This window comes from Cupressus sempervirens, chromosome 7 (assembly GCF_028749045.1).
Source record: "Cupressus sempervirens isolate cs-2001-9-10 chromosome 7, ASM2874904v1, whole genome shotgun sequence".
Lineage (NCBI taxonomy): Eukaryota > Viridiplantae > Streptophyta > Pinopsida > Cupressales > Cupressaceae > Cupressus > Cupressus sempervirens.
The window spans coordinates 914669044-914741132 of record NC_143124.1 but is presented as its reverse complement, the minus strand read 5'-3'; the positions used below and the strand labels follow the sequence as shown (position 1 = coordinate 914741132).

The following is a 72089-nucleotide window of genomic DNA, read 5'->3' as shown; positions in this document are numbered from 1 at the left end:
CTTTGGCCATTCCATTCCCAAAACTTACCAAGAACACCTTCCTTTTCAATTAAGTAATCTAACTTCCCCCCACAAACCACATAATTTTTGTTTCGATTCTTCATCTTGACATTCTTCATCTAGAGCCTTATAACCATTCCAAGAATCCTCCCAAAACTTTGCTTGATTACCATCCCCAATCACCCATGAAATGTGATTTGTTATAACATTCCAACATGAAGTAATAAAGTTCCAAATGGTCGATCCTCTTAAGGGATTTTGGACTATTAAAATCCTTGTTCCATTATCAGAATCAAAATATTTTCCCCTTAAAATATTTGTCCATATATGATCCTTATCCGTGACCATTTGCCACACTAGTTTAGCTCTTAAAGCTATATTCATAAGATTCCAATCTCTAATTCCAATTCCCCCATTCTTTTTTGGTTTGTATATTTTCTATCATTTTAACAAAGGGATTTTCTTACATTCCCCTGCTTCACTCCAAAAGAACCTATGCATTTTTTTTTCCCCACTACTTATTACCTTCTTTGGAAATTTAAGACACATCATTGAGAAAATTGGGAATGCAGACACTACTGATTTTAACATTAAAATTCTTCTTGCCGATGACAGCCACTTACCCTTCCATCCTCCCATCTTTTTGAAACACTTTTATGCTAAACTCTTCCAAACTTTACTTTGATTTTTGCCTTGGAATAGTGGGATTCCCAAATATCTACTTGGTAGTAACCCTTGCTTTATATTTAAAATTCTACAAATTTCCATCTTTTTACTTAGACGAGCATTAAAGAAAAAAATCTTTGATTTTTCCCAATTAATCTTCTATCCTAAAACTTTCTCATACATCTCCAAAGTCATCTTCATCCTTTTGGCTTCCTACTTCGAAGCTTCCCCTATTAAGAAGGTGTCATCCACAAAATGAAAGTGGGATATAGCTTCCACACCTCTAGCCACTTTCACACTTTTCCAAAGGCCTCTATTTCTCTTTACAAAAACCAATCTCCCTAGAACTTTAGCTGAAATGATAAAAAGAAAGGGAGATAGAGGATCCCCTTGTCTAATTCCTCTTTCAAACTCAAAAAAAAATCTTGGGGACTGACATTAACTGACACCGAGAACCTGACATAACTCAAACAACCTTTAATCCATCTTATCCAAAATACATTAAAACCAAACTTATTCAACACTTTAAAAAGAAATCCCCTATTAACTTCATCATAGGTTCTCCTTATATCTAGTTTCACCATCATTTTACTAAGTTTCTTTATTCAGATGGAATGAATCATTTCATGAGCTATTATGACACATTCAAAGATAGATCTCCTTGGTGCAAACCCACTCCATTCCTTCGAAATCACCTCACTTAAAACCAACTTTAATCTATTTACAATTGCTTTGGAGATGATTTTATACACAATATTACATAAAGAGATAGGCCTAAATTCTTCAAAGGTCTGACATGCTTCCTTCTTTGGCACTAAAGCTATGAAGGTATTATTCAGGTCTTGTAAAACAAACCCCACCTGTCTAGATTCCTCAACCACCTCTGAAACTTCATCCCCCAAGCAGTCCCAGAAGAATCTAAAAAAGCTTCATGTAAACCCATCTAGTCCTAGGATTTTATCCTTAGACCCCACAAAGCTATCTTTATCTCTTCTTTAGTAACTTCTGCACACAACATTGTATTCTGCATCTCTAAAACACAATGAGGAATACAGTCCATGACTCCATCTTCTATCTCCCCACCTTCTTCCTCTAACCTACCCTTGTCTTTAAAAAAGGATATATCCTCCCTCTTTATCTCCTTAGGCTCATCTTCCATCATCACTTTAGTATTTACTATTGAGAAAATCTAATTATGTGCTCTTCTCACTTTGATTGAGTTATGTAAAAATTTGGTGTTTATGTCTCCTTCCTTTAGGCATGTTTCCCTAGATTTCTACCGCCAATACACCTCTTCTCTAGATAATATTTCCTCCTAATACTTATTCAACTTATTTTCTTCTAAGAAGTCCCCTTCTTACATTCCTTGCAAGAGTATTCTTTCATTCAAATCTTTTAAATAGAGTTCCAACTCTTCTTTCTTTTTAAAAATGTTTTGGAAGGATTCCTTGTTCTAGACCTTCAAATTCCCTTTAATATATTACAACTTTTTAAGCATAATAAAAGCTTTATTCCCTTCATATTTTGGGGCATTTTTCCAACACTACTCTAATGAATCCTTAAATCCATTTGTCCTTAACCACATTGCTTCAAATTTAAAAGGGCGTCTATCTGGGGAACAATCTTGCTAAATTCTTAGACTAATTGGAAAATGATTTGATCCATGGATAGGTAATATTTCCACTTTCACCATCCATTCAACCTATGTCTAATCCCCCCCCGCAAGAGAAATCTATCCAAATTTTTTGCAATATTCACAGAACCTAGTCTTCTATTATTCCATGTGAATTTACCTTGCTTAAAGGGGATATTCACGAGCCCATTATTTGTCGCTAAAGCTGAAAAAGTTTTCCTACTTAGCCAATCTCCATCCTCTTCCTCCTTTTTCTCCCCTGGATAGAGAATGGCATTTTAATCACCACCGAAATCTGTAATCTTATCTTGTAGGACCTCCATTACCTCTGTTAAAGATTTGCATAGCACCATTTTCCCCTTACATTGAACTAATCCATACACATTGATTACATTAAATTTTGACCCAAGTTGCTTTGATCTTACCTTGAGCCATTGCCAATTCCCTTCCATTTGCATCACAACTACACTCACTGATTCTTCCTTGCATAGCACATAAATCCCACCAGAATCTCCTTTTGTTGCTACCCACTCACTTCTCCATTTCCCAAATTTCCTTTTAGCTCCTTCTACATCTTCCACTTTTATCTTTGTTTCCTAAAAAAGAACTACTTCCGATCTCACTTGATCAAGGCCTCTCTTGGTCAAGCAAAGCTTGTCAGGGGCATTACAACCCCTAACATTCCATGAAAGGATCTTCATCCCTTTGAAGAGGGGTTTTCCCCCCTTCATGTCTTTAGCTTACTTTGGCCTCTTACACTCCCTACTATTTGAATTAAAGCATTGACTTGGCATTGCTATTTGAATTCCTCTTATTTGACTTTTGTCCACCTAAACTTTTTGATGCTTTCTTTTTTATTATGCTAAGGTCCTTTTTTCTTATAGGGTCATCATCTTCTCCAAACCTAGGTAATCCTCCTCCAGCGTCTCCTCCCTATCAAGTGCTTCCTCATTAGAGCTCTCATCAAAGCTAGAGGCTCCTGAGAACCCTTTCAGGTTTCTGATGGGAAGATTTCTATGTCTGTGAAGACCTCAACTTCACATCTATCTTTTTTCCCTTCTATAACAAACCTATCATCTTCCTCTACCTTACTGTCCCTTTGCACCACTATGTCATTCTCAATCCCACCTTCTTTATTACACACCCCCCTTCTATTATTTTGGGATTCGTCTCTACTAACTAAGTCCATTGGATCATCTCTTACCCTAAAAACTCCCTCCTGTGCTCTTTCCCAAACCATCCACTGCACCTCCAAACTACCCACTTTTCCCTCCATATTTGTATTCTAAACTTTACCTTCAACTCCCATCTCTTCCTAACTTTCTTGCTACATCTTCCAAGACATTTCCTCTCTTAAACACACAACCTGCTCATTCACCATTTCTTTCCCCCTTCCTTCTCACCATCTCTTTCCTGGTACACCTTCCTAGAAATTTCCTCTCCTAAACACACAACCTGCTCATTCACCATTTCTTCCCCCCTTCCTTCTCACTATCTCTTACATTATTTTCTTCAGTTTTCTAGATCATAATGCTTTCCATTTCAGCAAGAAACACTCTTGAGCATTCCTCTCTCCTTTCTTGCATCCCTGCTTTTGCTTCAACCAACACTATTGCCCTATTGAGTAACCTTTCATCCTCCTTCCCCTTTTGTCACCCCTCTTGCTTACACTTTTGGTCCTCACATAGACAATGCTCACACACCATCAGTCCTTCCTCTATTGATAGAGGTTGCTTCCAGACTTCCCCTTATGAGAAAATCTCAACCATTTCTAGTATAGGATGGAAGTCATTCCACATTATACAAATTCTCAGGAACATTTTTAAAGTCTCCATATCAACCATTTTCACAGCCTTAACATATGTCCCCAATTTATTGCCTATAATCTTATAACAATGTTTGTTCCAGTATTCTTAAGGGAGGTTTCTCAAACCAACCCAGATATTAAATTGTTTTGTTATTTCTTTTGTGGGGTCATAGTTTGGTACCCATGATTTCATATAAAAACCAAAACCTTCTAAAAAATATGACCCACCATTTAAAATCCAATCACTATCTTGCGACAATTCCACTATTACCATGCAAAACCCATTCTTTAGAGTTTTAAAGTCTTTTACCTTTCCCCACTTTTCATCACACCACTTTTTTATCTTTCCTATTGCAGGTCATGGTCCTCCCCATTTAATAAGAGAAAGCATTAATTTCCAATAAATCCTTCTTTACCTTCATAGAACCTTGTTCTAACGCTACCCTTTCCACTGTGCATCTTACCATTTTTTGTTCCTCAATTTGTTGTTTCTCCTAGTTTTCCATTGCTTGTGGTTTCCTCATTCTTTTTGAAATCTCTCCAAAGTCCACTTTTCCCCCCAAATCAAAGGATGTGAATTACTACACTGGATGACTTCTATGTCCATAATAACTAGTTCTTGTTCCATCATTTTTCCATCCTCACCTTGCAACTCCACTTTTTTCCATTGAACCTAATTTTGAAAGTTTCTTCCTTCCCCCCTGCCATGTCCCATTTATGTTACCCTAGTAGTTCAAACCTTCATGCCTTCTAAATGGTTCAAACTTTTGAGGTTGCTGAAAATCTCTGCCTTACTTATCGAAACTGCCCTCATTCCTGCTCTCCACCAGTCAGCCATCTCCTGTATTACTTCTTCTATATGTTATATATATTATATTATATTATACATGTTTTATATTTTATATATTTTATTTTACACACACACACACACACACACACACACACACACACACACACACACACACACACATATGTTATATTATTAATATATATTAACTAATAATGATTAATCATAGAGACATGTTTCCTACTCTTATATTTATAAGAGATTGGGATTTGCATGTGAAGACAATCAATATAATGACATTGTCAGTACATTTGTAGTGATCCTTGAAATATAACATGGTATTAGAGCCAACTGCAAATGTAACAAAGAAAAATGACCAAATTCCAAATTCTTTTCATAAGCCCAAGCATCTAATCATCTGATTAAGACCATCCACAATTTTTAAAAGTGACCAACCATTAAAACTAATTGTTTTAGAATCTTCACATATTCAATACAAGTTATTGAAAATGAAAATTAGTACTCACATCAATGTGAATATGAGAAATAAGTAAGTTGATGAAAAAGAAATTATAAATGCAACCTACAAAATTGATTGATTTGCATCTATGCAAATTCAATGTTCAACACATATTAAATGGTGTCACTATTGTTGGCTAGAAGATAGGAATCGATACAAATATGAGTTAGGAAATTTAGAAGAGTGACATAGGAGAGATAGGAATTGTCGAGTACTGTGTCAAGAATCTTGAAACATGACTTAACTTTCCAAATTACCACCTTGGAAAACCAAGCATTAACCTGACAAATATGAGTCATGGTAATAAACAAGTATTGTTGAAGGTCCATAGAGCATCGATGATTCAAAATTCTGCTAGAAAAATGCATAATAAGCATCCACATTGGTGGTATCCACATCTGGGGAAAACTAAAGATAACGAGCAAGGAGCCATGTTACTTGTTTACAAACTAAATCCTTATTGTATGTGTGTGTGTGTGTATAATATGTATTATATATATGTGTGTGTGTGTGTGTGCGTGTGTGCGTGTGTGTGTATTATATATATATATATATATATATATATATGTGTGTGTGTGTGTGTGTGTGTGTGTGTGTGTGTGTGTGTGTATTATATGTATTATATATATATAATACACACACACACACACACACATATATAATACATATGTTATATTGTTATTTATATTGTTAATATATATTAACTAATAATGATTAATCATAGAAACATGTCTCTTCATGAGACATGTCTCCTACTCTTATATTTATAAGAGATTGGCATTTGCATGTGAAGACAATCAATATCATGGCACTGTTAGTACATTTGCAGAGATCCTTAAAATATAACTTGGTACCAAAGCCAACTACAAATGTAACAAAGAAAAATGACCGAATTCCAAATTATTTTCATAAGCACAAGCATCTAATCATCCAATTAAGACCAGCCACAATTTTTAAAAATGACCAACCATTAAAAATGATTGTTTTTAGAATCTTCATATATTGAATACAAGTTATTGAAAATGAAAATTAGTACTCACATCAATGTGAATATGAGAAATAAGTAAGTTGATGAAAAACAAATTATAAATGCAACCTACAAAATTGATTGATTTGCATCTATGCAAATTCAATGTTCAACACATATTAAATGGTATAACTATTGTTGGCTAGAAGATAGGAATCGATACAAATATGAGTTGGGAAGTTTGAAAGAGTGACACAGGAGAGATAGGAATTGTCGAGTATTGTGTTAAGAATCTTGAAATATGACTTAACTTTCCAAGCAACCTGAACAATACTACCACCTTGGAAAACCAAGCAATAATCTAACAAATATGAGTCCTGGTAATAGATGAGTATTGTTAAATGTCTACAGAGCATCGATGATTTAGAATTATGCTAGGAAAATGCACAATAGGCATCCACATTGGTGGTATCCACATCTGGGAAAAACTACAGATAATGAGCAAGGAGTCACGTTACTTGTTTACAAATTAAATCCTTATTGTGTTTTTCAGGATGCCAGTTTGAACAGACACAAATAAAAATTCAATTGAGACCTTTGCCAAGTCATGATAAGATATTCGTGTGTGACATTTGGAAATGTGCAATGTAGGTCTTATGTCTTTGAGGTGGTCATACACGAATATGATTTGATGCCTAATGTGATTTACCCTCCTTTTGGCTTGGCCCCACTAAATAACCAATTGTGTTTCTATCATTAAAGGGGAACCCTCCCATGTATCACCATAATAAAAAATAAAATAAAAAGGGTGACATGCATGCCACCAAACACCACTTATTGTAAGGTACATGCATAGAAAAGTGGATATTTAATGCGATTATATTTCCACAATCCATCTTAGTTATGTTAATCAGTTTCTGGATTAGATTGTGTGGAGATTTTTGTCATCAACGTTTCGAATCACACTACGTGATCCATCATCAGGATGAGAGAGCAGGAGATGTCAAATAAAGTAAGTGATTAACATATTAACATAATAAAGTGGATATTTGTTAAAGACAAAATATGATGATCAGATGAAAGAGAAATTGCTGGTCGAACACAAGGAAAATATGCCATGATAGAAAAGGAAAACAAATCCTAGTCAGCATTGAAGTTAGCACCGATAAGATGAAGTAAGAGTAGGAGTGTATGAAAAAGGGATGGGGAATTAATGTGCATAGCAATTCAGTCACCATTTATCCACCACATCACCAACTAACATGAAAGCATGAACAAAGTAAAGTCACATAACTTTTCAAATTGCAACCAATGACCCCAACTCACCTAGTCCCATTTATAAAGGTAAAGTCATATTTAAAAGGTGAAGTCTAAGGTAATGGGCCCGATAAGGTATGGACATTATTATTATTATTTTCATCTAATATGTTTATATGTTGGAGAAAATTTGCACATATATTTATATATAGATATATATATGTATGTATGTATGTATGTCTACTCACTATTTATGTTTTTTTATATTTTTTCCTTAATCTTTTCTTTTCCTTTGATTATGTTCTTGTAAGAAAAAGATGGATATTGAGAATTATAAAGAGGATGACATTTGAGACAACCCTAAAAGAGAGGGAGCATATAGAGGATATGTTTCAGTCAACCTTTAGTGATCTTATCGTATTAATTCAAAGGGAGTAAACTACATTGTAATGGATTCACTAATGATATAAATTTGGAATACATCGATTGCAAGATGTGTGTAATGTTGTCTAGTGTGGAGTCTGATTAGTCCCCAAGTGGGAGATTGTTAGTTTATGGTGACTGATCAAGGAAGTACTGTACATATTTCATAAATTCTTTGGGGTTCGAGGCAACGGCCTAAAATTATTTTTTTGGGTCGTGACCGATGTTGTGGTCGACGTATGGCCAACATATGGCCGACATGTTGTAACCCTAAAGTGGCATAAAAATACTTGTATAAAAGGGCTTAGGGTTAGGGATTGTTTCATAGTGGTGATGCAAAAATTGGTTCTTGTGATGATATTGAGTTGTAAGGGATTACAGACTGTAATCAGGTTGTAATCATTGGATCGTAATAAGATCGGACTTGTTGTTTGGTGGACGTAGCCCAAGGATTGGGTGAACCATGTTAAATCTTAGTGTCTTGTGTTCTTTTTTTGTGTGATCTATTATTTCTGATATTGTTTATATTTGCATCTAAGGGTAAAATCACAGATCTGTGTCACCGTTTGTGATACAAAAACCTATTTTGGTCAAATCTCATTTCTCTATCAAAACTCAATTTTTTTCAAAAACTAAAAATACCCTTTTCTAGATCTCAGATTTGATATCATCATTATATAAATTTTTGAGTGTTTTGATTAGTTATAATATATTATAATCTCAAAATATTATAAGTCAATATTTCAACATTTCAGAAGATGCTCTCTCAAAAAATGAGAAAAAATAGTAAATCATACCAAAAAATTAAAAAAATTATATTTATCACTAGAGGAGAGAATCCTCTTCATGAATATGTAATTTTTTTCAAGAAGGTATAGATTTGATAGGGAAGTTTTGACGGGAGAAAAAAAATGTTGGGTTCTGACAAGGTCGAACTTGAGTACTTATAACAAAGAAAATATACATCAAAAATAATTATTTCTTTTTTTGTTCACTAGCTATACATGTTATCTATAAAATATTTTCAAATCAGAACAAAAAAATATGATTTACACATGCTTGTTTGACGAGAACTACATCCTGTATTTTTTACAGTTAAAAAAGGGACTTCAAAATAAAATAAAATGAATAAATTTTTAGTCAAAAAATTATAAAAATTGTAGGCATAAAATTCATACAATTCTACACATTTCATCAGTTTACATCATCTTCATTTTTTAAACACAAATACCATTTTTTTTGTCATTAATATTGAACTGTCACATTCTGATATCACGTTTCTTTATAAAAGGTGACACAAGTTTCTGCTTTTACCCGTAAGCGTTATTTATGTCTGTGGTTTAATTCTAACAAGTGGTATTAGAGCCTAGTTGTTTTTCAATTATCCTCTATAGGAAAGTCTCGTGGTTGAGTGGGAGCAATGGCAAATGAGGGTAAGTTGAGGGTTGATAGGTTTAATGGGTAGAACTTTTAGTCATGGAAGATGCAAATGGAAGACTATCTTTATCAGAAGGATTTATGGAAGCCATTGGAAGGCAAAACCAAGAATCAGGGATTTATGTCAAATGACGATTGGGATCTTTTGGAAAGAAAGGCACTTGGAAGCATTCAATTATGCCTGGCACCATTGGTGGCATTTAATATTATAAAATCAAAGAAAATAGAAGAGTTGATGCAAACCCTAGTGAAATTGTATGAAAAACCCTCCACTTCAAACAAGGTATTTCTCATGAAGCATTCATTTAATATGAAAATGGAAGAAGGTGGATCTGTTGCAGATCATTTAAATGAGTTTAATATTATTACTAGTCAGTTATCTTCTGTGGGTATCAATTTTGATGAAGAAATTAGGACTCTCTTGATTTTTTGTTCTTTGCTTAAAAGTTGGAATTGATTGGTAATGGTTGTGAGTAATTATATTCCTGGATCTAGTACCCTAAAATATGATGATGTGATCGGTGTTATATTGAGTGAGGAAACTTGTAGGAAAACCTCAGGTGGATCTATGTTAGGAAGTGCTTTGAACATACAAAGCAGAGGCAGAACGACTGAGAGATGAATTAATTATGGAAATCATGAAATCAAGAGAAAAGTCAAAGGGGAGGAGGTCTCAATCAAGAGGACTGAATGACTATCGGTATTGTGGGAAACCAGGGCATAAAAAGAAAGATTGGTGGAATCGAAAGAAAAATAAAGGGGATAAACCAAATGGAGACAAGGAGGCAAATGTGGTAAGTAATGAATCCAAAGAGGATGCTTTGCTTCTATCTTTAGAAAGTGTTGATGATTCATGGGTTTTAGATTTCATGCTTCATTTCATGCTACACCTCACATAGGTTATTTCATTAATTATGTCCAAGGGGATTTTGGACTTGTTTATTTGGGGGATAATGAACCCTATCAGATTGTTGGAAAGAGAAAAGTTAAGATTAAGTTGTAGAATGGGAATCATTCGCTACTACATGAGGTAAGATATGTTCCAAGGTTTAGTATGAATTTAATTTCAGTAGGGCAACTCAGTGATGAGGGTTGTGTAGTTAATTTTAATGATAAAAAATGGAAGGTTTCAAAAGGTTCCCTTGTAGTAGCAAAAGGTGTGAAAGTAGGCACTTATATCTTTGTACAGGTCATATTGTTCCTTCTACTTTAATTGTTTCAGAGAAAAATGAATATTCAGGAACAGTTGCAGCAGTTGAGCAAGGAGAACAAATAGCTACTGTAGATTCTGATACAGTTCCATGGCACGATAGACTTGGGCACATGAGTGAGAAAGGTATGAAAGTACTTCATTCAAAGAATGTTTTACCAGGTCTGAAATGTGTTAATATGGATCTCTATGAAAGTTGTGTGTATGGAAAACAAAAGAGAGTGAGTTTTGTGAATACTGGGAAGGAAAACAAAAAGGAGAAATTAGAGCTTGTGCATACCAATGTATGGGGATCGGCTCAAGTATCTTCCCTTGGTGGCTCTTATTATTATGTTACATTTATTGATGACACAACTAGAAAAGTATGGGTTTATTTCCTTAGAAAGAAATCTGATGTATTTCAAAATTTTGAGAAATGGAAATGCTTGGTTGAAAATGAGATTGGTAAGAAATTAAAATGTCTCAAATTTGATAATGGTGGTGAGTATTGTAGTCAAGTATTTGAAGATTATTGCTCCACTAATGGTATTCGTATATAGAAAATTGTTCCAAGAACTCCACAGAAAATGGAGTGGCTGAACACATGAACAAGACTATAATGGAGCGTGTAAGGAGCATGAGGTTGCATGAAGGGTTTCCATTACACATGTGGGTGGAGGCTGTCAATATTGTTGTATATTTGACTAATAGAGGTCCCTCTAGTCCTTTTGGTTGTGTTATTATGGAGGAAGCATGGACTGGTGAGAAGGTGAGTTATTCTTTTCTCAAAACCTTCAGTTGTGAAGCATTTGCTCGCATAGATTCTGAAAATATAACCAAGCTAGAAGCTAAGTCAAAGAAATGTGTATTTGTTGGATATGACATTAATGAATTTGTTTATAGGCTTTGGGATTTTGAAAATCATAAAATTGTAAGAAGCAGGGATATCATATTCAATGAGAAAGTGTTGTGCAAAGATCTATTGCAACAACATGAGAAAAAAAAAGATGATTATGTAGTATTGGATGATACTCCAACAGATGATGTTCTAGCCATTCCTCATGATGTGCAACAACTGCAACAACAAATACCACATACACCGGTCAATGTTAGACAGTTAACAAGGAAAATTAGACCTCCAAAAAGATTTTCTCACTCTTTGTATTCAATTTTACTTACTGATGTTGGTGAAGCTGAATGTTATGATGAAGCAATGTAGGTGGATACTAAGATTTAGTGGGAGTCTACAATGAAAGATGAAATAGACTCTTTGTTGAAGAATAAGACATGGGATTTATGCAAGTTGCCTGCAGGTAAAAGAGCTTTATAGGATAAGTGGGTTTATAGGTTAAAAGAAGAGGATGGAGTTAAGAAAAGATTTAAAGCTAGGTTAGTTGTAAAAGGATTTGCACATAAAAGGGCATTGATTTTGATGAGATATTTTTTTTCTGTTGTTAAATTAACTTCTATCCGTACTGTTTTAAGTATTGTGGCTATTGAAGATTTGCATTTAGAGTAGCTTGATGTTAAAACAACCTTCCTTCATGGTGATTTGGATGAAAAGATATATATGGCTTAGCCATAGGGATTTGAGGTCAAAGGTAAGGAGAACTTAGTGTGCAAATTGAAGAAAATTTTATATGGCTTGAAGCAAGCACCTCGGCAATGGTATCTAAAATTTGATAGTTTTATGCATGCACATGGATATTGTAGGTGTCATTATGATCATTGTGTTTATTTTAAGAGGTTGGATGATGAAAACTACATTATTTTATGTTTATATGTTGATGATATGCTTGTAGCTGGGTCTAACATGGATCATATTAAGGGGTTGAAATGCCAGTTAGCACATGCATTTTCTATGAAGGATTTGGGAGTAGAAAAACAAATCCTTGGTATGAAGATTTGCAAAGATAGGAAGAACAAAAAATTGATGCTATCTTAGGTTGATTATGTTGAGAAGGTGTTGCAACATTTCTCTATGGAGAATGCTAAAGCTGTCAGCACACCTTTACCTGGTCATTTGAAGTTGACTAAGGAGATGTGTCCCAAGACATAAGAATAAGAGGATAAGATGTCCAAGGTACCCTATGCTTCAGCTATAGGAAGCCTAATGTATGCTATGGTATGTACAAGGCCAGATATTGCACATGCAGTTGGAGTCATTAGCATGTATATGAGTCATCTAGGAATTGAGCATTGGAATGCAATCAAGTGCATTCTTAGATATTTGAGAGGAACATCCAATAAGTGTTTACACTTTGGGGGCTCTACTACTAATTTATAGGGCTATGTTGACTCAGATTTGGTAGGAGATATTGATACTAGGTGGAGTACTAGAAGTTATGTCTTTACTGTTGGTGGGGCAACCGTGAGTTGGTTTTTTGGGTTACAGAAGGTTAATGCTTTATCCACTACAGAGGCAGAGTATGTTGCTGCTACAGAGGCAGCCAAGGAGATGATATGGCTTCAGTTCTTCTTGGAAGAATTGGGACACCCTCAAAAGAATAATGATTTGTTTACAGATAGTCAGAGTGCCATTCATCTTGCAAAGAATTCAGCTCTACATTCAAAGGCCAAACACATACAGTTGCAATACAATTTCATTCAGTCAGTTTTGAAGGATGAACAATTAAAGTTGGACAAGATACATACAGATGAAAATCCAAAAAATATGTTTACAAAGCTAGTAACAAGGGAGAATCTTAAATCTTCTTCATCTTCAATTGGTCTTCTCGACTAAACAAGAATAAAAGAACAACAAAGTCCACGATGGTTTGATCCAGTGGGAGCCCCATGTGGTAGTGGTATTGCTACAGGATCAGTTTCCAAGTGGAAGATTGTTGTCTAGTGTGGAGTTTGATTAGTCCCCAAGTGGGAGATTGTTAGTTTGTGGTGACTGTTCAAGGAAGTACTATACATACTTCATAAATTCTTTGCATGTAATTGTTATTTATGTTCGTGGTTTAATCCTAACATGTAATATAGGTTTAATCAAAAGATCAAACAAACACCTTTGGATGAACAAAAGATTTTTGAGTTATTGTAAGATGTTAATGAAGCTTTAAGAATATAATTGAACCATCTATAAGTCTCTCTTTGATGAATAAAACTAGATGTATAGATTCATTCATGTGGCACAATCATACTCAATCAAGATATTGGTGTATTATGGATGAGTTTGAGAAAATGCAAGGACATGTTCTCTACTACTGTTAAGATAAATGAATGTTTTGACCTTCAATGGATGAAAAGGGAAAGATGGAACTTAGAAAGGAGTTGTCATATTTGATACAAAATTGTTCAATGATATAAGAATGAGTGGAAATTTTACATTGTGGGGGGAATAATAGTCAATGTTCTATTCCTTCTTGAACCTTCTTTATAGGGGAGATGTTCCATTCTCATTTCATTCCCACTTGAACCTTCTTTAGAGGGGAGATGTTCCATTCTCAAATAATCGAAGAAGATAATTCCTGAATCTTGATGTGTAGACAAGTATTTTATCTTTTACATTTATCTACTCATTGTAGTCTCTCTCTTATTTTTAATTCTATGCATACTATAAGGGTTATTTTTCTTGATCTTTTCCTTTGTGTTTGAAGATTTTCTTATAAGAAAAGAAAGTTGGTACCTTACATATGCTACCAATATTGTGTAGACTCAATCTTATGATAGTAGCTCCAAAGACCTTGATGAACAAGATGGATAAAGTGAGGCTCTTGAAGCAACATCTTTGATGATTGAGATTATGAGATCCCTTTACATTAAGAGGGAGTATGACACATCTTCTAAAGAGCTTAAAAATTGATACTCAAAGGGACTCTAGAAATACATGTGTGCAACTACATGATTTTGATGGGCCTACTCCTATGTATATCATGAGGAAGTGATGAATTATCACCAAAAAATTAGAAAATTTGTATCAAAATCAGAATGAGTTTGACAAGAATCCTTGGGGGAAGAGAGTCTCTACAGAAGTAACTACTGGACCTGACTTCCCTAGATCATTGTTTGGAGGGAGAATTTTTGAGGTGCAATCCTTTATGAATGATATCTTCTCTGTGAGGAGAAGTTCTAAGTGAAACTCCTTGTAATGCATTCTTCTCTATGAGAGAAAATAAGGTGAAAGCCTTTGTACCACCCTCTAACTAGGTTCATGGTGGTTACTATTTCACATATGATATGTAATGAAAGGTGACAATATTTCACTTACATATATAAATAGAAGGTAACCATTGTAAGGTGACGATTTTATAAATGGTAGACCCATTATCATGACAAACTTCTTTAATTGTTGTCCCAAAGTGCTAGAAGTCATGATAACGAACATTTCAACCAAAAGGTAACCATTGTAAAGTGACAATCTTATCAATGGTTTGACCTATCTCCTATATACACTACATTAACTTGTAGCACCTAAATGTGTTGGATGTCTAGGAGAAAGTGTTATCATGGTTCTTTGGGCCAAATTTTGCCACACACCTTGATAACCAACATATCATGGTCCTTCAAGCTAGATTTTGCTGGACACCTTGATAATAAACTCATGATTCTTTGGGTTGGATTTTGTTAGACATCATGATAATTAATTTGTTATGGTTCTTCAGGCTGGATCTTGTTAGACACCATAACTTTATCTGTCATAGGCCATACTTAAGGTGGTGTTCAAATCTTGTATTATAATTGCTTTAATTCTATCTTTGCTGAAGAGGGAGTGTTGAGAAATTTAGTCTCATAGTGAATTGAAGCCAATTCCATATGTAATATATGTTAACATATATATGTGCGTGTTGATGGATTTATGTTGATATCCTTAAATATACCATTCCAGGAATATCACATTGAGATGATATATTTCCATGTGCTTGAGAGCATAATGTGTTCCATAACAAATCCTCCTTAGCTAAGAGGGACTGTTAAGATTATAGCTACAGTCGGATTGATTTAATCCTGAGATACAATGTTGATATAATATAACACACACACACACACACACACACATATCACATTATAATTATACTGCACATATATATATTCTATACATAATATTAGTAAATATATCATATTATATATATATATATATATATATATAATTATAAATATATCATTATATATATATATATATATTCATACTATACATAATATTAATAAATTTATCATATAATATATTATATATAATACATATGTTATATCTTGGTTTATATTGTTAATATATATTAACCAATAATGATTAATCATAGAGACATGTCTCTTCATGAGACATGTTTTCTACTCTTATATTATAAGAGATAGGGATCTGCATGTGAAGATGATAAATATAGTGGCATTGTTAGTACATTTGCAATGATCCTTGCAATATAACAAGAATTGATTTTGTTTGAGACATATTATCCAAGACCTCATAGATTTTAATAGCAAACTCGTAGAGGATGTGAATAAATAGGCAATCAATCTGGTGTACATGTAACCAAAACTTGCAAATCTATACCAATTCTTTGTCTTTTCATTCTCCCAAAACCATTGAACCAACTAAGTCATTAGCTCTTCTTCCACCAATAGAGTTGAGCTTATTAGTCCTATATTACTCATCCTTAAGACATCCAAACTCCCGTCATTAAAGCACCTACAAGGAGCATTAGTTAACACATTGATAAGTGACTCATCAAACTTGTGCCCCCCTCCCAAACCTCAGAATACCCATCCCTGAGACATCCCTATACAAGGTACTTGGGTACCCAAGTACCCCCACCTTTGCCATTTTGCAACCATGATGCCCCTGGGATGGGTAATTGAATTTCAATTTGAATATTGATTTTTGAATGTTACTATTGGGTATGTAATATGTTTCTATAATGAATGTTCAATTGTTATAGTTCATGTTGCATTTTTATCTCTATTTAAGTATTTTAGCAAGTGTTAACTCATGCTCCTTCTGACCAAAAAAGTGACTCGTCATTAAAACATGGTTCTTGTTTGGTATTTGCAATTGTTTATCGCATGTTGTCCACCTTTTCTAAGTAATGCTCAATAAGAAGGGTTGGTGAATCATAGACTTGAATAACATCTATTTTGTAGTAGATTCTTTTGTTGTATTTGCATGTTCATAATGTGCTTCCTCCATAATGGATTTCTTATTATTTGTTATTGTTGTTTAGATTTATTTAGACAACTATGATAAACATATCAAGCTTGTTAAGACATTCTTTTATTTGCATCTCATGTATTCTATATTTTGTACATATGCTGGTGTTATTGTTAGAAATATAATTTTGTGTTGTCTACATAGGGGCAATGCAAAGTAGCAACAATAATATCTCATTTTGGTCTTTGCAATGTTGACCCAGATAGACCTTTTGTTCACCTTACATGTTCTTCCATTGTGCTCATAGTTCTACCACTATAAGGGAATGCAGTCATCTCATCATGATTATTCTCAATATACATGAGTTTTCAAATATGTATACAAACACCAGTATTGGTGGATCCCTCGATTTGTTCATTCTTGAGGCAATATCAAAGTGGAAAGTGATTTTCTTTTTTATCCATGTGTGCTACCTTAAAGCCATAATATGGAGTCACACACAATATTCTTTGCTACCCATTATGCACTCACCACAAATAAAATTTTGTAGTCCTTTTTCTTTTCTTTACAGGTTACTTAGAAAATATTGCCTTTTACTTTGTAATCTCCTATTGATGGATTCCATTGGATAAAATGTTTTCCTTAGCTATCCCTTTTGCATTGATTTCTTGAATTGTTTTCTTAGATTCAATGATTTCCTTGCTTGTCCCATTTCACCATTTGTTTTAGTAGGATTTCCTTGCATACAATGCTTCAGTTAGTTAGCACAATGTAACTTGACAACCCATCTCTCTCTCTCTCTCTCTCTCTCTCTCTCTCTCTCTCTCTCTCTCTCTCTCTCTCTCTCTCTCCACATGACATAAAGTAAGTTTAACTAGACATGTATGGTCATGCCTTATCTTTTCTCTCTATTCTTGGTCTTAGACTGATAAGTATCTAAGTTGCTTAGGCCCCCCCTAGTCCAAATTTGAGCTTGTATCGGGCAGTCAAATTTGATTGAGTGGGTCAAGGGTGAGTTAAGTCACCCTTGACCTAAGAGTATCCTATAGCCACAAGAACTAGCTACAAATTTGAATAGGGTAACACAATTATTTGATTTTAGAAGGATTCATAAATTCTCTTTGACCTCCAAGTTTTGCAAGATGAAGTGGGTAGGAATGACATATAAAGAAAGATACCTCTCTCATTTTCTTGATCAATCCTAAGAACTCATAACATCTCCCATATCTTTTAAATACTCAAAGAGCAATCAAGAAAACATCAAGTTAAATTCAAGTGAAGCATTAATGCCATTGAAGACAATGAGTAATTTGCAGATCTAAGAATTTGTAAACACATTCATCATCTTCTATCCTAGATTTTAATTCATGATAACATCAAGGATAACTGCAATCATATGAGTATTTCTACATTTTATCAAAACTTTGTTGCATATCAACATGCTTTTGTTTCAGGCAATCTTATTTTTAGTTTTATGTTGATTCTTTAATTGAGGTTTGACTTAGGAGAACCCCTTTTCCCAATCATTTTTTTTTTGTGTGCAACAAACATGTGACACCCATGCGAAAAGGAGCTATAGAAAGGTTAGATCAAGAGTGATAATTTACATATCATTTCATCTAAAAATGTTAGGTCAAAGGTGAGTTGATTCTCCATTGACCATTGACTCGCCCCTAACCCTCTAAGTTGCCCCTAGCCTCTTGTTTTACACTAAAATTTAGTTTACATGTCAGTAACTATTTTTCCTTTGTAGACTTGGTTCAAAAATTGATCTCTCAATATGTAGTCCAACTATACATGTAGATATTTCTCCCTCCATCCATCCCTAGATCTCAAAATTTCCAATTTCACATGCATAGTCCTCTTCCATAACAACGAAGGATCACTACATCCACTCAATGCTTGTTCCTAGTGGATCATCTTCCCTTAGTGTATGAGAAGAAATAGGTTTGAGATGCCTAGTTTGTCCACACATCCTAGTGACCACTCCACACACATATTTTCTTTCATTACAAAAATGTTTTGTATATAATTAATTTTCTTTTCAAGGGAATAAGCCCTAGGTTAGAAGAGGTCAAATCCTTCAACAATATTTTTCAAATGCATGTAAACCCAATAAATGGGTTAGCTCTATGAAAGAAGATCTTATATCGTGTATTTTATTTTATTTCAAAATTCTAAATGTAAGCATGTTGGGAATTGTTGTTATTGATATTAAAAGACAACAAAGTGAAGGTACAAATCAAATGATACAATTATCTTAAAGAAGGACCATTAATAAACAATTTTAAATTTAGGTTCTCATATGTTTTGACATCTATATTATTTCATGTTGGAAATTGTTGTCATTGATCTCAATAGACAATAAAGTAACGCGCCAAATCAAAGGACATAATTATCTTAAAGAGGGACCATGGATAAACTATTTTAAATTTAGATTGATACTCTTATTTTTTGACATCAATATAAAAAAAAAGATTAATGTGAAATAAAATAAAATGACATAAAATCTAAATTGATTACCTTTATATAGAACTTATTGTACTTGTGGTAGGCAATACTATTGCATTCACTTGCAGTAATTAGTCAATTAATTGAAATATAATAATACTATATTATTTAAATATTAAAAAAAAAACAAATTGTCTAAATCTATGTTTTTTTATATTAATTTCAATTAATTATTCTTACTTTGACCTCTTGACAAATTTAGTTGTAATATATTAAAAACAAGTTAGCAAATTACTCTTCTATTAATTCTAATAACTTATTCTTCTATCGAACAATTATAAGTTCACAAGCAAACTAAAATAAATGTCTCTCACAAAATGATAAAAATAAAGAACAATATTATATAGATAATTTTTATTTTCAAAATACCAAAAACAATTTCACTTTACTCCATTGTTAAATTTAAACACACTATATTTATTACAATTTAATAAAAATGAATTAATCTATTTGATTACAAAATATTGAGTAAATTAATACTAAAAAAAATTAAAATTATTAAGCCGTTATATATTTTTACTCAACACCTTACCCATTGTTAAAACTTTGAAAACTAACTATTACAAAATACTCACATAATAATTTACTATCCTTTATTATTATTTTTGTAAGAATTTGGCTTAGGCCAGAATTCACTCAAGAACTAAAGAACTCAACACAAGTACACAGTAGACCAAAATAGAGAGAGTATGATCAGAATGATGATATTCATTCGATATCAGCTTAGCCAACTTGAGAGTACACTAGGAGTGACTATATATAAAGGCCTCAAGTGAGTTTCTAGAATTCATAGAAGTCAACATCACGATATGTCATACAACCAGGCACATGTCCATCAGATATTGGTTATCCTCCATTGAGCATGGGATTAAGTGCGATGATGTGAGGATAAGCCTAAAATGGTGTAGCACGCAAATCAGTGGTGTAGACAACATATGCTAAATGAGGAGTGGGAATAATTGTGTTGTCAACATGACAACTCAGTGAATGATGCATACTCCTGTGTTGTAGACACCATGTGCATAATTAGAGTTGCATAACTCAATGAGAGTACACAAACTCCTAAGTGTCTCACTTAAAATAATAATAAAATAATGCATTAACCTAAGTAAACTTAAGTAAGTGTAATAAGTAAATACTTATTCACACCAACACCCTTCCTTAAATGCAACTTAGGGGAATGCCCTTAAGCTTGCGAAATTTAGGATGCAATGTAGGAGGGGTCTTGGCTACTAGGCCATGTTAGATACCCATGTACATAATGATATGCAATCTCTCATAAAGCAGAGAAAGAGGGAAAACCTCATGGGAAAAACTGTTAGATTGTGGTGACTGATCAGGAAAGTACTGTACATACTTCATAAATAGTGGGCAGTAGCCGACATGGTAGCCGACATATTATGGCCGACATATGGCCGACATGTTATAACCCTAAAGCGGTTTAATACTTGTATAAAAGGGCTTAGGGTTGGGTATTTTTCATAATGTTGTGATACGAAATTGGTTCTTGCGGCGATATTGAGCTATAAGGGATTACGGATTGTAATCAGGTTGTAATCACTGGATTGTAATAAGATCAAAATTGCTGTTTGGTGGATGTAGCCTAGGGATTGGGTGAACCACGTTAAATCTTGATGCCTTGTGTTCATTTCTGTGTGTTCTATTATTTTCTGTTATTGGTTATATTTGCATGTAGTTTTTATTTCTGTCCGTGGTTTATCCTAACAAAAACCATCCCCCCAAAAGAGAGATAAATAGGGATGCATGGATGGATGGAGTAATCTAGACCCCCCCATTACGACATACATCTAGTATATACATAAGAGAATGATGAGAAGAGGAAGAGAGACAGGATGGGTTCCCCCCCTAACGAAATGTCGAGCAATGATTGCTCTGATGAAGAAGTTGATCCAAGATTGCAAAATGGTGGTCCTCCCCTTAGGAAGAAATAATGCCAATGGTACAAATGAGATGCTTCTGCTATGCATGGAAAGAATCCCATGAATAAGTGATGTCTCTGAAACCTGCTCATCTAGTTGAAGAACTTGTCTCAAAGAATTGTCTGTCTCTGCAACTGATGAAGAACCCTACTACAACTGTTGATCATATGTATCCACAATCACTTCAACCTGTGAGGATCGATCATGTAGAGAATGAACAAGAGAGTCAGATGGAACCCTCGTGACAATTGAAGAAGGTACTTCTACATCAAGAAGAAGAGGCAGATCATCAATACTATCTCCCAAATTTGTCACTGAACCTATATCTGGAAGACTGGATGTACCCTGCTATTCTGGACCTATCACTATGGCTATGTATGCATGCAGATTGAACTAATGAAGTGACCTCTTATTGTAACTGTCGATAGAACCCCATGTGTCTGAATTTGTTGAAGCATTATTGCTAAAATCACTGTTAGTTTCCACACTGTATGATGTGCAGAGAGAGTAGAGGACAAGCTGGGAGAACTTTCCTCAAAGTATACATCCTTCTCCACAAAAAGCTAATGTGTCTCAGGCTCTAGAAGTTTGTATGCCTTCACACTGTCTTCATAACCAATGAAAGTACAAGGTTGAGGTGACCATGCCTTGCATCCTGTGGAAGATGTGTTTGCCCATGCAAGACAACCGAAGACTTTGAAGTGTGTCACAATAGATTTTCTACCTCACCATGCCTCAAAAGGAGTTTTTCCATCTAAGGTTGGATGAGGAGAACGATTAAGAATGTGAGTGGCACTGGAGATTGCTTCGACTTCTAATGATGGATCAAGAGACTTGGCATGAATCATGCAACTTTCCATAGACTTAAGAGTTTGGATCCTCGAAGCTGCAACATCTATCTTATGTGGACTGAATGCTGGTGGAGTTTGAAGATCAATGCCCTCATGTCTGCAAAAGTCCTTAAGTCTTCTGTTCACATCCATGTTTCCATTGTCCATGTGGAGTACTTTGATGGCCTTTCTAGATTTCCGTTCTACATGAGTCTTGAAGGCTAGAAATGTGTCCAACACTTCATTCTTGTTATGCAGAAAGTAGACCCAAGTGAACCTTGAAAAGTCATCAACAAAAGTGAGTATGTAGTGACCCTGGCTGAATGCAAAAGGACCTACTAATACCATGTGAACTATTTGAAGAACACCTGTTGCTCTAGAAGACTTCCCTCTTTGTAACTTCCCCTCTGGATGCATATCAACTGAATCTATTGAACATTCAACTTTTAGCTTTGACCATTCTATTTGTGCAAAATTGCTGAAGGTAGTGAAAGTCAAGATGACCATACTGCTCATGCCATAATTGCATATTTGAATTGGATTGTGATAGCAAGGCTTTCAAAGGAGACTTGGGTACAAAATGAGAGAAAGAGTACAACCTTTTGTTATGATTCACTTTCCCCACTGCAACCAAGGAATCATCTTTAAGATTGTGCACCTTTACTGAGTTAGGAAGGAACTCAACTCTATGTCCATCTCCAAGGTGAGTGATTTGGTAGATTGATAGGAGATTTGAACTTAGGTTTGGAACATAGAGAACATCTTGAAACTCTCCATTTTTCATCTCCACGTTACCTTTCCCTTCAACTTCCATTTTGCTATCATTCCCCATGAAGATGTGTGGTACTTTGGACTGCTTCATTGAAGAAAAATCCTCCTTTGAAGAACCCATATGATATGAGGCACCTAAGTCAAATATCTATTCCTTTGAAGAGTTTGCATTTTCCATGAGTGCTTGCCCTTTACCCTTGGAATCTAAAGATGATCCTTTGTCCTTATAAGCATTAGGCAATGGAACATTATGTTTCTTCATGATGTTGGTCAACTCATCAATCTTTTTGAGATAACACTCATGCTCTTCATGACCTAATTTCTTGCAATAAGTGCACTTCTTCTTCTCTTTATTGTTGTCCCTTTTCTTGTTCGAATTCAAGGACTTGCCTTATTGATTGGATTGTGGTGTTGTCTTTTCTGCATCCTCTGATTTGCTCTTCCATTTCTTCTTACCCTTTCCTTTATTTGAAGATTGTCCAACTGAATTTTGAGAACCCTCATTGGCCGCCAATGCTTTAGACTGAGGTGATTTGAGAATCCCCATTGATTTCAACTTCTTTTCTTCATCATCCAACAATTTAGTATATTCATCAAAAGTGACTTTCTTGTAGGCAGACCCTAAGGTAGTCTTTGAGGTGTTAAAAGAAGATACAAATGTGGAATACTTCGATGGCAGCTTGTTATGTATAAGATAAATTAGTTTGTCATCTTTGATAGAACTCCCACAATCAATAAGCTTCGTCCTTAGTTCATTCACCTTAATGATGAAATCCTGAATTGAATCATATGACTTAGGATCTAAGGAGACAAGCTCATCTTCAATTTTGAACATATCCTCTTCAGACACTTTACCATATAGGCTTTCGAGGGTATCCCAAGCTTCCTTGGATGTAGTACATTTCTTGATTTGAAACATGATCTTATCATCTACCCCCAAACATATATCACCTAGGGCTTTCCTATCCATTGCTACCCATGCTAAAATATCACTTTCTAATGCCTTATCACCTGCTAGTTTAGGAAGAGTACCATCTACATATTGTGAAACTCCATTATGCATTAAGTGATACAACATTTTGATTGACCATGAAGCATAGTTATGAGGAGTTAATTTAGGAAACTCAAAGTTTCCCATAATGCATAAAATGAAAGAAAAGTGCAAAAAAAAGAGAACAGAACACCAAGAACACTCCCCTTTTCACTAAATCAAGAAAACCCCCCAAAATAGATGCTTTGGGCACTTTATTAATAGTGTGATTACAATGGGCCACTTGCCAATTCTAGCCTTTGTGGACTTCTGATTTTGCTTGTTACAACCTCTTAATGGAGTACAAATCTGAAACTTTACAATATGCTACAATTTTGAAGCATTATAAAGCAAAGAAAGGCCCTATTGCTGAAAGTGACACTTTTGTCTACACAACCCTAAAATATGATATCAAATCTGGAAAGTAGACAAAAAACAACACACTTAAAATTTAAAAAAAGTTGTTTTCGACTCCAGATGTGCCTGTACGGAGTGTTTGAAGTTGCAAAATGTAGGATTATGCAAGTACATTTGCCAAAAAATGCAATTTCTGAACAATCCTTGCACCAAAACGAAAAAATAGCTACACCACTAAAAAATTTAGAAAATTCTACCCAATTTCAAAAGAAATCACACTTGATTTGGAGTCCAGATGTCCGAGTTATGGCCTCCCGAAGTCAAACTGCAAAAACCAAAATCAATTTGGAGAGGGGTTGCATCAGCGAATGATGAGGTTAAATTTGACGGTCATATGGTCGTCACAACAGTTGTAATTTGCTTTGGAATGACGTCCAAAGGGGTGTCAAATTTAAGCTCACTAAATTGATGATGTCAACAAAAAATTGGGCCTCAGCTGACGTGGTAGGTGACGTGTCACTCTGTATTGTACAGATGGTACAGAGATTGATGATGTGGCAGGGCCTCAAATGCTAATTGGGCAATGACTCACTACTGACTGGATGCTCGTACTGCCTACTATACACAAAGGTGGATTTCCACGTGTGTAGAGTTGGCAAACAAAATGCAAACACGTATGCACTATTTGCAGAGTGTATAGTGTCTGCGTGGGTGAATGATGTGCAGCCACGTGTACTTTGCGTTGTGGGTCCTGAATGCATGGATCATTCTGTTTGTAGGTTGCAGGGTTCTCAAAAATGTCAAATTTTTTTCGATGCTAGGATGTTGAGCAGCGGTGGGCAAAATGTTAAAGGTGACGCCAGAGTTTGAGCCTTTAGTCCCACATGCGTGGGGAGTGCTATGTTAGCACTGTTTTTAAACAGTTAGTGCACACAACACTTGATAAAGAAGAAGCCTGCGGGTATGTAAATGAATTGCCCGCTAGATTGTAGAGGGCTTGTTTGTCGGATGTGTGAGTCTGAGATTCCATGCATCCTGGCTTAATTAGTAGGTGTACTGCAGTGCACTCTGCCAATAAAATAAATAGGCCATAGGCTAATTAAAATAATAATGCCCTGCGATAATAAAATAATTCCACCAAATAACTGAGTCGAGCCGGGGTGTCACTGCTTGGTTCGGCAAAATTTTTTTCACTACCTGGAAATGAATTCGAAAAATAATTTCAAAAATTATAGAGAAATAATAGATCCGAAAATTAATAATAAGATCAAGAAACGATCATTTTTTTTGCCTCACAATCAACTTGCACCCAACATAGGCAAATTTATAGTTGATCTTCACCAAATCGATGCTCTAGATGCAACGGTGAGGTTAGATGTGGCTCTAGATGCTCCCAATTTCTTCGGATCTGTTGGTGTTTTAAATTGAACTAAAACTACTAAGCAACAAAATGCTTAATACCAAGATGACAAAACTCATACAATCTAAAGACTAGCCAATTCTTGTTAACAATTGCATGTGCAAAGCATTTGCACCCAACTTCAACAAAACCAAGTGTGTTTTTCTACTCTTCTGGCTCTACAAAACCAGGGTGGGTATACCCAGGGATGACTCAGGACTAGGAAAATTGTATGAGGATTATTTCTAGTTTCATTCTGATTCTCATCTCAAATCCTCAAATACATACACAATTCTTAATAACTTGATAAACACACCCCATATAACAGATATGGCCAAAAATTCTTCTATAAATCTGCAAATGTCTTCAACAATAGTGGCTAATTGAAGTTAAAACATTCCATGCAGACAAGTATAGGCCAACCTTTAAGATCTACAGGAAATAAAAGTAAAAATTGATTTGATGCTACATTTTGACAACCATTTGTGACATATTTCTCCTTCAGCTGAATCAATTTGATCAGTGCCTAATCCATTGCGGTTCAGAGTCTATAGCAAATTCTTAGATCTAACTTGTTGCCTTACAACAAATTCTATCAGCAATTCTTATCAGAATTTATCATTCAAAACCCTTCCCACTACTACAACAACCTTATCACATTCACCAAAGCTTTTACTTAATCCATTGAATTAACAACAACGATAAAGAGATATACAACCTAATTGGATTGCATTCAATTGCACAAGCCTTTACTTATACAATATCAAGACAACCAAGTAATTAAAAGGAGACAAGATTCATAAAGAACTGATATGGGGATAGTTCACAATTTGTATTTATTTTCTTTGAAAATTTTATATCATTTACAATAGACTTAGAATGACCTTCAGAAAGAAACACAACTCATTCTATGTTCATGTATTCTCAGAGAAAAATGATAGAGAAAATACATCACAAACTTCCTTTCAAAAACATTGGACCAAAAAAAGATTAAGCATATTACTTAGAAAAATAAAATTCGGGGCATTCTCTAGCCTTGGAATCTCACTTAAATAGTGTGAGATGCAACAAGCTTCAGGCTAAAAGAAAGTGACAGGTGTCTCCTAAAAGATACTTACATACATCTATTATAAAAGACAAAAAATAATAATAGAAAGGCTATTACATCGAACATTCCTTGGTGGGTCCCTTTCTGTTACATTCTCAATTGTTGAGACAAGAAATTATGATCTGATTCTTCAGTTATTCTTCATCCTTAGAGTAAATAGCCATGAGGTTTGAAACTGACGTATCCTCTTCAAATACCTGCAAACTTACTTTAATCTGGGGATTTTCCATGTCTTCATTACTAACTATGAGGGTAACTTTTACTTTTGCATCTTCCTCCTCCTCATCTTCTGACATTTGTTCTATGAACTAATTTTTCCATTCATTATAAGCAGCATCATCTGACCAATCAAAATTTAGAGCCCCTCTTTGTATAATCACTAAAGAATTTGCAAATTCCTCTAAATCATCAAGCTCTTTTCTCTTGGCATTATAAAATAACTGTATCTTTACCAACTCTTCATTTGTCCTTACCCAAAACCAGTGGCCAGTTTCACTCATGATGTTCTTGATCCTTTCATAAAATATTTCATCCAACTCTTTTTTCCACTTTTTCTTTTCCTTTATTGTGTCAACAGATTCTAAAGCACAAGGAAATAAAATGAATTTTTCAGCAATATACTTGGAAAAACAACGTCTTTTCTGCAAAGAATCCCTTTTATCATCAAAATCTTCTCGTTATTTAACAAATCAAAAATTTTCTTTACTTGATGACAAGGCATTTGGATGACAGATATACACATGATTGTGATATCATTATTTCTCTCCCTCCACTTCTGTGCAAGAGGAGTCAATTTATCCTCATCTCTATTCAACTCATCCATGAGGGTTGCAATTCTTGTCAACTGATCAAAGAAGGTTGACCATTGTATTTTATCCCTTAAATACATCACACCCTACTTTAATTTTCTTTCATATTAATTTTTTAATTCTACTCGCAACTCATGTAGTTTGGTTTTTTTCTTCTTCAAAGTCCTCTGTAGTATAGAATTGAGGCCTTTCAGGGGTGTCTGGTATTTCAACAATAGGGGTTGCTTTAACAAATGACTGTGGAGGGTATGCAATTCTAGGTGCACTGGATTCTCCCACCTTTCTCTTCTCAAGTATCTTCTCCATTTGAGACACCTGATTTTCCAAATTTTGTATGCGTGTGCCCCTCTCTTCATATGCCTTCAGCACTTCTTCAAATCTAGCATTTAGCTGGGCAAATTTATCTTCTTCCTGGCCAGATACCAAACTGCCAAATTTTAGCATTTCTGAAGCCATTCCCATTATCTATTTACTACCAACCTCACCAGCCCTATATACTGTTAAAGCACCAGTATGTTTTGTAGTAGAGATTTCCTGCATCCTAGTTTTATCCCTTTTCTCAATTGACCAAATTACAAGGGCTTGGTGATCATCACTAAATTTGACTCCTCTATGAGCCTGTAGTATCTCTTCTTTAGTTTGTAACTGGAGATCCTCTTGTTTTCTTACTGAATCAAAAACCATAGCATTCACTATATCCCATTCAAGTAAGATAAGGACTCCTGATTGTTTAACTGATTGCCTCCCGGCCTCAAGTGTAAATTGGGCAAAATCAATCAAAAATTTAGATTTTACCTCTTCTTTAATAATAGAGTCTAGTTTATCTGGTTGCTCTGCTTTTATTTTTTCACAAGCCTTTTCAAAATTGCCTATATTCAACCTCCACAAAAATTGTGCAAATGCTCTAGATCTCACAAAATTTTCATCATTTACAAACCTCTCGAAAGCTTGGGCAACTATAGGATCAATTTCCTTACCTTGATAGTCAACAACAGTAAGCTCCAAGGAAGGTGTAGGGGATTCTTGTGGTTCCCCAATCTCTAGATCTGTGGAAGTAATAATTATATCCCCTTCTCCAGCAATTTGTCTTAATTGTTCCCCTAAAGATGCTTCATCATCTATCCTGATTGGGGATTGGCTCGGGGAGTATTGTTCTGGCTGAGAAGAAGAAGATCCCTGTTCTAACTTCTGCCTTTTTAGAGCACTGGTTGTATGTGGACTTCCTGGTCTTTTTCCTTGATGAAGAGGACCCTGTTGCACACTCTGAATCATTACATAACCTGACCTTTTCTGCAAGGTATATTGGCCAGGAGCTACTATGTTTTTACTATTAATTCTTTTCTACACTTCTGTAGCCTTGTCTGGGTATGCACTAACATATGTAGCCCTTTTTTCATTCATAGCCTGTGTTATCTTAGCAAAATTATTCATCAAGGCCTGCATCTTGGATCCCCAGTATTTCTTTTCTTTCAATGGGTCATAGTGGGGATCAAAAGCATTAATGAATTCAAGGGTTTTGCTAAATACCATCCATCTTTTCCTTCTCAATTCTTGTTCTTGTAAGGTGAAAATGTTTCTAATTACATCTTTAGGATAGTAGACTTGTTGGACCATGCGAGAAGCTTTTATTCTCTCCTTGAAGACATCATAGAAACCTTTAGGATCAATAAATTTGGCATGAGATTCTGCCATGTCATATCTGGCTAAAAACAAGTTCAGATGTTTCCAGCCTTTCCTTACAAAAACAAAATCATGGGCCACAGTAACAATTGGAAAAAAGTGCCCTTCCTAGTCAACTCCCTCTCATCTATGGTGCCTATCTGCCATAACAGCTCAGCTATTCCTATCTTCAAAGGCACATGAAACGGTAGCACATGAGGTTTTTCCAAAAAACCATACACTCTTATCACCGTTGAAACATTGTAGGGAATTATATCCCCCTAGTTATGACTGACAAATAGCACTTTAGCATGGTCCTTGGGTCTGACCAATTCTAACAATGCTTGTGGAATTCTAGGGCTATCTCCTTTTAAAAGTAGTCTAAGCTTTGATGCAAAATACCTATCAAACCTCACATAACTAGCATCTGTAGCTTCTAAGGTCATATCTACACTCCATAGCTATATTGGATTCTTCTCCCCCTCCTTAGTTGTTTCCAACTCCATACCTATGGAGAAAAATGTAAATCCCTTGTACAAGCACACATGCATAAGCAATGAATACCAACAGAATGGTTTATCTACTTTTCCCTTTACTATCCCAACCAAACCATTGTGAATTTCTTTTGCGAGAAATGTTGCAAAATCCAAAATAGAGCTCATTCCAAATTGAAGAGTTTGTGCCATGATAAGGACAATTGAGCCTGGAATTTGCTCTACCTCATCCATTCCAAAAATCTTACAAAGAGAAACATATAATGCCTTAGCCCTAATGTTAAAATGTCTTTTCAATAGTGGCTTTGGGGTGCTGATAGTAATCACAGACAAATTACCAACCTTGGCAACATGCTCCTGTAGTGGCCCTCTTTTCAAGTAGGTTTTTTGTGCATCATATCTTGCTTGTAGGTTATCCATGTCAATGGTTTCATGCACAACATGGTTAGGGTTAAGATTGAAAACTTCTCTAATCAGTTCAGGGCAGACCCTAAAGAGGTTTACTCCAACATGATTCTTTATCCATCATGTAATTGTGTCATACTTCTTGGCCAAAACCATTAATAAATCACTATCGAAGACAACTATAGGGATTGTCGATTTTCCAATATCAAACTCCTAGACATTGCTCAGAGGAGTATCCAATTTTCACTCTGAAAACCACTTTCTGAATAATTCCAAACCTCCCATGGATACTTGAGCATCTCGTACCCAATTGGCCTTGTCATAGAAACCCTCTGCTACGGCTACTCTAGGGTTTTTAGGAATCAACCCCCTCTCCTTAGTTATCTCATGTACTGATAAAGGAAATTGTTCCAGAAAATCATCATGCACACCCCTTTTTGAATATTCAATTTGCCTAGAAAAATCCTTTCGTGGAGACATCTTTAAGAATTCAGAAACTTTTACAACAACAAATTTTTTGATTTCTACTGGTTACAGATCACTTACCTGCCAAATTTGCCCTCCTTTCTGCAATTTTCTCTATGAATTCTGTTAAAAACCTTGAAGAATTTCGTGCTCTAGCTCTGGAAATCCTTTCACGCTGAGAAAATCTGTAACTATGCTTCAACAATGGCAAATTCGCATGCTATATCAGAGTATTTAAGTTGCACGAAGGAAACTTGGTATCATATTAATTCCCACAACTGTTACTTTCATGCTACATTCTGAAAATTGAATTTTACCCGTCAATTTCCCATGAATTGGACGGCTTTGTTTCAAAAGCAAAAAGCCTTTTAAAACTTTGAGATCCTCGGACACGTGTCGAAAGCCCGCTTGTCCACATTATTTAAAGACCTCGCATTTTGATAATACGAAAATGCTGGCACCGTTGATTTTACCCTGATCAACAGTAAACCAAGATTTCTTTATTTGGCAGCCCACTAGATCAACTTGACCAATGAAAACTTACCCTTTTGTCCATGTGCTCTGACAGTAATTAAAGTTTCCGCACCCATGATATTGCCACTTCCAACTTGGCATACCTGTCACCCACCACTAATGAGTGTGTTTCATTACATTTAATCTTTTCCAGCGTGGCATGACTCGATGCATTTCCTAAAGCTTGGTCTAGGTCCCACCATGCTCGCTTCTCCACATTATTTAAAAATCGAGCAGCTTGATAATGCGGGAAAGCGCAATTCGTCGATCTTGCTTTAATCAACGGTGATCAGAATTTTGCAATGACTGTGCACTTATTCAGTTGAACTAACCTATGAAATGCTTCCTCTTCTCCCATGTCATCTGACAACTGCCATGGAGGACACACCGTTATTACCTTTCTGCAAAAGGCAGGCCCATGATGTCACCATTGCCACACATCGTGTGCCTGTTTCCCCGCATTATTTAAAGACCTTGTAACTTGATAATGTGAGAATGCGGTAACCGTAGATCTAAACAAGATCCACAATTGATGAATATTGATCATAAAGTAAAGTTTTCATTAGTTTGAACAACCAATGACAACGCATAAAAATAAAACGTGCACAGGGTACTGACAAATCTGCAAAAACTGTCCTGACCCATTCTGACATATAAGACCTTATGTGGCGCACTGAATCTCAAAAATCATACATGTCACAAACCTGTCTTCCCGCATTATTTAAAACTCTCGCAATTTCATAATGCGGGAATGTGGGAACCCTTGATCTCGAGAAAATCAATGGTGTTGAAAAATATTTCAACTTGGCGTCCTTTTAAAAAAGAATATCACAATTAAAAGCACATGAAAGGTTTATCACAAGGATTAAAAAGTATTCTGATGCAAACAATACATTAGGATAAACTGCCCCGCCAAAATATCTGAAATAATACCTCTTAAAAATTTGAAAACTAGGGCAACACAAAACAAAGGTATAAGGGTTTTTCACACACTTAGGGCCTTTTTATGGATAGTTTGAGAGCCAAACCCTGAGAAATTAAAAGAAAAATACAACCCACGGAAAAGGGCATAATTAGGGTAATCCAATAATTTTCAAGATTTCATAAGATAAAACCCTAATCTGCAAGAATCAAAGATCTAACTGATTTCTCACCCAAATAACAGAAGCTTTTCTATACTGTGAAAAATCACACTAACAGGATCCTTCGGATTCGTGTCGAGGTGCTAAAGCATGAACGGTCTCGAATGGCTATGTGTAGAAAATCTCCCTCAACTCTGATACCATGTAAGAATTTGGCTTAGGCTAGAATTCACCCAAGAACTAAAGAACTCAACACAAGCACATAGTAGACTCAAAATAGAGAGAGTATGATCGGAATGACGATATTCATTCAATATTAGCTTAGCCAACTTGAAAGTACACTAGGAGTGCCTGTATATAAAGGCCTCAAGAGAGCTTCTAGAATGCATAGAAGTCAACATCATGATATGTCATACAACCAGACACATGTCCACCAGATATGGGTTATCCTCCATTGAGCACGAGATTATGTGCAATGATGTGAGGATAAGCCTATAATGGTGCAACACACAAATCAGTGGTGTAGACAACATGTGCTAAATGAGGAGTGCGAATAATTGTGTTGTCAACATGACAACTCAGTGAATGATGCATACTTCTGTGTTGTAGACACCATGTGCATAGTTATAGTTGCGTAACTCAGTGAGAGTGTACAAACTCCTAAGTGTCTCACCTAAAATAATAATAAAATAATACAAAATAATTAAATAATACATTAACCTGAGTAAACTTAAGTAAGTATAATAAGTAAATACTTATTTACACCAACAATTTTAAATATCTATTAATTATAATATCTATTTATAATTTTATTTTTAACATTTCAAATATTTAAACATCTTTTAACTTTTATATAAAACTCCATTAAATACTTGTAAATGAATGAGTAAAAAATTAATCATATTTATTTGTAGAAATAGCAAACGATTTTTAAAGTTTTTTTAAATAAATAGTCACTTTCTATTAATAAATTAACAATAATAATATAATAGTTACTAACAATGTAGAATTGCAAACATTTTAGATTACTTCCTCTTCTCAAAACAGGGTGTACGCTGCCAGAGGTTCGAATCCTCGACCTTACATGGTCAAACTTCTCCTGGGACGCTGATTCCTGTGGAATGATTATTTATAAGAGAGATAAGAATTACATAAAAACGCCCAAATTGCATGTGCAGAAATTGTCCTCTCAGATCTGCGGAATGACTGTATGGAATGAATCTGCAGCTTGCACGTTTAGAATTTTGCCTTTAATATTAGTACACACCTTAGTATGCTTTTATCATTAGTATCGAGAAGAGTAAGCCCTTTAGTGTTATCGAGAAGGCTGGTAGTTCGTTCAATGGGGGAGGAATTGGGAAGCCTGAAGCTCAAAAATTTAGCGCAGCAGCTGAGGTTTTACAAGCCCCCTGATTCAGCGGTGTGGGAGAATCAGACAGAAGAGAGCAGCGTAGGAGGGATTTCTTCGCAATTGGGCGTAGCTGAATCCGTCGCATTATCGTCTAATTCAACAGAGCTCAGTGCAGCAAGGAAATGGACAAAGAGGGCAGCTGTGCTCATCTGTTTATTTGAAGGCTCTCTAGGCGATCTCAGGGTTATACTCACCAAGCGATCGGGCAAATTGAGCTCTCATTCAGGTTGGGGTTTTCTCCTTTTTCTTTTGGGTTCTGCCTGTGAAAAATTAAGGGCCTGACTGCAATTTAGAACATATTATTTATAGCAATAACAGAGATCGATTGGATTATATGGAAGAATCAAACATGTACTGCGCATACAGGCATGTGGGTGCACTTCTTAAAAATATCAAAAGTACATGAAAAAATCGTCGTTTTTGGCAGAAGTCGAATATAAGATATGGATCCGTTAGAGGGTAGGGTTACCACTGAACTACTGGTCATCTTTCTTATTCCGAATGCAATCGCTCCAACAGTAGGAAGCAATATTAATGAATTCAAATGGCAATAATTTGCAATGTCAGATATAAATCAAGTACTACTTGAGCAGAGGATGTTTTAGGCACACAATGAGTGCTAATACGTCTGAGATACAAGCTCACTGCATTGGAACGTGGATTTACTTCAACGCCTCTGTTAAATATAAATCAATTCAAGTGCTAATTATCGGCAACAAAAAGACATAGTAAAAAACAAATGTAACTACGATATCTAGCCTATAGAAACAATGAGGGATCTGGAATCAGGTCCTATAGAAGCTAAGGTGTCGAAAGCAGTCCCACCACTAGCATCTGAGCAAGCAGATAAGAAACGATCAGATATCTATCAGGGGTGGCATTGTAATCACCTAAAAATGGTCATCTAGACTATTAGCCCCCTTTTCGGCATTTTGGCTAAATTAATTAATCATTTACTTAGACCAAATTGCTAATAGTCAATTAATTTGATTATAACCTATAGTTTGACTATGCTATCCTAAGTTCATTATTTGATTAAAAAAAATGTCTCTTTTTTAATTAAATAAAATTCCCCACTCATCTCTTATCCTAAGTGTGCACACAAAGCGTTATTCCTATTTTAGACTCTACAAATGAATGCACAATTTCCTATGTGAAGAATCTTCTATTTTTAAAATAACTTTAATTCCCCTCCACACATTTCAAACCCTTTCAAAAGTCAACCATTAATTGTGATTGGTTGAGATGCTTGTGCACATGGATCACTCCCACTTTCAATCTCCACCCTTGATTACATTCATCTTGCCTCTTAATCTCTATCGTCTATTTTTAAAAGGGAGGGCTCTCTCTTCATTCAAAAAATCTTAGTCTCTCATGCTATTGTTATGCTGTAGGTTTTCTTGGTGATTTTGGAAACCTGGAGCATTCTTGCATTTTTGCATTTTGGCTTAGCTCTCATTCTACTTACATTATGACATACTTTCTAGCTTAGTTTCATTTATGCTTTAGCTTAGTTCTCTTTGTTAGCTTGCATTTCATTTAGAATAGCTTGCATTTGCGTTGCATTTCATTTTAGATTCTTGGATATTGGCACTCTTGCCTCTACTCAATGAATCTCTTGTTCTATGGTGCACCTTGCAAGGGTTGCATAGTTTGGTTCATTTGAGAGCCATCATCTCATAGCCTTTGCACGTCATAGATAGAGAGCTATAAGCTGGCTTTTGAGACTCCCTCTTCCATGGGTTTTCTAAAAAATAATAGTTTATAAAAGTGTGACACTTTTATGCACACATTTTTGGCGCCCACCTTGGGCTAGAATCAAGTTTCTAGCTCCATTTTCTTACTTGCATTTTGGTTACATTATCATTTTTTATTTTTTTACAGCAACTTCTTGGATCTAATCAAGTGATTTTGCAGGTTTCTTTGGTTTTAAGGGTAAGCCTTGTGCAGATTTGTTTGAAGGCCAAAACCCTAGTTTTGAAAGATTTGAGCATATCTTCCAAACCACTTTGAGTTAGGATCTAAATTTTTTTTGTAGGTTGGGTATGCATCATAAATGTCTCAGGCCAATTTGCAGATTGTTTTGAGTTGATTTGCATCCACTACGAATTTTTCTTTGTTTTTCATAAAAAATCGTTTCTGGTCGCAAATCAACGATTTTATTGGAAAACTCTACATTTTCGGAAAGGTCTTTGAATTCTAAAGGGGGATAGTTCTTTGTGTTTTGACTTTTAAACTCATATTAGGCCTCAAAAATTCGATTTGATAAATCTGGTCTGTTTTGACAAAATGGATCCCTAGGGCACAAATAAAGAGATTTTTTTGAACTTCTTGCATTTTTGGAAAGCCCTCTAGTTTTTAGCAGGGGTTTCTTCTTTTCATTTTTATTTTTGAATCCAAAATCATAGCAAAAAAGTCCAATCTTATTAACTAGGTCAAAAACAAAGAGTAAAAATGAGAGCATTTGTGATTAGCTTGCACTTTCTTTGCATACACTTGGTTGGAAGATAACTTGAATTTTTGAGACAACTAACCACTTTCTGTTTCAGGTCTTACTTGGTTGTTATGCCCTAATCTTGGTTTCTTTGCAGGGAATTTCTCATTTTCATTGCTAAAAAGAACGCATGTCAAATCTACAAATGCCCAAGGGCTACAACACTTGTTTGCAGGGCTGACCAATGCATAAAAATCCAAACTTGCTTGCCTTTTTTATTTCATGTGCGACATCTATTAGTTCATTTTTTGTAGGCATATTAAACTTGCAATTGGGATTCCTTGGTGATAGGAGAGTATGCTCTTCACCTTTGCAGTGAATCAGAAATTTTGACCCACTCTTGGATTTCGAAAGCAAGGGAGTAATTGAATCTTCTTGGTGTGTTTGGAGGAAGCAATCAAGATAGGAGAGGATGCTCTTCACCCTTGAGGTGAATCAGAAATCTTGACCTTTGACAGTGGATCCATTTTGTGGTAGTTAGAATCGTTTAGAAGGCCTGCTCTTGGACAACCTGAGAGGAACGACCCAAGTGGGGACAAGCAAGGGACAAGCAAATTACTCGATTCTTCCAACCCACTATAAACTCAAAGCTATCAAGGACACAAAAGCTTGGTAGATGTAGTGTTTGTCTTCACTTAGTGTGATCGTTTATGGGATTTCGACCATAAAGAGATCACAAGGCAAGAACGCTTAAGGTGCTCTTGTGAATGCAAGGTCTGTTACCCATCGCAAGGTGGGGTGTCCCTTAATTGGGTGCAAAAGGAATATTACGAACGGAAGCCCTTTCTAAACACCCTAGGTTAGTAGCTACCCTATTTTCCGCTCAACTTCTTGGTGCAAGGATCGATCCTAGTGGACTACTCGGATCACCCTAAGATTTTACACTCACCATCCGTGTTCTTTTGGTTGTGCTTATGGCACTTCCATGACAAAGCTAATATCTCTTGTGGGAAACCACTAGGTGTATGGCAAAGGAGCATCAAGCGTGGGCCAAGTTGTTGAGTAATGAATCGTGACTTTTAGGTAGATATTGCTTGATATGTTCTCGAATGTGCTAGACTTGTAAAAATCTTTTGAACATACACATGATGATATTTATAGGGCTTTCTTTTAAGACCTCACATATGCTTGTATCATGCAAGGTTGCTTTGTCCCTTGATTGTTTGAAGACTACTCCATGTGTCACTATCTTGCTTGGAAATAAATTGCTTTTGAATATCAAACTTGCTACGCGATCAACTTTTGTCAAACTTTGTCAACCAAGTCAAAGCATCAAGTCTTAACATTTTTCTTGTGTTGCTTGCTAAGAGGAGTCTCATCATTTGATTTTTCTTTTCTATGTCTCTAGTGCTTGAACATGCTTAAAGTGGCTCTTTGGTCTTTCTATCTTCATGGTCTATGTCCTCTTGCTAGTTATCTTCTTGGTGAAATGATTACCTTGATTTCTTGACTACACTCTTAGGTTGGGAAAGTTGTTCACTTGTCACCCTGCTTGCTCTATCTACTTGGCTATTTGGCTTCTTGCCTAGATCTTGACTTGAGTCACTAGTGTTGTAAGTTTCTTGGACACTTTCTTGACAAATCACTTTACTCTATCTTTACTATTTTGGCAAGTGAACACTCTACCTCTCTAGTTTGGACATCAAGTTATCTCGTGTCACCTTCTTAGCTTCCTCTAGTCTCCTTTGGGCTTAATTATCTATCTACCACTATGGCATTCAAACCTTGTGCTACCAAACCTCAATCAAATCTAGATGATCATGATATCCTCCATGCCACTAAAGAGTTTCAAGATCTATATGCTCAATACAAAGAACTAGAAGAGACAAACGATCTTTCTTATGTTCATCTCTCTAAGCGTATTGTAGAAGTGAAGTCTAAACTTGAGAAAAGATTAGAGGGGAAGATTTCATTCTTAAATGAATCTCCCTTGAGACCTTTACATACACATGGTTCATCTTCTTCAAGGTCTACATATTCTACTACAAGACATCAAATGTTTTCATCTTCTAGATCTAAAGACCTCCTTAGAGAGAAAGAAAGTGATACCTCCTTTGAGCCTATTCTAATCTATCACGATGGACCTATCTTTGACCAAGACAACGATGAAGACATGGATGCATACCATTCACTTGAGAAACAACAAAAGGACTCTAGACATGCTTTTGATAGAACTTTTGCTTCCTTGGAAGATTCTTATGATGACACTTTGCAAACACTTCTTGGCACCAAGCTCATCACATTACCTAAGTCTAGCTTATATGGAAACCCATTCTTGGATATCTATTGTGCTTATCATCGACATAATGAGCATAGTACTTCAGATTGCATTGAGCTGAAACATAAAATCCAAGATCTTATTGATAATGGGATTATTGATACCTCTAATGACTCATGTGATGAGGATACTTTTCTTGAGAAAGATCATATTAATGAACCTATGTCTAGTGATGGTTTCCTTGATACCTCCACTTCTTCCAACACTCGTGCACCTCCCAACACTACAAATCTTTCTTACATGCCTCTATCAAATTAAAAACCTAATGCTTTTCACGTACACTATGCCTATCCTCAAGGGCTACCTCTAAAAGTAACTTAAGCTAACCTTCACTTGGCTGCAAACCTTTTCCATGCTACTAAGCCTAAAGATCCAAGCACTACTCCATTCACTCTTCATTCTCCCTTGTCCCTAGAGGTGGCTCCATGTCAAGAGGACTCTCAAAAAGAAAAAGCTATAAATGTCAAGAAAGATCAAGATCAAGCACCCTTTCATCTCCTTCAAAATTTCACCCCTTCGTATCCTATTTCTTTTCCACATCCCCCAAGTATGATGAAGATACCACTTCCATTATCTCCCTTGAGCTTACTGAAAATTATGAGATAAGTTTTTTTCCTATGCTATCCAAAGCTACTTGTCAAGATCAAAGCGTCCCCTCATGTTCTACTTCTCCATATCCACTTCAAAATTGTGCTAAAGCTTCAAGTGCTCCTATAAAAGATGTTGTTCCTATCAAAGCTACTCATGAGTCTATTGATGGCTTTGACTATGTTGTTCACTCTAAAGATGTTGATATCCCTTTTCACTATCCATTTGCAGCTCCTAAGTCTATCCTTGGTCCTCATCCATCAAAGCTAAAGTCTTCAAACCTTCCATCTATATCGGGGCCTTATGTTCCTTCATCTCCTACATTTTCCACTCCTAGCTCTCCTATCATACCTCAAGATCAACAAAGACACTCATCCTTGATTACTTTTCACCCATCTATCCATCTAAACAAGTCATATCAGCCTTATTCATCCACAAATCCCAAGTCCTTTGGTAGTGAGAATAAACATAAGAATCCATTGAAAAATGAAGATCACTATGGCCCACTAAACAACATGTGAATGTTAAGAACGAAAATGTGCAAAAGAGACTGCAAAGGTCCGCTAGTAAGAGAGCTAAATCAAAGAAAATATGGGTTCCTAAGCCCATTATTGAAGAAGTATGCTCTAAAGTATCCAAAGGAAAATCTTAAGCTATATGGATTCCCAAGTCTCTTTTGAAGGACTTGAATATTGAAAATACTTCAAAGTTGACATTCAAGCTTCCAAAGGCTTCCATTCCATCTTCTTCCAAAAATCTTCCTAAAAATATTTCAAAGCCTTCTACTCCACTTTTTTCCAAATCTCTTCTACCACCTCATACATCTAAACTTCAAGCTATTTCATTCATCATTTCTCCATCATTCCAATACCCTTCAAGGTGTGTGTCAACATTGATCTTGTCCAATATTTCAGCTACCCTCATGAAATCCTCTAAAGCTTACACTTACTTTCTATACATGAACTCTTATCTTCCATATACTGTTCCTACTACCATTTCTCTTTCATCACCCTATCAACATCTTTGAGCATATCTTTCTATGGTTTTGACTTATCATGACTTATCTTTCCTATAGGAGCACTATCTACATTCAAACAACTTGAGCTCTTTCTAAAAATTCAAAAAGCAAAAAGATAAAAACTAAAAAAAAAAGAAAAAAGAAAATGTGCCTTGGTGAAAACCACTTCTTGTGGTACCTTGGTGGCAAAAGTAAAGAGAAATAAAATTCATCCTATGGTGAAAACTACTTCTTGTGGCACCTTGGACAAGTGCCATGATGAAAACTTGGTAAACAAGCATTATGCGTAACTCTTCCATCATCCATCTATCCCCTTTTCCCTCTTTCCCTTTGATCTTGACATTGTTGAGCTATCCTTGCGTATTGGCTATCTTATCCATGAGATTCTCTATTGTGCTTTCTCATTCGTTCATATCCTTCATATCCAACTTCATTCTTATTTCTCTATCCCATTGCTATCCTATCTAGTTGACCCCTTGGTCTTGATCACACAAAGAAAACATGGTTCTCATAGGTCTCTTGACATGGCTACTCTTTTAGACTACATGCTTTCATGCTATCTCGCTTATTGTCTTCCACTACTTATGCCATATGCTATCTTTTTTGTTGGATTCACTGCTTATACTACATGCTATCTTGCTCATTACTTCCATTGCTTATCCAAAACATAAGTCATCTGACTATTTCACCTCTTTCCCTAGCTTGGGTACTCTTGAGGAGTCAATCCTTGAGGATCACTTTCACTCGCTTCATATTCCTTGCCTATCCATCTCTGTCTATCCACTAGCTTCCTACTCCATATTATACACCTTGCTAGACATTGGGAGAAAATGATGTGATCTTGCTTGAGAACTAGTAATCTCTAAATCATTATAAAAAATCCAAAGAAAAAACATATATGATGCTGAACAAAATCTTAAAAAGTATAAAATGTCCTGAAAAATGATCATCTTAGTGAAAACCTAGCAATAGGCGCTTTGATGTATCACCAAAAAAATCAAAATTAGAAAAAAAATTGAAAAAAGTCCTGAAAAAATCTGCCAAGTGGTGAAAACCTGGAAATAGGTGCTGCTTGAGACCCTTGCACCTATGTCTATCAGTCTCAAGCACCCATTTCGCTATACATTTCTTACCTTGGGATTGTTTCTCGTCCTTGTCTCAGGGATACTGCTGCTTAGCCTCCTTGAGTTTTCCTTGTGCATTAGGGTTTCTTTGGCAACTCACAAAACAATGTTTCTCAACACTACTCCCCCAACTTGACATCAAGTGTTTCTCAACACTTTTCAGATAGTCTACTACGGTCTTCGATGTCGCGATATTTTTCACTATCAAAATCAAGTCTTGAAGAAATGGCCAAGTGACTCACACACACACTCTTAAACACTTAAACGACTGAGCTATGATGAACTTTATCTACTTTGTGTGCTGTCTATGACGATTTCTTTGCTATATGTTCCCTCCCTAATAGTCTTTCAAGGATGTAATGGACTAGAAGATTGGGCGCATGGGGCATGTTTTCTTGATTTCTGCTTGTGGGTATACTTTATTTGTCTATAGTGTTTAAAGCATTCATGCTTGTCCTATTTGACACTTTGACTTATAAACGTATCATCTTTGACTGTTTCGCAAGACCACACTTAGGGGTTATCCAAGCGCTTGTGCCTCGATACAAGTGTAATCTTGCTATGCTAAACTTCGGAAATCTAATTGTATTAGTCAGCTTGACTTACATGTTTTTGATGCTTAGGTTGGATTCCCATATTTCTATCTGACATAGATCTTATTCATATCCTCATAGTTTTACTAGTGATGATTGTATGATCTTATGATGTCCCTAATAAGGCTCGATGATAAAAACTAGGACCTACTTATATAACCCTTGCAATTGCACCTTTTCATACTAGCTTGCATTCTAGTGTTCATTCTAGCTTAGCTTTGCATTTTGCATGTTGAGAGAGCTCTCTTCTTTATCTTTCATGGAATTGTCAGCTCACTACGTTCATCCTTCTCTTGCATCTTCTCGATCTTATCTTATCTCTTCTTTCCTATTTCTCGCTTCTTTTCTATCTTACCATCTCATCTATGCTTTTGACTTATTTTTGCTAATCTCGACATCCTGGATCCATTTTTGGGTTCGAAATCCAAATTCGGGTTCATCTTGCTACTCAAAATTTATTCCTTCTTCTATGTAGTTGGCTGACCTATTGAGGCTTAATCTTTGAATCTTGTTGGGGAAATCATCATTTCTTCATTACTTCATCATTTCTACTCTCTTCCACTCTTTGCTTTCATTTCTATTTCATCTCATTTCATCTTTTTTCTTTATTTGACCTAATTCTTACGCTTTATCTTTCCTGATAAAAGTTATTCAAATTGGGGCATATCTTCATTCCTTAATAGTCACTCTTTGGTTCTAATCATCTATCTGTCATTTTGGACACTGCTATATCTCGATTTGCTCATATCTTGCTCGTTTCTGCATCCCCTCACCTCATTTCGGTTTCGATCCCGAAGGGGTAGAAATACTCTATCATCGCTTGCTACAACTATCTATTTCTTAGGAACATTTGTTTGATATTTTCACTTGCTCTTGATATATCTGCTTTGCTAGGTGTTAGCATTCTTCCTAAATTCTAACATCATCTTTTTCCTAGTGTTTAGTACTACTGCTATCAGGCTATACATTCAAGATTTGCTATCTCTTTCTGCATTTCGTTCTTCGGAATCAGATATCTATATCTATCGCTACCTATTTGGCTTCTGTTTTCTTTGACGTAATGTGTTCCCAGATCGATCACACATTTGTCAAAGGGGGGCAAATGTAATCACCTAAAAATAGTCATCTAGACTATTAGCCCCCTTTTCGACATTTTGGCTAAATTAATTAATCATTTACCTAGACCAAATTGCTAATAATCAGTTAATTTGATTATAACCTATAGTTTGACTATGCTATCCTAAGTTCATTATTTGATTAAAAGAACATGTCTCCCTTTTAATTAAATAAAATTCCGCACTCATCTCTTATCCTAAGTGTGCACACATAGAGCATTATTCCTATTTTAGAAATAAAAGAAAAAACATTTTTGTTTATACATGAATGCACAATATCGTATGTGAGAGGAATTTTCTAGTTTTAAAATAATTTTAATTCTCCTCCACACATTTCAAACCCTCTCAAAAGTTAACCATTAATTGTGATTGGTTGAGATGCTTGTGCACATGGATCACTCCCACTTTCAAACTCCATCCTTAATTACATTTATCTTGCCTCTTAATCTCTACTGTCTATTTTTCTTTAAAAGGGAGGGCTCTCTCCTCATTCAAAAAATCTTAATCTCTCATGCTATTGTTATGTTGCAGGTTTTCTTGGTGATTTTGGAGACCTGGAGCATTCTTGCATTTTTGCATTTTAGCTTAGCTCTCATTCTACTTACATTATGACATACTTTCTAGCTTAGTTTTATTTATGCTTTAGCTTAGTTTTCTTTGTTAGCTTGTATTTCATTTAGAATAGCTTGCATTTGCATTGCATTTTATTCTAGATTCTTGGATATTGGCACTCTTGCCTCTACTCTTTGAATCTCTCGTTCTATGGTGCACCTTGCAAGGGTTGCATAGTTTGGTTCATTTGAGAGCCACCATCTCATAATCTTTGCACGTCATAGATAGAGAGCTATAAGCTGGCTCTTGAGACTCCCTTTTCAATGGGTTCTCTCAAGAATAATGATTTATAGAAGTGTGACACTTTTATGCACACAGGCATAAGAAAGGGCAAGAATAGCGATTCTAGAACCAAGACTAGCATAAGCACCAACAATTCTCAATCTATACGGGGATCCAGCTCCACCTCCAGCACAACACCAGTAGCATCACATTGGGCCCCTACAATTCTATGGGGCAGTCGATGGAGTTGTTTTTTGAATTTTATGGCTATCTATTTTGACCTTAGGTTTTTGAGGCACGACACACAATGAAGTCTCTTTTACCGAGTGAATAACTGTCTATAGGGTTTGCAATATGGATATTTCAAGAATATCAATCCATGTCCAATCAAGTTTTCCCGATAAGGATGATTGGATATGGGAGATATGTTTTCAGGATGGATTTTGTAGGTTCCTTAGGGGACAACAAAAGGGATGATAATATAAAAAAATAAGGATAAAAATATAGGAAAATATTGATATGACATATGCATTATAGATCCTTTATACAAAACATTTGAGTTGAGTTGAAATTACTAGTGAAAGTTGAACAAATTAATAAATGTCAAAACTCAAAAAATTTAGTTGCTTCTCTAATTCATGTTTAATGTGTGTATGACATAAAGTCTAAGTTGTTGATTTAGGGTTCGGGGACGGATTTGGGTTCATGGGTTGGGGCAATTTTTTTTTTCCCATTTGGGTTTATGGGTGGGTTCGTGAGTGTATATATATGTATATATATGCAAAAAATGAAAGAAAAAAAAGAAACATGCATAGTTGTAAAACTAAGTCATTTCATAGTATGAATATATCAATGTTGATGATTGATCAATGCCAAATGTCAAAGAGAAACATTGAATACTTGCTCATTAATCTATGTTAATGTTGTAAAGAAAATCATACATTGAATTACTAAAATGCAAAATGAAATTTTAAAACATAGACTAGTTCATCAGATTGACAAATAATAAAGTTTGAAACATAATGATAAATGACAAATGTTTAATAGTTTATCAATGATCAGTCTCATAGTATCAAAGATGTAAGTGCCCTTCAAGGGTCAAATGGGTTATCAAAAAAGAGGGATTAATGGCTTCATCCCCAACTATATCAACATCCTCATAGTGGAACCCAAACTTGTTCCACTAGCCTTAGATGCAGTCACATCCTCCTCCTCGTCCTCCTCAACATCTAGCAAGGCAATTCTAGATAGATCCTGGATGGTCATATTCAAGTCAACAATCTTGGGTAATACATCCCACAACTTCTCTGGCATCTTCTTATATCTTGGATCCTTGTGTGACAGGAGGTGCTAGTTGTGTGAATAAATACCAATTCCTCTGCTTTCTTTGAACCCAACCGGTTATGCTTCACTGAGTGGATAAAGGAGTATGTACCTCAATTCTGCTTAGTAGCAGAAGAGCTCCCAACCTAGAGAAACAACCAACACAATTTAAAAAAATTAGAAATTGTAATTTACAACACAATAGGAATTTAAGAGTGATAATTCTACAAGCTAAGTGGCCATAAGAAAAGGAAAAAAAAACTTAAATACTTACTTGTGACAAGATCTTAATGATAAGAGGTTGGAGGTACAAGTAATCTTGCCTATGTAAGTATCACCATCCAATGACATCCATTCTACTTTGGTCATTGATTGCATCAGGGTCTACATTTTTGCTTGAGACAAAATCTGCAAACTCTTCTAACATTCAATGCCACATTAGGATCGCTAAAGAGCCTACTAAATGCCCTCTTATACTCACTATCAACTTGAGGATCTCTGTATGGTGCCACTCTACCAGGAATAGAAAGTATCTCGCCGCTATAATATTTGGGAGAAAGTGCATATGCTAGGAGGTGTAAAGGTGTAGTCATCTTGTTCCAGCGATGTAGACAAATTTTCTTCACCTGATTGTACAAGGTTTCCTTAGGATCTCGCTTTCTCCTGTGAATGACCTAGGATGTCAAATGATGTTCATGTAAGTTATCTTGACGAAGTGTTAATAACTTAAGTAAAATTAAAAATCAAAATCTCTCAATAAGCAAGGATAAAGTATAGTATAAAAAATTAAACTTACCGATTTCACTCTTTCTAGCATGGAGTCCATGGCATCATATATGTCCCCCAAACAAGGCTCATCAATGTCGACAAATCGAAGCATAGACATGATGGGCTTGGTGAATTCTAATACATATTTCACCCTATTCTGAAAATCATCACTCAAGATCATATCCTTTACATTTTTAGCCCTTTTTGTATCGGCTTGCTTCCATCCACCCCATTGGTTGCTAATAACCATTTGGGACACTACTTCTTTCACCCTCACAAGTCGTCTAAGGACAATTGTGTGTGAAGCAAACCTTGTTTCATCAACCTATTACCATGTGAATTCAAATTGTAAATTCATATAATAACACATTTCAAATATCAAATATGTAAACAACACAAAAAATAAAAAAGTTAAACATTTTATTCAATTATGTAAAGTATGACACAAAATGATAAATGAAACTAAATAAAGTTTAAAATTTACCTTCAATAATTCCAAGCGGGAGAAAGTTCTGAAAATTGCTTGTGACATATGGTGGTTTTTCACAAACATTTGGATCTTCTCACCCTCCTCATACACTTTTTTCACCCATTCAATTTGGGTGCCAATTGCTTTCATCACCAAGTTCAAGGAGGAGACGGTGCATGATGTCCAAAAGATATGATCATATCGTGCTTCTACCAAAGCACCTGCAGCCCTACAAACTTTAGCATTGTCCGTTATGACTTGGACAACATTGTCAACTCCCACATACTCTATGGATTCAATGAGAAGCTGGGCAATAAAATTTGCATCCTTTGCCCACTCTTCACAATCAACCGTCTGAAAAAATATTGCCCCCTTGGGGGAGACAACAATCACATTTATTAATGGACGGTTTTTGCAATCTTTCCATCCATCAGAGACAATGCTCAACCCTGTTTAGATTTAGGAATCTCTTATTGGTTTGAAGAGGTTTTCTACATTCTCTCTCATTATGCAATATGGTGGTTCTCAACTTTTCATATCTAGGGGCTCGGTAATCATGAGGTGCTTCATTTATTGCTTGCACCATCTCTCTCCAATAATGTGATCTCACTAGATTGAATGAAACACCATTCGTAATGAGGCAACACCCGACCTTTATGCCAGCAATTACTCTCAATTCATTTTGAAATGCCTTATCTAATGGGCCTCTCTTGCCGGATGGGATTGTTTCTATTTCATCTTCATTCGTAGATGGTGTAGGTAGGAAGGGATGTTGTCTAGTGGTTGTTTGAGAGGGTGGTTTGGTGGGTTTTGCTTTGATCTATCTTTTTTCCCTTTGACACTAACCTATCAGCCTCTTGTTGTTCTTCTAACATGCCTGCTATTTAAGAAGCCGACAACCCCTTTTTACCTCCATTTGGGGGCCCCTCACACATGCTAATCCCTTGATCTGGTGAGCTTCTGAAATGATGCTTAACCTGGTAATAGTGAGCTTCTATATTGGGTTTAGCAAAAATTGCTTTTCCATATATACCCTCCCCCTCCAACACATTGCTCAATTCTTGTAAAACTTGATGAAAATTTTAGAACAATAAAAAAACTGAACACAAACTATGAAAGAAGGAAAAGGAATCAAATGCACACTTGGAACACCCAATACTGATTATTGGAAGGATTTGAGACTCCACAAACAATCTTTGCAACCTTCTCTTCAAACTTGCACAATGGCCACACCAAAATGAGAGAGCAAAATGAGAAAGCAAATTTGAGATTAGATGAATGAAAAGTATCTTATTTGCCTTCCTTTAGGGTTAGAAACAAAAAATATATTAAAAAACTGATATTTTAATGTTATTTGGACCACTTTTATGGCCCCATGTGTCACGGGTTTGCCCGGGTCCGCAGTGGGTCTGGGCAGGGTCCCTAATTGGGACAGTCCCAATCAGGGACCTTGCCCGGACGTGCTATAGACCTGGGCTCAAATCCAAACCCGGACGAATCCGGATCCAGACCCGAGCTCTAGGGTCCGAACCTAGTAAAAGCAACAAAATACCCAAAAATTGCAGTTTTGAACTACAAAATGACAAAGTCACAAACATATTAATAAAAACTATAGGGATGCCTGTAATTGGCATCTGCCAACATTGCATTGAAATAAGAGTTCGACTTTGAGCTTATACCACAATGAAGGATTGCTTCATCCAATCCAATGGAACTCCAACCAATCTCTCTCGTCTTTCCTCCTCATTGATTTGGTTGTGTCTTTGGGATTATCATGCCATTATAAAATTGGAGGCTGCCGATACTTTGAAGTCTGGTGATCTTTAAGTTGCAAAGCACTATGCTTGACCGCAAACTTCTCCATTCAACTAGGAATAAGCCTTTTCCTTTTTATAGAATGGTTTAAACTATACATGGACTGATTCCTCTCCACAACAATGGCATGAACACCTTGTTAAAGGAGGCAAATAACGAGCATAGCCAACTTTGATGTATCCTCATTGTGTCACACCCACCATCCTGTCCACAAGTGTGAAGAATTGCTTATTTGTAAAGTCCTGGACAGCAAGTGAGGTGTGGTGGTTGCAAATGATGATTTAAATATCTCTAGCGTTTACCAGCACTTGCCACACTTAATCTGTCTTTCATATGTCTTTGTATGTGTTCTTCAATACATGAGCACATCATGGGGTCCAAAAGATGTGCTTCTAAGCACCATCCACCATCATACTAGCTAATTTGCATGCATGTGCTAAATTAATGATCACTTGTAGAACATTTGTGTCCTTGACATCCACTCTGGGTTAAAGATTTGTAATATTTTATACATATGGTACATGAAATGCTAGTTGTGAAATGATGTATAACAGTGTAAGAACTAATAATACCAAATACTTGAACATTGAATATTGAAGTTATCATTTTGAACAATGAATATCAAATTATCAATTACTATTGGAACTTCAAATTATTGGCAAATAGACGATTCTGATTTATGTTATATTAAAAATATCATAAAAATGATTACATTGAGTAGCATGATATTAAAACCAGTACAAAATCATGCCAAAATGTAGTGGAGGGAGGCCTCTATCATCCCCCAAGGCAAATTCCTGATTACTGGAACTACTTATCTTCTCACAATTAAGATCCGCCAAAGGAACACCAACCAACCCTACATCTCTAGCTGCTTCAGTCTCATCCTGACTGGGAACTGGGGACGTGCACATGTCCCCAGGATGCTTGGGCATCCCAGGGACGTCTGTCCATCCCGGCAATGACTTTGTGGCAGGAAGGTGGTGGTGGAGGGATGGGGGAGGGGTGGTGGTTTGGGGGGAGACACATCCTCATGTTACAGCAGTTGGTCCTTACAATGACATTATTACCAACAATCATAATAAACTTTCATCACTGGAGAAACCTTTCGAGGCAGTAGACATAATATTGCTTGCAAATTATTCTAAAGACGGTACAGTTCTAATTGCATAACTAGGATTTGAACCAATCTAACACAATTCAATATATGCAGAACTGATGTATTCATTCAATGTCATTCTGAAACTAAACTCACCTGATAAGTATTTATTCAATGTCATTCTGAAACCAAACCATGCATTCACAAATACATATGCCACCATAGAAAATACACATCGAAGGGATAAAAACAGATTCATGAATAATGTTTCAATCACTGCGAAGTATTTACAGATATCTGCAAGAAAAAGGCAAAATCTGAAAACAGAGAAACATATAACATACAGATCGACCTATGGCTGTCATCTGAAACTTTATCAATCAAAGCAAATCTGTCTCTATAAGGAAAACAGTTAAGGATCAAATGTATGTGTTTGTTCTCCATCACCAATCTAATCGGCCTTTTCAGAGTAGGGTTTCTGCAGATTTTATGTGTCATATGTGGTTTTCTAATGCATCTTGATGTCAATGACAATTTTGCTAATAATCTCTCCATTTGTCATCTGATTCGTAACTACAAACTGAAATATGCAATTTGTATCACAAAATTCTGAAAACTAATCAACCATTGATCAATGACAAACTGAAACAATCTGCATCCACATCAGCATCAATATCACTTTTCAGCCCTTTAACATCAATGACAAAGATTGAAAAACTACAAAACCTCATCAATGAGGAATGAAAGAAGATATAGCAGTGAAATATTCCTGAGCAAATGCTTGCTTATTTGTAAAATGTAGCAGTGAAATACTCCTGAGCAAATGCTTGCTCCTGGACCAATTCAAAGAATCGAGAAACCAAAGCCCCAAGCTCTTGTGTATGCCAAAGCCAACTTTCATCTTTTATCTTCTGAGGTCATAGACATTGGTTTTTCTTTTCCCTTCAGTGATCAACCTTCCTGATTTCACATATTTCAGCATTAAAGAATACAAGATATCCATTGTTGGACATTTAATACTTAGCGAATTCTATATAGTCCAACATACCAAATATCGTGTTTTTCTAGTGCCATTAATGCTCAAACCACCTTTACCATGAATCTTCACTGATGATTTTTCTTCAAGTTTCACCAAGCCACCCTTCCAATTGGTGAACTTGATATGCTTATCTCCAGTCGTGTGATTAGAATTTAGAACAACCATTGTCTATTATCTATAAATTTTGCCTCTTAGCTGGACAATCATGGATTTTTCGGACTCTTTCCTGTCTTCTTCTTCCATACTCTATTTTCTTTCTTGAGATTGTCAAGATCATTTGAGAACTTATTTCCATTCTTCCTCTGTTCTGCAAAGCTCATGTAACATTGTTTTGCAATCTGACTAACATTTTGACAATTATTTCTGAAATCCTTTAAAAAATCAAAAGAATTTCTACTAACAAAGTTATTTCTCCTTCTTGACCTAATTCTACAACCAACTGCTTTATGACCAAAATAATCGCAGAAATTATAATAACCATAGAAGTAGGGATAAAACCTGTTCATTGCAACTCTTATTGTAGGAGAAAAACATGAATGCCTTTTCTGACATTGGAATTTATTGAAACCATCATCACTATCTTTTTAACCAAAAGCATTACTTGTGCCAGATGTTTAACCTTCGTCAAAACCCAAACCAGATTTGTGTTTGTCTATTCTCTGGCAGGCTAACAATGCATCCGGCATATTAGAACCCTTCACAAACTTAATTGTTTTTCCTTATTGACTTTTGTATTGTCCAATTCCATTCCTTAAAGCCACGGCATCACTTTCTAATTTCATACATTCTTCAGATTTCAACAAAAATTCAGAATTAACTATCTCTTCTCTTTTCTCTTGGCCTCTTCAACTTGGATCTTCAAATTGAAGAATATTTGGTGACCTTCTTCAAGTTCTTCAGCATTTGACTTTCCTCCATGGCAGCAATCTTTTGTTTGTTATACTCCTCCAATCTTCTGATTTATTCTGAGGCACATAACAATTCACCTTCAAGGTCAATTTCTCCTTAAGCATCATGCGAAGCATCATTATTTTGATCCTCAATAGTTGATCCAGTAGCCATGAATAATGTCTCACTCTTTTCAGTATCAAACTCACACTCATCGGTGTCTCCTGAGTTTGTGTCTTCTTCCTTTATAGACAAACTTTTCTTGTTTTTAAAAGAACTCCTTTGCTTGTGCCGAAACTGATTCTTGATCTTGTTCTTGAAATCTTCTTCATCTTTGTCATCTCTTCCATGAGGACACTTAGCAGCAAACTGCCCAATCTATCAACAATTGAAGCACTTAAAAGGCAACTTCCCTTTGTACTTGTGAGAACCCTTTTTGAGTTTTCTAATAAGGTCTGGAACTTCTTTATCAATATCACAACTGATTCAGAACTTATCTCTTTGCTTTCCTTTCAGCCTTAAGAACAACTTCTCTTTTGAATGAATCTTCACCGCCCATTCTCATCTCAATCGCCGTAAAAATGCCATGTAAATCATTAACCATAATGTTATCAACATCTATGGCTTCTTCAATTGCAAAACGTCTTAGAACTTTACCTCAAAGGCCAATGATCTTAATTTTTAACACCATCTGAACAATAACAGAATCTTTTATACCTTCTCCAAGACCTCTAATGGCATTAACAATCTCATCAACCTTAAGAAGATAGCCAGCAATCTGCTCTTCTTCTTTCATCTTTAAGCCTTCAAACTTTGGTTACTTCACTTTGGTCTTCAATTTATCTCAGATAGATTTAGATGTTTGACAATGTATCACTTTAACAAACTCAGTATTGGATAAACCACAAAGATTTTTTGGCTTTTGCATCAGCATGTTGGAAAGAAAGAGTAAATTTGAGTTCTTGTTTGATTTATAGAAAAATAAAATTAGTTGCATTCATTTAATTAAATATATTATTGGCAGAGAGATATTAGTTCATATGACTCAAACTCTTCTTCTTATACAATCAATGCCTCAGCTACCTGTTCATTTATTGTTACCACGCCCACAAGAAATTCAAACTCTAACCAACAGTTCACTTAGTCATCTTCTTTTTATGTTGATCTCAGCTATAGATGTCCTAGTCATCCATCCACTTGAACAATTCCTTATATGCCAATTTTTGTGCATACAGTCACTGTATTCAAAGAGGGCCAATGTAAGTCAGATATGATGCAGTTCAATGCTGACTTGAGTAGGAATGTTGAGTGTTTCTTCCTCATAAAATAGTTTTATATTTGTGTTTGCAAAACTGAGTATCCATTATGCCTTCTATTAAATTACATACTTTGTTATTCACTGTGTGGTTGATAGTTGTTTGTTCAACAATCAACAACACATCTAGTGATATAAGGATTGCCACTGAAATTAAATGTGACCATAGGTTCAACCCTCAGGGATAGTCAATTAAACAGTTAGGTGTGCCTGATCAATAGTCTAAAATTAATTTTCATGAAATTTTCTACATTCATCTATGATATGGATCTTAAGGTTTAAAGCAGAGATGATGTAGATAACGATAGATAACGGCATATCACAACTTAAAGAATCCTTTACTTGTTGTATGCATTAGTAAAGGTAGACAGCGATGGGTTATTAGCAAATTATCAAGAAATCAATCCATACAACTCTGGGAACTCCTCTTCATATTTAATCAGTGCTTCTGCTACCTGTCCATTTATATACCATACTCACAAGAAATTCAAAATCAAACCAACCATCCTCTTATTCATCCAGGAGTACCACCACTTGCTTTTTTGTGTTGATCTCATCAGTAGATATCCTAGTCATCCACCCACGTGAATGATTTGTTGTATGCCATTTTTTATGCATACAGTCACTGTATTCAAAGATGCCCAATGTACGTCACTTGTGATGCAATTCAATGCTGAATTGAATGGGAATGTTGAGTGTCCTCCTCATAAAATAGTTTTACAGTTGTGTTTTTTGAAACTGTGGGTCCATTGTGCCTTTGATTGAATTGCATACTTCAGTATTCACTGTGGGGTTAATAGTTGTTCATTTAACTTTTAACCACACATCTAGTGATATTGAGATTGCTACTGAGATTGAATGTCCTAAGGAATGGTCAATTAAACATTGATATATGCCTGATCAATGTTCTGAATTAAATTTTCATCAAACTCACTACATTAAGGTTTAAAGCAGAGATGATGCAAATTTCCTACAAATAACAGCATATCGCTGTTGCAGAATCCTTTGGTTGTAGTATGCAGTAATAAAGGTAGACAATTATGGGTTAATAGCAAATTATGAAGAGGGAAAAAACATGCTCACAAGAAAGTAACACATTAAAAAGATTTTCATTACATCAGTAATCTATGATTATATAAGAAGATCAAGGTCAGCTGAGAAATTGAAGGAGCTGGAAATTGGTTCTCACATTTAATAGAGACCCTAAATCATTAGTTTTTGAATGGAAAAAGAAGGGATAACTTCCTTACTTCTGACTTATGAAAGTACCAGGAGGCACATCATCAAACTTAGGACACCCATTTGGCTTAGAAACCATGTTGAAGAAACATTTTACTAGCATACAACATACAATAAGCATCATGACCAGTGTTTGGAACTGTTCATTATAATGGTAATCCCTGCCCAATTACATGACCATCGATATTGGACTGGCTCCTCTTAAACTCTTAATGGCATGCACCTGTACTAAATCATCGTACTTTGCTTCATGCACATATATTGATAGTAGCATGAAGGAATTGTACAACTTATATTAATATCCTTTTGTACCTTATAGCTAGATTGGAAACATGATTTTGTCAATCAATTATCCTGATAAGTAGGAGATACTTTCCACAGCAAGCCAAATTGATCAATGAAACATGGGTCAATGAGTTTGACTCAAAAGCCACACAGTTAAATCCTGATAGAAATATTACGATCAATCATCCTCTTAAACCAAACACTAAGCTGTGATGTATTTTGCATATCTCAGATATTCATTCAGATTGATTTGAGACATCAGTTTTATCCAAGCATGCATATTGACATGATATATGCATTTATGAAGCTGTGATCTTAGTTGAGGAATCCCGAAGATTAATGAAAAATAAAGTTAGAGAAGCTATTGAAATTTACAACCATGATGATGGTTTGGAACTTGATGCTTTACAGAGACCTCTATTCCATTTTCAATTAAGAACGTGATAGCTGAAATCATATATTTTCTGTTTCGGTTCATTTATTAGGCCTTTGTATTCATTTAATACTAGAATAAGGTCGTAATCATCACTGGGTAAATTCATTATTTGATTTCAAACCTGGTGATCCTTACTATACATTGTAGTTGCAGTTATCAATATAAGAAGTCCAAATATATTGTCTATTAATTTATCCTGATGAGGAATACCAATGTGTGTCATCTATGGATAATTCTAAATGTTATATTCATAATACTCATAATTTTTGTTAAGAGATGTTCAATTCATCAGTATATTGGAGATACATAACTCTGAGCATACAATTGGTCTACATTTAAAGAGTGTCCTTTTTAATTTTATAAAACGAGTCTTCTTATAAACTTGCCCGATCCTTTCTGAATGCTAATTTTAAATTTTAGATAATTACAATTCTAACTGCTCATTTGAGGAGAAATTGCACACTAATTTTTTATTGGCTAAGACGTTTAACATCTCACATGGCTGTTGGCACTATAACAGTAGTGACTGCTTGAGGTGTACCTCAGCGTAATCAAACATGTAATGTTTACCATCAATGCAAGCATATGAAGAGGAACATTGCAGAATTTTTCGTCACAGAGAATCTGCTCTAATAAAATTACACAGAGAGGCAAAAGTTGCACTAGACAAATGTGTGGGATTATCCTAAGTTAGCACACATGATTATTAATGTTTACTTGTTGATTTGTTGTTTCATCATGTATATGCAATCATCCCTATATTGATATTTAGCGTAACTGTGACATATATGTGATTATGCCTACATGATCTGAAATACAAAAGGAAGCACTGTTGTGCATATATTTGATATATGTGAATATTTCAATTATAACCATTATAAAGAATAACATGATTGTTCCAACTTTTCACTTAACAGGAGAGGTTTCACTGCCTGGAGGTAAAATGGAAGAAGGAGATGAAGATGAGTCTGAAACGGCTTTGAGGGAAGCAAAGGAAGAGATCGGTTTGAATCCTTCCCTCGTCAGAGTTGTGACTACTCTAGAACCCTTTCTCTCGAAGGTTGCTAATTGAGCTGAAAAACCCAAATCAATTTGCTAATTATTGTACACAATTTTATAGAGTCTAATCTGATATCCTTTGTACAGCATTTTCTGAGAGTTGTACCTGTGGTTGGATTATTAACTAATAGGGAGTCATTTATACCAGTTCTAAATCCAGGAGAAGTGGATGAGATCTTTGATGCACCCCTTGAGATGTTCTTGAAGGTGAGTGTATAAATGCTTACAATACCCATGTTATATGTTTCATATAAATTAAACTCAAGCCAAACTAATGGAAAGCTATTTCTCTTTTTAAGATTTACTTTGCATTATCACATTGAAAGAACTTATAGTTGTTCGTGTTGATTGTTAGGATGAAAACCACAGATCTGAAGAAAGAGAATGGATGGGTTTCAATTATACTGTGGATTATTTTGATTATGAAACTGGAAACAAGAAATTCTTGATCTGGGGTTTAACTGCTGGCATCTTGATTCGTGCTGCCTCTATTGTTTACCAACAGCATCCAGCATTTACATCAACTGTGCCAGACTTTGATGGAATCCAAAAATCTATTTCTGGACATGATCCCAAGTTATGAATCAAATGTATCTGTTGTGTTTACGACTAAAGCAATTAATCATTGATAGATTATTGATGGCTGTTGAGAGAGGCTGAGCAAAGTGACTGGCGTCTGGTTAGTGAGAGAAGCTGTTTTTGCTATGTAACTCTAATAGTATTTCCATCTCTACGCGTTTGGAAGTGCATTGGGACAAACTTAAGTAGCTCCCTATTTAAATCATTTCATTTGGCTACCCCAATCAAGGTCCACCTAGTAACTTGCTAGAAGTTTGTCATAATGCTTTAATAAGAGTGTAATAATATGGACAAATTGCATAGTTGAAAAATGGCACAAAAGGAAGGTTCAATTCCAGAAACAGTCTTGTAAATACTATATTTGCCACAAGAAGTTGTCCTGATTATGATTTTTGGAGATGTCCTTTAATTTGTAAATACTAAATAATACAGAATTAGTATGCCAGTAGGTCGTCCCTTAGGTGGGAAATTGTTTTCTGCAGGTACAGCTTAGCTTAGACTGGATGGCATGAAAGCTCTAAAACATGTCGATTGACCATAAACACAATCCTACCCTTCCACGTATTTGAATTTTATATGGCTTTCGCTAAAGCTTCATAATTGGATGGGACAATTTTTTGCTTGTAGTGCCCACTTTCCTGCCAGCAAGCTGTCCCTTTAATACATTTCTAGGATTCCTAGTGTCAGCTCGACGTCGCATGGCAGGTGCGAGATCCACAGAAATGGCTGCAGCTGCTTTACAATCCTAACTTAATTTCTGTCACCTCATATTTGGCAAGGCAGCATATAGCTTCCAAATGCTACATAACAATGGAAGAGGGTTGTGTTTCAAGCCAGTTTAAGCACACAGACTTGGAATAATGGCTGGCTGATTCCCGCATTTAATGACTGATTTTGCAGAAGCTTGGCCATCCTTTTGTTATGCTCAATATGTGCATAGTTTTAATTGCCAAACTGCTTGATCCTAATGCTCTGGCCAATATATATATATTTTTAACAACATAATCAGCTTCAACCAGGGAATAAGACAATATTTAATCCTTCCCTACTAATTTTCCTGTTTTGGCTTCTCTAAACCTCTTTTTTTTGCTTCTCTTTGACAATGTCCATCATTTCAGGGCTTCTCCAAGATAACCCTTCGTGATCAAAAGAAGTGAACAGATCTTTGTCACTGGCCTCTTCTTCTCTCCTCTTGTACACCTAGAAGGTCTTGTCTGTTTACTGTGCACACAGCTTTGGAGGGTAATTGGTGGTAGTTTCTGTGTGCTTTGAATGTTTTTTCGAGATTGAAGGGCACATTAAAGGATTCGCCTGTCTAAGTTTTGGTTTGAGTTTCCATCTATTGTGGTATAATGTGAGAATGCATTTGTATTTGTTCTTGGTGAATGCAGGTGAGCTGGGACTTTGCAACGTGGCCACAGTTATGTACAGTAGTAGGGCTTTGGGTACTTCCTCTGATTGCCTACAGCACATCATTGTCAATTATTTTGCAAACTGTATGATCTGGACAGTCACAGGTCTCAAAGTTTTTCCCCTGCTATAATGTCAGCCATTTCAACTGTACCTGTCATTTTTCATATACTGCTAGTTTCCTATTTCAGAAAAGTTGTTGACTAAAAAACAAAATACAACTAAAAAAGCTCTTAAAAGTATTATTAGGGAATTCATGTTTCTTCTGACAAATCTGCTTTGTGCAGGGTCTAAAATTATAGTCGTATGGCTGTATTTAGGTAATTTTGCCATAAAATTCAATAAGCTTAAGAAAATTGAGATCATAACAAGGGACTCTCTGTAAAATGTACTCCATAAGTTGATATCATAACAAGGGACCCTCTTCAAGATTTTTTTGTCAATGTCTGGATGTTGCTGAAAGATTCCATAGTCTCTCATGCAATTAATATACCTTTGCAGATATTTTTTGTGATTTGCCAAGAGTGATGCTCCCCTACTGCAGGTGAAGAATAGAAGAAAATCATAGATGACTCATAAAGGTAGAAATAAGTACATAAACCTTCACTTAATAATTAAACAGTTTTACCATGAAATTGGTACATACAAAGATAATCTTCTAAATAAATAGATACAAAATTTAACAAGAGACGCAATGCGTCATAGTTCCTGCCTAACGCATAATGGTTGTAGAGGTGTAGATGAGTGAGAATAAGGTTAAATAGTTTTAAATTAACATTGTGAATGCATTAATTTTTGCTTAGAAATGCACTTGTGATTTGATAGGACGGCTCATATTTGTTGTTAACACTAGTAAATTTAGGCTTAAATTTCGATGCAAAAAGGTCGAAATTTCGACAAGAGTAGGTCGATAAGGCGACCAAGCTTGCTGTCGGTCTTTTTTGGTCAATTTTTCGCCACATACATTCTGCGTCGAAATTTCGACTACATAAAGGTGGACTTACCGACACAAATTTCGTCGATTTCCTTGGTCCAAGCTAAACTGGTATTTCCTCATTTGCGAGCGGTGCTGGTCGAAATTTCGACGTAAACCTTCATAATTTGGCGTCGAAATTGCGACGAAAGCAATTTACTTTTCTACGCCGGTGCCATACAAGCGACGCCAAAGCGGACCAGTTTTGGGTCGAAATTTCGACCACAATATTGCATTTGTGTCGAAATTGAGACCAAGATATGTAAAAATTTCGACGAGCTATCCCATTTATTGTAAAAACTTTGCTCTCATAGGAGCCTTCTAAACTGCACAAAACTTGATTCTAAAGCGTAATTGCTCGGTGCATGAGAGTCAGGGTATCGTGCTCATTTCTACCTTCAGACCATTGTTTTGTTCGTCACATGATTTATTTCATACAAGACAATGGGAAGGAGGAAGAAATGTGCACGATATCCTGAGTCTCCACCGAGCAATTATGCTTTACAACTCAAATTTTGTGCAGTTTAGAAGGCTCCTATGAGAGCAAAGCCTTTGCAATAATTGGCACAGCGCGTCTAAATTTTGGTTCATACAGGTAAGAATAAAATTAGGAAATAATTATTCATCAGGAATGAAAGCCAATAATTTCATCTATTTTTCAAACAGATAAACGTGACAAAAAAACTTACAGTCCCAATCACATCATCATAAGAGCGCATATATAACTATAACTATGTCTAAAACCAACATAATTTACAAATATCCACAATTCAAATATTATCCTTTGATGTTTTCTTTAATGCAAAGTTTTAAGTCAACTATGTTATCGCCTTGGATGTAATACCAAACTGTCATTAGGCTAAAGACTGCAGCAAGATTTACGATTTACATATGCAAGGAGAACTACCCAACCAAAGTAGAAAATGACATGAAAAGTTAACAATCTATCAACAATCTAGATGAAATATTTCTAGCAATTGAACTGTACATCATAGAAAGAAAAAATTGCTTTAAAATTGACACCTCACCAGTTGTTCATTTGCATCCGTAATGGCTTCACAAAAGTTGAAAGCTTACGATTTGTCAATAACACAAAAGGCTCTCGTAGTTCAGCGGCATCAATAAAACTAAAGTAGTTTAGTTGCACGGTGAGGGCAAGAGACTGTCAATATCGATTGTGGAGTTGCAGACAGGTAAGCAATAAACATAAAAAGGTAGTACAAGATTTTAATAGCAATTGTGACCTTCACAGTTTTTTTCAGTAGTTTTGGGTTATTAAATTGGATAGAAAATTGATAGTAAAATGTGAAAGAGAACACACATAATGTCACATCAAAATAAGTTTGCATCCTACATATGAGTATGCATCAAAACTGAATTTTTACCTCCTCAATCTATCTGTATCAATAAAGAAATAAGACATTTTTGTAATACAAAATTCTTGAACCCTATTCCACTGTAATCTTTCAAACCTGCAAAATAAAACAAAAGCCATAAGAACTAAAATAAAAGGATTATTTCTAACAAACTATCACAGATGCTTTGTATATACCTTAGGACATGATACAAGTTGTTTCACAAGCAACACTAAACATTCCAATTTTTTTCTTGTTTACTAGAGTGATGATAAACTATATGCAAAGTAGAAATAGTGCAGCATAATAGATGATTAGTATCTACAATTTTTAATACTGAAAATTATAAAGAATGTAATACTCACAAGTGTCGCTGCCTAAGAGAATGCAACCCAAGTTTATCATAATCTCTGCAACATTCATTGCATTGGGAATATCCTACTTATTTGCAAACACCAGTAACATTGCATATCGTAGTTCATCTTGCAAGAACAAGAAACTTAAATGATAAAAAAAAATTCTACGGATAACATTTAAATAATTGTTAAAAGAATGTGGCCAATTTTACACATAATAACCAAAGTTGCCATGAGAAAGACATGAAATCTTCTTGATCCATTGTCCAATTGTGTTTATACAATCCTAAAAATTCACTTTGATAGTTCTGACTAATTATTGTTGGAAGGATTTTATTTGCTTCATCAAATGAGTGTATATTGTAGTCTTGGCTTTTTGTATTTTTCAAGATAGTATCATTACTCGTCTAGTATTGTTCAATCTGAAAGGATGATATTGATATGTTGTTTTTCTATAACAACCAAAACAAGGGGTTGTTAACCTTTACACAAACAAGGGATGAAAGCATAAACATAGGGCATCAACAACACAACAAAAAAACCCTTTTCCTATGCACTTGGACAAAAGTCTAAGCAACGCTATTGTTAGGATTGCAACAAAGGAAACCCCACTACAACCTGTCAACAAGGCCCAAGAGTGATTATTTAAGAGTCAGCATTATCAGTAGAATTTTGTTCAAAAGAGAAGTGAGAGCAATAACTTCAACAACATAGGCCACAAGGCTAGCAGGCATCGCACCTGAAATACGGTCTAACATCCAAAATTGTGACAAGAATGGAAGCGATAGAAATCTAGCTCAGACCAACAGCATGAGAAGCATCAATATAATCAAAAAAAAGTTTCTTCTTCATTAGAAAAAAAGTCCTCAAAAGGAAAATCTAAAACATAATCAGAAGCTCTAATTGTCAAATGGTCATTTTTCATGGCCCTCCATCAAGTGACAACACCTATCCAACACAAGATGGCAATCATTAGGCATGTATCCTATAGAGATGCAATCTATACAACAAAATGGAAAAACCTCATATTCAATGCTTCACCCATGGCCTCTCATCAACCATGATTGAAGTGGAGAGATCTCTATTTCAACTAGAATACAAACATAGTATAGCCCAAAATTGTACTAGATTCATCCAATTTTAGGAACTAGCAAAAGGAATTTCCAATGGCCTTGGGCAAAACAACTCACAAAAGTGAAATGAAGATGAGGAAGGAAAACCCAAACATAACTCACATAGGTATAGCTCAATGTCACCAGACATTAGGGACTTCAAAGAATTAGTCACCCAACGGTGTAAATCTTAGAGGCACTAGAGACTCTAAGAATTTATAGACCATACTTCTGCACTGATAAAAGTCCATGTTATCACCACAAAATAGGACAAACTTTGCATAAGACTTGATAGCCCAAGCATAGCTCCTTCAACCAAAACTTGACAGACAATTATCTAGAGCATTCAGCGGGTCTAAAACCACCAACAAGAGCAAATATCCTAGCACTTAGAAGCCTAGCTTAGCGCTACACCAGGAGAGTCAAACCCCAACAAAAACCATCCAATGGATCTCTTCTAATGGGGTGTGTTACGAGTACATTAAGTTCCCCTCTTTCTCCAGAGTGGAAAACATCACAAATTTTGAGTTCAGATCTACGTTATGTAATACTGCTTTACTCATGTTTAGAGACCCTCATAGTATATTTAGAGATACTTATTATATCTACTCTATAATAAATGGCAGTGTAATAACATACTAGCATCAGAGTTCATAACCCACATCAAAAGTGGTTAGTTACACAAGAAGAAGCATCGAACATGGGACATGAGAAACAAATTCAGATTGATTTGTCCTCTATTATCAGAGGATCATAGTAAGGCACAACACAAATTCTCAAATATAAATAATAGTCAACTGTCATTTTACTTAGATCCCTATGAAAATGTAGCACTGAAATATAATATACATTGGAGTTAGGAATTTGGTTGACAACCAAAATCAATTGAATTGAAATAAGAAACTTCACCAAAGAATCAACTAAATATGTAATTTTAAGCATATTTTGCTACTCAAAATGTTACGACTTCTTCCTTCTTGACCTTAAACTCGTGACATTTTCTAGTTTTACGGGGGGAAACACGATCTCTCCAACTGTTAGTTCTAAATGGCTTCCACCTTAGGCGCATAGAGTCTTTGAACTAGATAGATAAAATACACAACCATGCTGAAGACCATGGAAATAGAAGATAACATGGAAAATACCAAACAAGAAGTTGGATGATGATGAAGACTACAGTGAAGGTAGAAGATCCCAGACATCATCAATTAATACCAAACTACCAAATGGAGTATACAAACTTGAAAAGATAAGACACACCTTACAACTAAATGAAACTCTAGAAGCTACCATCAAATGGCATGACATTGAATCATTACCAATAAATGAATACAACATAGAGAAGCTACTAGATATGGTATTTCTATTCATTTTTCAAACGAAAGAGTGCAGTAGGTATGCAACCATGACTAAGGAAAGTGCAATTTCACACTATTTGCCATGTTGATGTTGAGATACAAACCTGTGCAATCCAACTCCCAAGGAATAGACAGCACCACATATCGCCATCTTTGCCAAAATAGGATTTGTCATAAAGCGATGTTAGAATAGTTACTAAAATGGTCATAAATTATGTTGTTATAGTAAAAGAATACTTTAACTTAAGAAAAAAAACTATACAATATTAAAACATGATATCGTGCTTTAAAAACTAAAAAGGTACCTATAACGAAGAACTTCATTTCGACTTGCTAATTGGTTGTCACTATTAACTATAAGCTTATCTTTAAAGTTTGAGCTTCACTTGGTTTCGAGAATAGTTAAACATTCTCTACTTAACAGGGCCAACCACGTGAAGGTGGAAGCTCATTTGGCCCCTCCCCTCCCCCCAACATCACTCTAAATTCCCCATTAACATTTAATAACATTCAATTCATCCATTTTTGAAATATAACATTCGATCATTATAATCACATGATAACATTCATTAACACGCAAAATTCATTAACACACAACATCCATGAATAATTCAAAAGTAAGTCATTCATGAATAATTCATTAACACCCAATATTAATGAATAATATTCATTAACACAATATTCATTAACAATATTCAAGAGTAAGTCATTCATGAATAATCATATCTTTTTTGCTTTCTTGCCGTTTCTTTTTTTCATAAAATTTCTAAGAGGAATATCAATGTCCTTGTCATCCCCCTCCTCTATTGGTTCTAACACATGTCTCCTCCTCATCCGTTTAGGAACATCATGAGGCCGTTGCACCAAAGGGGGGTCCGCTGCAATAACAAGTACTCCATGAGTTAAATTCGCACCATTTTATATTAGTGAATTACAAGTTTTTATTTAAGTAAAAGAACTATAAATCAAAAAATTAATTTAAAAGAACAAACCATAGATTTTCTTTACCTGAATGTGCGACATGATCTACCTGTTGATCAGTCTGAACATCCTTCGGCACTCATTCAGCACGACATGATTCTATATCCTCAACACAAAAAGGTTACACCAAGTTCAATTAAAGATGTTAAATTGTATTAATAATTATATAATTAGTTTTAAATAACAAATGAGCACCTCCATCGATAGTACAATGCACATCAGGGGCTTCATGATGCTGCGTATGATTTGTGTCATGATTAACAAGCTGCATTGCAATGTCACGCACATTATTATCAAATAAATTGTTGCTCAAGTATTCAATTTCTACTATATATGTTGGCATAGTTATCTGTGCACATGATGCAGAAGATTGTTCGGTTGGGGCAATGGAAGTTTGCCGTAGGCATTCAGCCACCACTGCATAGCCTTGCTTGAAGGCAACTTTTTTGTGTTCTTCTGTGGCCTCCAAATTAAAATCAGCGCCTTGCATTTTTTTATTAATTAACAAAATTATTTGCATTTTATAAATAATTTTTCTTTGCAATTCATTTATTGCTACTTACAATGCGTGCTTTGATTTTCGAATATCCCCCAGAGCTAAGTATGTGCTGCAATCTTTTCCAGCCTCACCTTTGTTGCCTTTGATGTGCCCTACAACCTATGAAAAGTTTGAAATATGTTAGATGATATAGATATAAAGATCAGTACTAAATAGTGGATTATTATATGGTATGAAGGTTTTAGCATAAAGTAGCATGTTCCACCAAAAATATGAAAAAGTGGAAGAAATTATAGCATCATACCTTTAATTGACATGTGTAATCATGCTATTTATCCATGGAGTTCATGCTAAGTATTTATCCATATTTTGACATGCCTCTCCATAAAATTACACATCAATTTCGACAGTCTATATTATCCATTGTCACACAAAGTAAACGATAAGCTAAAAGTTGAAATAGCTAGTAGATTTTATAGATTAAATTTTTATCCCTAGGTTCCACACTCAAAGTGTTTTTATCCCCAAGGCTGCAATAGGTATAAACTTGAGGGCGAATGTCAGAATTTAGATTGTTTTAGTAGCATTCCTTTTTACCCGTAGCTGAAAAGTAAGTATTTTTTTGTTTTCAATTTAAAAGACATCACCTTTGTTCATCAAGTGCTTCTTTAGCCTCCACATTGCATGGAACTGATTTTATAAATGCTGGTTGTAATTGAAACAAAATCCCCACTGATTTGCTAAGATAGCTAGCAACTAACAGGAACTACCTAGCATTGTTCCAGCAGAAAACTCATGACTTAAGACTTGTCTTAATCTATGTTTATTTTGATTGCTTCTAGCAGTGGAACACCATTCAGAATGTTTGAGAAGATCAGAAACGTTACATCATAGTTTGGAGGATGTTTCGTATAGTCTACATCCACAACAAACAATTTCAAAACTGACACTTGGATAGAAAACTATTTAGATAAGCTTCAACTATTCTTAAAAGTCACACAACAAAAGAAGAATTAAGGATAGAAAAAAATAAAAAAGTCAACTTTAACACTTTTATTGTAGAAATTAAGAAAATTAGTATGTGATCATGTTTAAACCATTCGCTTTAATAATGCCACATAATTTTGATCCTATAAATAAGGTATAAGAGTTTAAAGAAATAGTAAATTTCATAGAGTGGAAAGAAATAGCAAAAATTATCAGCATTATTTATAAGAATGAAATTTGGGTTAGAGTTTTCCAAATTTTTTTTTATAACTTTAAATGCTTGCAAACAAATGCTTTCATGCAGATTAAAATAACATAAATGCTTACACTTGTAGGGGACATGGCCAATAATGGAGAATGCATGCACAACTCCTCCAAATAAGGAAAGCATTGTAGAACTTTGACATTAGCAAAATCTTCATCATCAGAATAGGTGATTTTCCTGATCAATTTCACTTTTGCAAAATGTTCCAGAAGTTGAGTGTCAGTTTCCAAATAGAGACATTTAGGTAAATAGAAGCTCACCATTATCTTACTAGGCAAACTGCAATCAATAATTCTAATGCTTTCTAAGAGTGGACAATTCACATCCACTGTCATATATATATCATTGACATGTCAGAGGGGTGATACAATCAAAAGATCAAAACTAAGTGCTAATCAGAGCACTATCAATATCTCAAGTCTCAAAATGATTCATCAAATATACAATGAATCTCATGATCAATATAAAGATACAAAAAGGAACAAAAGATAGCATGGACCTAACTACAGCCTTCCCCCTCATCACTAGGAGGAGGAGGAGGAGTAACATCTGCACGTGCAGGAGGCACTACACCATCAGAAGCTCAAGCATAATCAAAGAACCTTGAGACATGTTGAGCTAGAGGTACTACATTTTCATATACTACATAATAATGAGCAGCCCGAGAGGTATGATGATAGGTCTCATCTCGCTCTAACTACAAGTCTCAGGTATGATCACTATATTATATTACAATTATTATATATCATTATATATTACAATTACTGAATATCATTTATCACCTATACTGCTAACACATACAACTATGGTAGATGTAGTTGAGCATTACTATATTTTCAAGACATAATATAGCTATATGTGAAGTTATATATCATTGACAATTCACATCCAGTGTCATATATATATCATTGACATGAGCAGCCCGAGAGGTATGATGACAGGTCTCATATCGCTCTAACTCTATCTATCTCTTTAGCTCTATGATCTCAGACCATATATCATTGACAATTCACATACAGTGTCATATATATATATATATATCATTGACATGAGCAGCCCGAGAGGTATGATGACAGGTCTCATATTGCTCTAACTCTATCTATCTCTTTAGCTCTATGATCTCAGACCATAGATCTACTATCTCACAGTTCCCCTCTTCTAGCTAGTCATGCATCTCTAACTATAACTTGCACCTGTAACTTGCCCACCTACCTCTGAGAAGTCCTCAACCTCTCCCTCACATGTCATAGAGAATCTTGAGTTTGTGCTAATACATCTCCTATGGGTGAAACCTGTGGAGGCTAATTTGGCATGTCATCATCCCCTCCTCCACGCACATCCTATTGCGGTGGCTCCTCTACCCTATGTCTCCTGGCATCACCTCCTACTACACCCATGGTGCTCATCTCTCTGTGAGTTCTCACATGAGTAGGCCTATGTGCCTATTCATTGTTGCTCGATCTAAGATCCAATCTAACAATATGAGAAGGAATTGTAACAAGAACTACCAGTGGCCATTATAATGGTCTCTCCTCCCTCAAAGGATGTTCTTGTGGTTGCTGAACATTAGGGTGTGGTGCCTGACTAACTACCCCTATAGGATCAGTTATATGAGGAAATGAATGTGTGGCCAAATGCTCTATGTACTAGGGAGTGACACCATCATTCGCTACATCTAGAAAGTAGTCCCACCTATAAATGGTAAGGCCACTAACATCTTCCATACATCTAATTGGGTCCAATCTAGGAGAACAACCTTTCTTTACCTCCTTGGTGAAGCAGGTGCAACTACAGTACTCCTGTGATATACTGTATTAATAGTTGAACTGTCTCTAGACATGGGTTAGCGGAAATCTCTCTATCTTCAATGAAGAATGGCCATTTAGTCGCTAAGATACCAACATGAATCCTAGCTAGGAGAAGACATCATCTTATGGCTCTATGCCTAGCTATGGTCTATAGGTAACATACATCATGTCATCCAAATGAAGTCTCAAATAGTTTGTCTTACCTAGTGTAGGCTGGATCATCTCTCCACAATACCAATAAATATAAATCTACGAGGGTTGTTGTCAGTCGTCAAAGATAGGAATGTGATTGTTGTCATTAACTTGTGTTTCTAGCATTGAATGTGATGCTTATTACTTTTAGGAGACTGACCATTAGTAAAATTCTTGCTAAGTTTTTCAAAAAAATTGTACTTGTCATTACAATTACTAAATATCATCTATCACCTATACTGCTAACACATACAACTATGGTACATGTAGTTGAGCATTACTATATTTTCAAGACATAATATAGCTATATGTGAAGTTATAAGCGCACTATTTATATCTTATGTAAGATTTATGCCCAGATTGAGATATATACAGTTGTGTCAGCATTGAGATTGAGATTTATAAGCAATTGTGTCAGCATATGAATTACATACCTTTCATCAATAGATAGATTAAATTGAGCTAGTTGAAATTGTTGATGCTAAAGTTGAACTCTAAATTTGCTCATTAATGTACTATTAGTTAATACTATTGCATACCTTTTTGGATTTGTTGGTGTACTTTCTTTTGGACATTCCCTTTTCTCCTTTGCATCCAAAATGAACTCATTCCAGTCCCTCACTGAAACAAAGGGAGGATGCTCGTACTTCGAGTTTAGGACGAGGTTCTTTCTATATGTGTCCCTCACAACCTTAAGATGTCTGGAAGCTTTTTGTAACAATTTCTTATGATAAAAAATATTACTACCAAACTCATGCTCTATATCTTTGATGAGCTCATCTTTTAATTTTTGATCTTGGTAGTTCCACCTTTTAAGAAAAAACACACAATTGTTAGATATAGCTAGTATAAGAAAAGACCCGAATGAAAGGAAAAATGTTGCACCAATTAATCATATGAAAAAAATAGTGGGATAAAATTAGTTCAGTTATGATGTTCCACCTTTTACGTATGGTGGGCCCGAATCTTCACAACGTGAGGTCATAACGCCTCCTATAAAATGTACTCATTTCCTGCAAAAAATGTCATGAGATAATTAATAGTAAGAACCATTAAAATGAATCATGCAAAGAATACTTTTAATAGTGAATAACAAATACATAAAATGAGATACATTTCATCTTTTTAGTGATCTATTTCAGGGTTGGAGGATCAACTTGACCAAAATTGACCAAAAAAGAAGTTTGGAAAAAATTTTAAAATGTCTAAAACCAGTCAAACTCTACCAAGGTTCGGTTGCTGATGTTCTGAAACTAAAAAATGTACTGTGACTATATTAATCAGCATACCTTGAAAAAAATATATAGTGCATAATACATATAACTTGCCATGACCTTCATTTTTTGTCATTCTTAATTGATGTTGTCACTAATCATACTTGGGATATTATGGAAAATAAATATTGTTAAAATAGATAGTGAAGCTGAAAGTGAGCACTCTAAAACTCTTATAGGCAATAGCAATGATGTGGGAAATCATTGAAAACTGAACATTGAATATGAAAGAAGACTCCCACTTTTGGTTCTCTATAGAAAAATTGGTTAGTATCTTCTATTGAAAGCATGAAATTGCAATGTACCGAATTACTAAACTAGAGAATTACTGGTATAGACAAAAGGTCATTGATAATTTAGATGATCCTACCAAACCACTTCCTATCATGTTTATGTCTTGCAAGAAAATCCTTATTACAATATAAAACAATATTATTTAAAGTACCTGGAATCTTAGGACATTTCAAAGGCATTGATTCATCATCTTCAATCAACAATGATGTCTGCATAGCTCCCGTGCTAGAAATACGGGTAGCTCCAAGAAATGACGGTAAATTATCACTAATACATGCACTATGATCCGCATTTGGCGGTGTACCAGATGGTGCATCTCCTACCACACAAAAAAAAAAAAACACTATGTGATGCACCCAAGATTAAAGTACATATTATCAACTCATAATTAATACAAAACCAACCATAGCAAAACAAGGATTTACTAGCTAGACGTCCCCTTGTTGCCGACATTGCAGTCGGCAATCTCGTACGGGCGTCCGTCAACCTCTTAGGAGTCTCCTGCACTGGATGACTTGAACAATACATTGCTAGCAAAGACATTCTGAAATAATAAAAGTAAGAGTTAAGAAGTTTTGAATGTTTGAAATAAAAAATTCTTTCTAACTTGTCAACTAAAAGATTATTTTACCAGTGGCAGTCGGAGCTCTGCTACTACCGGCCTCACCGCATTGTCCTTGACCAAGTTGTGGATCAATTGCCAAAAATTCCTGTATAACAAGAATTTAGTAGTTAAAGTTTCTTACAATCTTTAAAAAAATTGCATCAATAAAGTATTTTTGCCAATATTACATATTTTACTTCACAACATAAAAGATTATAAAATACAAATCTTTATTAAACTTTTCTTATAACTAAATATTCATTGGAGCTTACTTCATAACGATGAGCTTGCACTCTCAAATTTGATAGCCTCTTCATCATCTCCTCGGATTCCATATTTGCCTCATCCAAAATTTTCATTGCTTCTGAATTAATTTTTTAAAATTTTTTCTTCAACATTTTTATGAAATTGGGAGTCTCAGCAATATCCTCATCAGAAGGCGTAGCTAGTGGCTTGGCACTTACTAATGCTGCTTTACCCTTATCCTGAACATCAAATTGTGAGAGGAATATCAGTAAAACTATCATAAAAACTAAAAAACCGTAAATAAAATAACGTAATAATATAACATTTTTCAACTATCTAATTTGTACAATTTCAAAAAGGTTTACCCTCATTGAAGAAGGGGTGGGAGTAGCATCCTGGTGACCTCTATCATCTGTCAGATCCATATCATCCTGTCAAAAAGATTAAACATAAAAAATTCAGCTAACTAAAAGCAATAGACAGCAAAAAAAAAACTTATTAACAAAATGGTAAATAGTACTTACACCATAAATAAAATAACGTAATAATATAACATTTTTCAACTATCTAATTTGTACAATTTCAAAAAGGTTTACCCTCGTTGAAGAAGGGATGGGAGTAGCATCCTGGTGACCTCTATCATCTGTCAGATCCATATCGTCCTGTCACAAAGATTAAACATAAAAAAATTAGCTAACTGAAAGCAATAGACAACAAAAAAAAAACTTATTAACAAAATGGTAAATAGTACTTCAACCCTCATGATAGTAACTTTGTTTTTATCTATGCGATTTAAATGGTAATCGATTAGCAGTTCTTCCCCTGCACTTATTGATTTTATTGCACAAACAAAAACTTCATTCCCCTCACGCGCCTCATATATGCAATTGGGTTGCTTACTAGTTGAAGAAGGTTGCGTACTATTTATAAAACCTGCAATATTACCCATTTCTTGTGGTCTCCCATCAATGTACATAGCAAATCTTTTACTTTGATCATTTTCTTTCTGTTGTATATAATTAGCTGATACCCCACACCTACACATACTTTTTTTATACTGAAAAATCCACATCCAATCATTGTAATTGTAACATGGACTGACATACTTGAACAATTCGACAACTTTGTTGTAACCTACATTTATCCCATCTATGGAAAATAGGCCCAAACTATGTAATGAGGATGGAGCAATGCGATATAACCTCTCATTAACACAAAAATCTGTGTTAATTGGAGGTAGCTCATTGGGTACCCATTCTTTCTCAATGTGTGAGTAACGAAAGGGAACCTTGACGTCGCCTTTGGTCTCATCATCATAAGAACATGACCCCTCATTAGCAAGGAAAAACTGCATGTGTTTATCAAAAATTTTCCTATTCTTTTGACCTCTAGTTGATCTCCTTATTTTAGCCGTACTACATGTAGAGCTTTCATCTACCAGTTCCTCATTTCCCTCATTCGATGTAGATAGATCCAACAAGTACCTATTTGGTGGGTCTTGCAATCCATCAAATGGAAAGTGAAAGTGACAAATATAAAATATAGTAAGTTGAAGATGATTATACAATTATATTTCTAGACAGACCTTCTTTGTCTATATATACATTATATGATTATATAATATGTCTAATTATAACATACGTGCTCAATGATAAACAAGAAGAATGTAAGAAAATTATGTTTATTTATTGACTTATACCTGCTGATCCACGTCACTGTGCACAATCCACGCGAAACGGGTCAAATTTCCTGTAGTCAATTGACTGTTTGCAAAAAAGGTGACAATCAGACACAATATAAACATTGGTAATTATAAATAACATATGTTGTAATCATTAGAAATGAACACAATAAATATGTAATCAAATTTCCTGAATATGTTAATCATTTACTTTAAGTTAGCTAAAAATTAGATGATACACGTTTGCTACAAATAACTTAGAAGACAACATGAACAATATGCAAAATCGCAAACATGAACAAATTTCCCTTATATATGGAATGCAAGATTGTCAACAGAAGGGGTGACGATGTACCTGTAGTCAATTGACTGTTTGCAAAAAGGGTCATAATTAGACACAACATAAACATTGGTAAGTATAAATAACATATGTTGTAATCATTAGAAATGAACACAATAAATATGTAATCAAATTTCTTGCATATGTTAATCATTTATCTTAAGATAGCTAAAAATTACATAATACATGTATGCTACAAATAACTTAGAAGACAACATGAACAATATGCAACATCGTAAACATGAACAAATTTACCCTATATATGGAATGCAAAATCATCAATAGAAGGGGTGACGACGTTTGTAGTCATTGATTATCTTCTTCATCATCATCATCATCATCATCACCATCATCACCATCATCATCGCCATCATCATCGCCATCATCGCCATCATCATCGCCATCATCACCATCATCATCGCCATCATCACCATCACCATC

At 35.3% G+C, this 72089-nt stretch overlaps 1 protein-coding gene across 1 annotated transcript; it reads left to right on the top strand.

Moving 5' to 3' along the window:
• The first annotated feature begins 33157 nt into the window (after positions 1-33157).
• LOC149550499 (nudix hydrolase 15, mitochondrial-like) lies at positions 33158-56254 on the top strand. The gene is made up of 4 exons (XM_089793499.1): positions 33158-33781; positions 55193-55335; positions 55422-55541; positions 55690-56254. The coding sequence occupies exons 1-4, from the start codon at positions 33418-33420 to the stop codon at positions 55915-55917; spliced, it is 855 nt and encodes a 284-aa protein (XP_089649625.1). The 5' UTR covers positions 33158-33417; the 3' UTR covers positions 55918-56254.
• Positions 56255-72089: the final 15835 nt, after the last annotated feature.

Bases quoted from the DNA above. Each gene is read 5' to 3' on its own strand.
- LOC149550499 (XM_089793499.1), top strand. From the start codon at position 33,418: ATGCTTTTATCATTAGTATCGAGAAGAGTAAGCCCTTTAGTGTTATCG. The intron at 33,782-55,192 runs GTTGGGGTTTTC...TTCACTTAACAG, and splicing joins CAAATTGAGCTCTCATTCAG to GAGAGGTTTCACTGCCTGGA. The intron at 55,336-55,421 runs GTTGCTAATTGA...TCCTTTGTACAG, and splicing joins TAGAACCCTTTCTCTCGAAG to CATTTTCTGAGAGTTGTACC.